Here is a 60948-nt window from a genome sequence, read left to right on the forward strand (position 1 = left end):
GTCATCATCATCATTATTACAGAGGATTGGGCCCTTGAATTAGAAGAGCAGGGGAGGGGCACCTGGGTGGATCAGTGGGTTAATCCTTCGCCTTTGGTTCAGGTCATGATATCAGGGTCCTGGGATCGAGCCCCACGTCTGGGGTCTCTGCTCAGTGGAGAGCCTGCTTCCCCCCCGCTGCTGCTTCCCTCTCTGCATACTTGTGATCTTTTTCTCTCTTTCTGTCAAATAAATAAATAAATCTTAAAAAAAAAAAAAAAAAGGCATGGGAATAGTTCCCCTAATGCACATAGTTTCCAAGAGGCCAGTCTCCACCTGAATGTCCTATAATCCCACAGTGTTTCCCATCTCCTCTTCAAGCCCAGTGACCCCTTTCAGGGCCTTTGTCTCCACAGAAATATCCCTGGGAAGTAGCCCTTTAACCAAGTCCAAAATCCTCTGGCAAATTTCCTGAAACAAGCTTCTAGCCATCCTCAGCCCAGTCTCTTTTTCCCCTTCCTTCCCTTCCTTCCCTTTTTAAACCTACAGTTTTTAGACCTGCAGTGCATTCTCAGTTCTTTCTACCCCTTCCACATCACTATGTCTCTCCCCACTTAGACTCCTGATGCCCCATTCTGAACTGACACTCCTTTCCAGGGTAATATGAAAGAATCACAAATAATTGCCTAGCCCTGGGAAGGCCATGTGTTAATGGCCTTTTTCCAACAAAATTTACACATTCCAAATGATTTACTTGCACTTTATCAGTAAAGGGGCTATTGCCATATGAGCTCAATTGACAGATAAGGAAACTGAGTCATTTTATAAACAGAATTTTTAAAAGCAAAAAAAAAAAAAAAAAAAAAAAAATGTGCTCCAAATACAGAAACACCTGCACTCAGATCCTATCTTTCTTTTACCACCATGCAAGCTGTAGTCCTTCTCTCCCCTGCCTTTGGCCCCATAGAAGATGTACCTTACAGCCCTGTGGAAAGATTAACCAAGGCCTTTTCACCAAAGCACCAATAAGTGCACACCTACAGGCCCTAAACATGCACAAAGCACAGGCAGCTCCTGAACACCGTAGCAGTGCTTCCGAGCTGGATGCTGTGAAATCCCTTGGAATCAACATGGAAATGATGTCCCTGGAGAACAAAGCCAAGGGAACGAGCAGTTGCCAGTTCTGAGACAGTAACTGTTTGCCTATGGGCAGTGTCTGATTGGGCTCTGTGAGAAACAGGAGTTCCTTTTCACTGATGGTCCCTGCAAGCCTCCATTCCCATGGTATGCTTCCTTTCACTTTGTGCCTTTAGTTTATTTCTTGATTGCTTTAAGAACAACCTGTTTGGATATATAAAATCTAACTTTTCCCTTCTCTCCTCAACTCTCTTCAGCAGTGCTTTGGGCTTAATTGGGCAGTTAAATCTATCACCAGCTCAAATTAAAAGCCCTGTGCTGGTCACCAGTGTGGCTCCTTCACCTACAAGAAACGTGGCTTTCATGCCTCTATTCTTCAATGGGCTGTCTGACTGCCATATGACACTGCTCATTGAGAGTGCCAACCCACCACTATCGGATTCATAGACAGGTGTAGCCCTCCACCATCAGACTCTTGGACAGGAGCAGATCCCCAAGTAAGATTCATGGATAAGGATAGAATTCCACAAACAATTCATGGACAGGGACACCCTACTACCATTAGCTCATGGATGGGGGTGCCCCTCTACCATCTCATTCATGGACAGGGGCAGTTCCCTATGATCAGACTCATGGGAAAAGGTATTCTTCACAACAGACTAATAGAGAGAGGGGTCAACATGGATGGAATCAGAGGGTATTATGCTGAGCAAAATAAGTCAATCAGAGAAAGACAATTATTATATGGGTTCACTCATATATGGAACATAAGAAACAGCTTAGCAGGTCATAGGGAAAGGGAGAGAAAACTGAATGGGAAGTCTTCAGAGAGGGAGTAAAACCATGAGAGATTTGTAACCCTAGGAAATAAACTCATTGTTGCTGGAAGGGAGGTGGGCAGGGTGACAGGGTAATTGGATGATGGGCATTAGGTGAACACTAGATATTATATACAACTTATGAATTATTGAACTCTACATTTGAAACTAATGTTATACTGTATGTTGGCTAATTGAATTTATATTTTAAAATAACCAAAAAATAAATAAATAAGTGGAGTAAAAATTTCACCTGTTCCACGGAGGGCATGAACAGATTAACTGAGAGAAATACATACAGCCCTCACAGCAGTGTTGCTATTGTGTCTCTGGAGTATGGTGCAAGGGAATTTATTACAACAATCTCAATATTTTGAATATATGCTCAAAATTTTTAACAATGTGAAAGTATAGCTTTCAAAATCATAAAAACCATGTTTGTCATATCCATATAAAGTAAAACATTGCCAAAGGTTTAACTCATTAATTAAAGAGAGAATCAGATGTTGAAAATGTTTCAAATGAAACTGACTTACAGGGAATCCTTTCAAGACAACAGTTGAAGAAGATTTTGAACTCTTCTCCTCCCAGGGACATAAGAAATATACAAATACAGCTTGCTGGACCTCTCTCTGGGGAAGAAGATGTTGGTGTTTTCCTTCTGCCCTCTAAGCACAAGCATGTGCAGGCACCATCTTCCTCTAACCCCTGACCCTGAACATGGAACCCTGCAACCCCTATTTAAAGCACTCAGTAGAACATACCTACCCTGCATGCCACTACATCATGGTCTTTCCAAGGCCAGCTTGTGTGTGCCACCTACACAGAGAATGTTCCCTGAGTGCCTGGGTCCAGTGGTCAAGAAGGATTGTGTTTTGAGTTCCTATGGTTCTGAAATATTCAGAGAAAGAGTTCTTGGTAATCTGCCAACCCGCAAGGCACTGCACAGACAACAGATTAAACACACACACACACTCCCAGTCATCCTATGAAAAAGACTTATTTACTTAGTCTGAAAAGGGAGGCTCACCACACACCTAGATGCTACAGAGGGCTTCCAAAGAAAGTAGGCTGGGATATACCATCTTTAAGTGTTCATTTGGTCTTCTATGGCTCACTGGTACCTCCCAGAAAGGAGCTCGTACACTCATATGGAGCCCCAAATTTTGCAACTATTACCACATTGAGGGGGTAACAGAGGCAAAAATGCAGTCAGTCTCTGAGGTAAACTCCAGAATGCCTGGTCTGAAGGCCAGCAGAATCTAGTTGTGGTCCTACAGGACTGTATGTATTTGTTTACTTTAAAAGCTGCTGCCTCAGAGTCTAGCTTGAGCCAGCCTTAAACAAGGTGCTGACTGATCATTCCCTCTGGAACACTCACAGGTCTTGGCACATCCTCAACAATTGAGACTTAGCAAACAACAACAAAAATCAAGCTATTTAAATATTGACAAATATTCAAGAGACAACCAAGAGCTAAAGCAAAGTTAAATGAAAAGGTTCTTCTACACAAGGCCACTCCTTCAAGAATGGGAGAAATAGCTGATTTATCTCATACACAGAAACAAACACAGGGAGTTGAGACAAATGAAGAGACAGAGGAATATGTTCCAAATGAAATAAGAAGATAAAATCCCCAAAATATATGCCATTTACAATAGCAATAAAATATGTAAGGTATATAGGAATAAATCTAACAAAAGATATTCAAGACTTGGCTGAATAAAATCATAGAGCTATTAAAAGAAAATAAAGAGTACTAAACTAAACTGATAATGTTCATGGATTGGAAGAATCAATATTATAAATGTGTTGGCTTCCTCCAAATTAAACTATAGATTCAATAAATTCTAATCAAAATCCTAATAACATTTTTATTAGTTTCAGAATTTAGTAGTTAATCAGTTGCATAAAATCAGTGTTCATTGCATCAAGTTTCCTCCTTAATACCTATTACCCAGTTATCCCTTTCCCCCACCCACTTCCCCTCCAGCAACCTTCAGTTTGTTTCCTAGACTTCAGCCTCTTTTATGGTTTGCTTCCCTCTCAATTTTCATCTTATTTTATTTTTCCTTCTCTTCCACAATAAGGTTTTAAAGGAACAAGTTTCTTTCAAAATTTTTATAAAAGAGAAAAGCCAAAGAAATCATGAAGAATTTGGAAATGGCATTTGCTCTACCAGTTATCACTTTTAACTGAAGTTAAAGGACAATCAAAATGACCAGTGGAAAAGAACAGAGTTCAGAAAAAGGCAAAACATTCATCCACAGTTAATAATTAATAGAAATGAGGCTGCAGTTCACTGAGGATGGCATAGATTATCCAATATATAATACATAGGATAAATTATCTTGGGGCCACTGTCTGCTTTGATGGGGAAAAACAGACATGTACTTCACTCCAAATGGTTTAATGATTTAACTTAAAATCAAAAGTTAAAATTTTTAATAAAAAATAAAATCATAGGTGGTGTGCCTGGGTGGCTCAATTAGTTAAGAGTCCAACACTTGGGAGGGGGGAAAGTTGGTGGAGAAATAGGAAAAGCTGTTTCAACAGGTCCCCTAAAGTGAGCTGATTATCTAGCCGAACACTCTGGACACCCATGAAATCAGCCTGAGATGTAAGATTATACACTTCTAGATTTACATGGGGACAGAAGATGCCAGTGGACAAGTAAAGTGGAGTGGGAAAGTTGGACTGATATTGGAAGATAAACAAAAGGGGGAGGGCGCCAACAAAAGCAACCCATCAGAAAGTAATACCCCAATACAAGACTGTCCTGTGATTGGAGACCAGAATTAACTTGGAGTCTGGTAAGAAGCACTCAAAAAGAGCAAAAGATCTTAAGGGGAAATTGGTGGAATCAGGCATTACAGGCACAGGCTTAAGCCCACAGACCCAGGATGGTCACCCCACCACCAAGCCAGAAAGAGTGCAGCAAAGCATTTAGGCCATGGTCCCTGTGCTGCTGGTGTGCGTGAGAGCATCTGGGTGGTGGCACATATGAGAGAGTCTGGTATGGATGCCAGATGGTGCTCTCTAGAATTATAGCCTTTTGCACTCTACAAATGCAATTGTGTGAAGTCTGAGTTGCATCCTGCACCCTCCCCTGAGTGAGGTCCTTGTGGGCGCTAGCCAGTGCTCTCTAGGTCTGGTGAGAGTCTGAACACTCCCAGCCCGGTCCACGTGAATATCTCTGGTTGGGATTTCTCCCCTGGTCTGGACCTGGCCAGACATCCGAGGCAAAGGCAACCACTGGAAGCAGGCTCTCTGGACTAATGTTGCTCACAGTTTTAGTAGCACTGGGGTACAGAGACAAGTAGGAGCTCCTAAAATCCCTGATACTGTGGCTGGAGACATGCTCTGCTGGTGGAAGGTGGCAGAGGGGGAGTCTATGGGCTCTGGAATACCCAGAGGGGAACAGACTGAGACTTCTCTCTGAGACAGAGGTCTGGGGGAAGTTTGCTTTCCTCTAAACCTCAGAAGAACCACCAAAAGCTGTGCCAAGGGTGCGGGGGGAGCCTCCAAGAACAAAAGCCTGAAAAACCCGTTTCCTCAGAGCCCAGTCCCTTGATAGGGGGCAGGAGGATTCAACTCTATCAAGACTTCCTGAAAAAGGGTGCACCAGGCCCCTCCCCCAGAAAGCCAGCCCAAAAAAAACCAAGGGGACAACCACCACAGGGTACACATAAAACTGTAAAACCCCAGTATCGGGGGGGAAAGAAGATATTAATCTCCCGGTATTACCCTAAAAACTGTATACTTCATAGATACAACTTTTATTTTTAATTCTTTCCCACTATTGTTGTTCTTTTTAATTTTTCATAATTTTTAACCTATTTACCATCACAATGAGAGGTTCACTATAACAAATTCCATAATAACCTTTTAACTTGAACTTTTTTGATACATATGCCTGTGTTTTTCTTCTGCTTTTCTATTTTTTTTAATATTCATATAGGGATAAGCTTCAAGGTAATCCTCTTTCCCCAGTGAATATCACCCCTATATATAAACCAGTTTTAATCTCCCTTTATCTCAGGAAAGTTAAGCCCTTCAACAAAGATATCAAGATACACCCAGGAAGTATCAAAGTAAACTTCCTCATACACACTGAGGATTTATAACCACCCTCCCATCTTTTTGTTTTGTCAGTGTTTCTGTGTATTTGTTTTTCTTCTGGTAGTATATAAATCTTATACCTTGGGTTCATTTTGGCTGTCTTCTTTTTTTTTTTTTTTAACTTGTCATTTATTTTTGTCGATCTTTTTTGGTCCATTTTTCTTTGTATGCTCCATATCACTCGGCATCAGGGAAATGTATAATTTATAAATATGACCTTTGGGGCCCATTCTGGCTGGGTCTTCTTTTTTTTTTTTCCTACTCACACTTTCTCTCTCTTTTTTTCATTTTTCCTTCTTTTTGGTGGGGAGTCCTGTTTTCTCAGAAGTGTTCCAGGGTGCATATTGCCTGGATTACAGTTGATACATTCAGCAACACATCCCCTCAGCCATCTCTCACCAAAATGACTAGGAGGAGGAATACCCAACAGAGGAAAAATTCAGAGACCCTGCCCTCTCCATCAGAACTGTTGGATACAGACATAAATAGTATGTCAGAAAGGGAATACAGGGTAACAATTACCTAGCCAATGCCTAGGTTAGAGAAAACCATTAATGACAACATGGAATTTTGATTAGGACAGAAATGAAAGCCACCAGAGAAGAAGTTAAAAATGCTATCAATGAGTTCCCATCTAATCTAAATTCTCTAACAGCTAGGGTAACTGAGGCAGAAAATAGAATTAATAATCTAGAGGACAAACTGATAGAGAAAAAACAAACAGCTTAGAGGCTATGAAAACAGAATTAGGAAAATAAATGACATCATGAAATGTGCCAACATCAGAATAATTGGAATCCCTGAGAGGGAGGAGAAAGAAAGAAGACTAGAAGATATAGTTGAACAAATCTCCATGAATATTTTCCCAATCTGAGGAGTGGAACCAGCGTTCATGTCCTAGAGGCAGAAAGTACTCCTCCCAAAGATCATAGAATCTAGAAAGACCTCGAGACACGTGACTGTGAAACTAATGAGTCATAATTTTAGACAGGAGCTTTTGAAAGCAGCTAGGGGGAAGAGATTCCTTACATACGGAGGAAGGCCCATCAGAATAACCTCAGACCTGTCCACAGAAACCTGGCAAGTCAGAAAGGGATGACAAGATGTAATCAAGGCACAAAATGAAAAGAACATGCAGCCAAGAATACTTTATTCTTCAAGGCTGGAGAGATAAAGAGCTTCCAAGACGGGCAAGTTTTAAAAGAGTATTTGACCACCAAGCCAGCATGACAAGAAATATTCAGGGGAGTTGTATAAAAAAAGAAAGAACCCAGGGGAGAGAGAAGATGGTGGGGAAGTAGAAGGAGGTGCCATTTCAACCTGTACCCTAAAATGAGCTGATTATCTACCAAAGAACTCCAATCACCCTTGAAATCAGCCTGAGATCAGAATTATACATGTCTGGATCTCTACAGGGGCAGAAGACACCAGTGGGCAGGTAAAGCGGGAGTGAGAACATCGGACTGATATCGGAAGATAAACAAAAGGGGGAGGGAGCCACCAGAGGCGACTGATTGGAAACTAATACCCCAATACGAGAGTGCCCTGCATCTGGAGACCAGCATTAACTTGGAGACTGGTTGAAAGCACTCAAAAAGAGCAAAGAAATTGTGGGAATTGGGATAGTAGGGACAGGGGCTTAAGTCCCTGGACCCAGGAACAGCCACCCCTGGAGCAGAACTAGAGAGAGTGTGGCAGAGAAACCAGGTCTTGGTCTCTGAGCCACCAGCATGCCTGAGAACGCGTGCGGTCTGGCTCCCATGAGGGTCTGGGAGCCTCGCCAGACAGCAGAACTCTGTACCTTGCTAGAAGAGCCTGAGACACATGCGTCCCACCCCCACCCACCCCCACCCACTGAGAGAGGTGCGCACAGGTGCCAGCCCAGTGCTCTCAGACCTGGAAAGACCAGGCACTCCCAGCCCAGGCCAGCGGGAAAATCTCACTGTGTGATCCATGCTTGGAAACTCTCTGGCGGTCTGGAGCTGCCCAGACAGCTGCCACTGCTGTGGTTTTGTGTACAAGCAGGAGATCCTGCGCCCCCAGGGATCACGACTCGGAACCTGCTCTGCCAGCATCTGAGGGGGAAGTTATGTGCTCTGAAGCACCCATAGGGGAGCAGACTGAGGCATCTCTCTGAGAGGGAGGTTGGGGTGCAGTTTGCTTTCCTCAAAACCTCCAAAAACCATCAAAAGCTGTCAAGGCGAGAGAAAACAAATGAACAAACATAAAAACCTCCAGAGAACAAAAGCTTGAAAAACTGGTTTCCTCAGAGTCCACCCCCTTGAGCGGACGGGAAGACTTAACTCAGGGAATATCATTGACTGAAAACTCAAGTGGCAGGCCCCTCCCCCAGAAAACCAACCAGGAAAAAAAAATTAGTAGCACCACAGAAACAAATAATTCAGGGGAGTGAAATAATCAAGTATAGTAGGAGTATATGTTGTAAAGCACATCCTTATTTTTGCAAAACCCAAATCCTTAAATCAACAGTAAATGGTGGGCGGTGACATTTAAGCTAAAATCTCAAGTTGAGCAGAAGTCAGCTAGGTAAATGTCACTTGTGTAAGGCTAATGGATTGTCTGGAAGGAGGGGCTACAAAAGGGTTGACCAGTTGTACGTATAACACATTACTCTGGTAACAATACAGTGGCTTCAATGAGATTGTTGACTTCAAACCTATAAGAAGATTTTTCTCCTGTGGAACTTAGAAAGAGTGCATAATATCCCATTTCAATGACAAACACCCCATCTATCTACAAAATGTATATTCAGGCCCCATTTGGTTGCCCTGATCCCAGTAAGAGTAGAAAAACGTTTGGTGTTATTTGACCATATGCATGACGAACTTTCTACACAGCAAGATGCGAACGTGTGAATTGAAATTATCTTTGAAAACAAGACACTGGGCCTGAGTTTCTTTGTCAAGCTGGGGGGGGGGGGGTACTTCCAATCCCAAAAAACTGCTGTTTTCTGTTGGACATTAGGATCAAGCAGGCACATCTTGCAATGGCTCAGTGGTCCCTAATATCAAATTTCCACACAGTTGGAAAAATCCTTTGAACATCTCTATCCCTTGTGTACATATACACTAATGTAAGGGTCTGTCATGTGGGCAGTTATGTCTGTAACTCTGGGAGCAGACTGCCCGCGTTAGAACAATAGTCCATAAACACAACATGGAGAAAGCTTGCCCCCCCCCCTTGCTTATTCCCTGAGTTCTCCCTGCAACCTCTAGATTAGAACAAATATGAAAATCTTCATTGCAAGGACCTCACCTGACCACAGAATTTACAGTAAGATGCAACTGCTTTAAATCTCGCTCCCAGGCAAGATTTTGTATCCAACGGAGTTGGCTTTCCCAACTTCATTCAGTAAAACCTCCTCTGCTTTTCAGACTTCTTTACAAACACACTAAATGCTTGTTTGGGCTTATTCTTATGGCTTCCTTTAAAAAAAATTGAACCCACTTTTTTATTGTGATTCAAATAGCTTCTCAAATCCTCTTTCCTTGAGAAGTCAAAAATAGACAAATTTCTATTTCCCTCTTTCATTCTATTGGAAATTGCATTTTTTGGGATTGTCTTTGTTGCATCAAATACTCTTGAATATTGTGCATACATCTTTTTTTTTTAATAAAACTCTCTATGTGTATGAAAATTTCCCATAAACCAGTCCGCATTTTAAAAAAAATACATAAACTTTGTCACCCACAATGAGGATTTATAACCACTCTCCCATCTTTTTCTTCCACCAGTGTTTCTGTATATTTGTGTTTGTCCTGATAGTATATAAATCTTATACTTGGGGTACTTTTTGACGAGGTTCTTCCTTTTTTTTTCATATATATATATATATACTTTTCTCTTGTCATATACTTTTATCCATCTTTTTGTTTGTCTCTTTTTGTTTGTATACTTCATCAATCTTACCTTGGGTCCCATTTGGGCTGAGCATTCTCTTTTATCTTCCCTTTTTTCCTGTCTCTCTCTCTCTTTTTTCTTTCTCTTTTCTTTTTCCTCTCTTTTGCGTGGGGAATCCTGATTGCTCAGAAGCATTCCAGGGTGTATTTTGACTGCACCACGGTCGATACATCCAGCTACATCTGTTCAGTCATCTCTCACCAAAATGACTAGGAGGAGGAATGCCCAACAGAAAAAAAATACAGAGGATGGGCCTTCTGCAACAGAGATAATGGCTCTCGACATAGGCAATATGTCGGAAAGGGAATTCAAGCTAACAATTTCCCAGGAATAGCTCGGTTGGAGAAAGCCATGGATGACCAAACAGAACTGATTAGGGCAGAACTGAAAGCCACCAGGGATGATGTTCACAATGCTCTCAGTGACTTCCAATCTAATCTAAATTCTCTAAAAGCTAGGGTAACTGAGACAGAAGAAAGAATTCATAATCTGGAGGACAAATATATAGAGAGAAAGGATCAGGAGGAAGCCTGGAACAAAGAGCTTAGAAGCCACAAAAACAGAATCAGGGAAATAAATGATGTCATAAAACGTTCCAAAGTCAGAATTATTGGAATCCCGGATGGGGAAGAGAAAGAAAGAAGTCTAGAAGATAGGGTGGAACAAGTTTTCCATGAAAATTTTTCAAATATCATGAATGGAATGACCGTTCACGTACTACAGGCAAAACGATTTCCCCCCAAGATTATAGATTCTTGAAAGACCTCAAGACACCTAATAGTAAGAATGAAGAATTATAATAGTAGGCAGAACTCTTGAAATCAGCTAGGACAAAGAAGCTACTTATGTACAGAGGAAAGCCCATCAGAATAACATCAGACCGGTCCATAGAGACCTAGCAAGCCAGGAAGGGCTGGCAAGATATATTGAAGGCACTAAATAGAAGAACATGCATACAAGAATACTTTATCCAGCAAGATTGACATTCAAAATGGATGGAGAGATAAAGAGTTTCCATGACCAGCAAGGCTTAAAAGACTATGCAACCACCAAGCCGACACTGCAGAAAATATTAAGGGGGGTTGTATAAAAGAGGAAAAATCCTAAGAATAGCATTGAACAGGAATATAGAGACAGTACAGACAAAATCTTGATACCCAGGATCTATAATGAACTCCTCAAACTCAACACACACGAAACAGGCAATCATATTAAAAAATGGGCAGAAGATATGAACAGAGACAGGGGAACCCTCTTCCACTGTTGGTGGGAATGCAAGTTGGTGCAGCCTCTTTGGAGAACAGTGTGGAGATTCCTCAAGAAATTAAAAATAGAACTTCCCTATGACCCTGCCATTGCACTACTGGGTATTGACCCCAAAGATACAGATGTCGTGAAAAGAAGGGCCATCTGTACCCCAATGTTCTTAGGAGCAATGGCCATGGTCGCCAAACTATGGAAAGAACCAAGATGCCCTTCAATGGACGAATGGATAAGGAAGATGTGGTCCATATACACTATGGAGTTTTATGCTTCCATCAGAAAGTATGAATACCCAACTTTTGTAGAAACATGGACGGGACTCGAAGAGATTATGCTGAGTGAAATAAGTCAAACAGAGAGAGTCAATTATCATATGATTTCACTTATTTTGGAGCATAACAAATAACATGGAGGACATGGGGAGAAAGAGAGGAGAAGGGAGTTGGGGGAAATTGGAAGGGGAGGTGAACCATGAGAGACTATGGACTCTGAAAAACAATCTGGAGAGTTTGAAGGGGCTGGGGGTGGGAGGTTGGGGTATCAGGTGGTGGGTATTATAGAGGGCACAGATTGCACTGAACACTGGATGTGGTGAAAAAATAATGAATACTGTTTTTCTGAAAATAAATAAATTAATTTATTAAAAAAATAAATTAGCTAATTAAAAAAAAAAAAAAGATATGTCTCCAAAGGCAAAGGAAACAAAAGCAAAAATGAACTGTAGGGACTTCATCAAGATCAAAAGCTTCTGCACAGCAAAGGATACAGTCAACAAAACAAAGAGGCAACCCACAGAATGGAGAATATATTTGCAAATGACAGTACTGACAGAGGGCTGATATCCAAGATCTAGAAAGATCAATCTTAACACACACAAAACAGATAATCACATCAAAAAATGGGAAGAAGACATGAACAGACACTGCTCCAAAGAAGACATACAAATGGCTAGCAAACACATGAAAAAATGTTCATCATCACTAGCAATCACGGAGTTTCAAATCAAAACCACATTGAGATACCACCTTACACCAGTTAGAATGGTCAAAATTAGCATAACAGTAAACAACAAGTTTTGGAGAGAATGTGGAGAAAGGGGGAACCCTCTTATACTGTTGGTGGGAATGCAAGTTGGTGCAGCCACTTTGGAAAACTGTGTGGAGATTCCTTAAGAAATTAAAAATAGAGCTTCCCTATGACCCTACAATTGCACTACTGGGTATTTCCCTCAAAGATACAGATGTAGTGAAAAAAAGGGCCATCTGTACCCCAATGTTCATAGCAGCAATGACCACAGTCACCAAACTGTGGAAAGAACCAAGATGCCCTTCAATGAACAAATGGATAAAGAGGATATGGTCCATATCTTCCATATGGTCCATATATACTATGGAGTATAATGCCTCCATCCGAAAGGAAGAATACCCAACTTTTGTATCAACATGGACAGGACTGGAAGAGATTATGCTGAGTGAAATAAGTCAAGCAGAGAGAGTCAAGTATCATATGGCTTTGCTTTTTTGTGGAGCATAAGGAAATATATGGAGGACATGGGGAGATGGAGAGGAGAAGGAAGTTGGGGGAAATTGGAGAAGCAGATGAACCATGAGAGACTGTGGACTCTGAGAAACAAACTGAGGACGTTGGAGGGGAGGAGGGGAGGTGGTTGGATGAGCCTGGATGGGTATTATGGAGAGCACATATTGCATGGAGCACTGGGTGTGTTGCATAAACAATGAATTCTAGAACACTGAAAATAAATTATAAAAAATAAAAAATTTTTAAGAAAGAGTCCAACTCTTCCTTTTAGCACAGGTCATGATCTTAGTGTCTTGGGATCGAGCCTCTTATTGTGTTCCTTATTCAGTGGGGAGTCACTTGAGATTCTTTTTTCCATTCCCTCTGCCAATCCCTGCCCCTGCTTGTATGAATGCATTTCCTCTCTCTCTTTCTCTCTGCCTCTCTCTCTCTCTCAAATAAATAAGTAAATCTTTTTTTAAAAAATTACAGAAGATATTCCTACAGTCAAGAAAACAAAGAGGAAACCCACGGAATGGGAGAAGATATTTGCAAATGACAGTACAGACAGAAGGTTGATATCCAGGCTCTATAATGAACTCCTCAAACTCAACACACACAAGACAGGCAATCATATGACAAAAATGGGCAGAAGATATGAACAGAGACTTCTCCAATGAAGACATACAAATGGCTATCAGACACATGAAAAAATGTTCATCATCACTAGCCCTCAGGGAGATTCAAATTAAAACCACATTGAGATATCACCTTACACCAGTTAGAATGGACAAAATTAGCAAGACAGGAAACAACATGTGTTGGAGAGGATGTGGAGAAAAGAGGAACCCTCTTACACTGTTGGTGGGAATGCAAGTTGGTGCAGCCTCTTTGGAGAACAGTGTGGAGATTCCCCAAGAAATTAAAAATAGAACTTCCCTATGACCCTGCCATTGCACTACTGGGTATTGACCCCAAAGATACAGATGTCGTGAAAAGAAGGGCCATCTGTACCCCAATGTTCTTAGGAGCAATGGCCATGGTCGCCAAACTATGGAAAGAACCAAGATGCCCTTCAATGGACGAATGGATAAGGAAGATGTGGTCCATATACACTATGGAGTTTTATGCTTCCATCAGAAAGTATGAATACCCAACTTTTGTAGAAACATGGACGGGACTCGAAGAGATTATGCTGAGTGAAATAAGTCAAACAGAGAGAGTCAATTATCATATGATTTCACTTATTTTGGAGCATAACAAATAACATGGAGGACATGGGGAGAAAGAGAGGAGAAGGGAGTTGGGGGAAATTGGAAGGGGAGGTGAACCATGAGAGACTATGGACTCTGAAAAACAATCTGGAGAGTTTGAAGGGGCTGGGGGTGGGAGGTTGGGGTATCAGGTGGTGGGTATTATAGAGGGCACAGATTGCACTGAACACTGGATGTGGTGAAAAAATAATGAATACTGTTTTTCTGAAAATAAATAAATTAATTTATTAAAAAAATAAATTAGCTAATTAAAAAAAAAAAAAAAGATATGTCTCCAAAGGCAAAGGAAACAAAAGCAAAAATGAACTGTAGGGACTTCATCAAGATCAAAAGCTTCTGCACAGCAAAGGATACAGTCAACAAAACAAAGAGGCAACCCACAGAATGGAGAAGATATTTGCAAATGACAGTACTGACAGAGGGCTGATATCCAAGATCTAGAAAGATCAATCTTAACACACACAAAACAGATAATCACGTCAAAAAATGGGAAGAAGACATGAACAGACACTGCTCCAAAGAAGACATACAAATGGCTAGCAAACACATGAAAAAATGTTCATCATCACTAGCAATCACGGAGTTTCAAATCAAAACCACATTGAGATACCACCTTACACCAGTTAGAATGGTCAAAATTAGCATAACAGTAAACAACAAGTTTTGGAGAGAATGTGGAGAAAGGGGGAACCCTCTTATACTGTTGGTGGGAATGCAAGTTGGTGCAGCCACTTTGGAAAACTGTGTGGAGATTCCTTAAGAAATTAAAAATAGAGCTTCCCTATGACCCTACAATTGCACTACTGGGTATTTCCCTCAAAGATACAGATGTAGTGAAAAAAAGGGCCATCTGTACCCCAATGTTCATAGCAGCAATGACCACAGTCACCAAACTGTGGAAAGAACCAAGATGCCCTTCAATGAACAAATGGATAAAGAGGATATGGTCCATATCTTCCATATGGTCCATATATACTATGGAGTATAATGCCTCCATCCGAAAGGAAGAATACCCAACTTTTGTATCAACATGGACAGGACTGGAAGAGATTATGCTGAGTGAAATAAGTCAAGCAGAGAGAGTCAAGTATCATATGGCTTTGCTTTTTTGTGGAGCATAAGGAAATATATGGAGGACATGGGGAGATGGAGAGGAGAAGGAAGTTGGGGGAAATTGGAGAAGCAGATGAACCATGAGAGACTGTGGACTCTGAGAAACAAACTGAGGACGTTGGAGGGGAGGAGGGGAGGTGGTTGGATGAGCCTGGATGGGTATTATGGAGAGCACATATTGCATGGAGCACTGGGTGTGTTGCATAAACAATGAATTCTAGAACACTGAAAATAAATTTTAAAAAATAAAAAATTTTTAAGAAAGAGTCCAACTCTTCCTTTTAGCACAGGTCATGATCTTAGTGTCTTGGGATCGAGCCTCTTATTGTGTTCCTTATTCAGTGGGGAGTCACTTGAGATTCTTTTTTCCATTCCCTCTGCCAATCCCTGCCCCTGCTTGTATGAATGCATTTCCTCTCTCTCTTTCTCTCTGCCTCTCTCTCTCTCTCAAATAAATAAGTAAATCTTTTTTTAAAAAATTACAGAAGATATTCCTACAGTCAAGAAAACAAAGAGGAAACCCACGGAATGGGAGAAGATATTTGCAAATGACAGTACAGACAGAAGGTTGATATCCAGGCTCTATAATGAACTCCTCAAACTCAACACACACAAGACAGGCAATCATATGACAAAAATGGGCAGAAGATATGAACAGAGACTTCTCCAATGAAGACATACAAATGGCTATCAGACACATGAAAAAATGTTCATCATCACTAGCCCTCAGGGAGATTCAAATTAAAACCACATTGAGATATCACCTTACACCAGTTAGAATGGCCAAAATTAACAAGACAGGAAACAACATGTGTTGGAGAGGATGTGGAGAAAAGAGGAACCCTCTTACACTGTTGGTGGGAATGCAAGTTGGTGCAGCCTCTTTGGAGAACAGTGTGGAGATTCCCCAAGAAATTAAAAATAGAACTTCCCTATGACCCTGCCATTGCACTACTGGGTATTGACCCCAAAGATACAGATGTCGTGAAAAGAAGGGTCATCTGTACCCCAATGTTTATAGCAGCAATGGCCACAGTCGCCAAACTGCAGAAAGAACCAAGATGCCCTTCAATGGACGAATGGATAAGGAAGATGTGGTCCATATATACTATGGAGTATTATGCCTCCATCAGAAAGGATGAATACCCAACTTTTGTAGCAACATGGCCGGGACTGGAAGAGATTATGCTGAGTGAAATAAGTCAAGCAGAGAGAGTCAATTATCATATGATTTCACTTATTTGTGGAGCATAACAAATAGCATGGAGGACATCGGGAGTTAGAGAGGAGAAGGGAGTTGGGGGAAATTGGAAGGGGAGGTGAACCATGAGAGACTATGGACTCTGAAAAACAATCTGAGGGTTTTGAAGGGGCGGGGGGGTGGGAGGTTGGAGTACCAGGTGGTGGGTATTATAGAGGGCACAGATTGCATAGAGCACTGGGTGTGGTGCAAAAATAATGAATACTTTTATGCTGAAAATAAATAAATAATAAATTTTTTTAAAAAGTTGAACATAAAGCTATCTTTTGACCCAGCAATTGCATTACTGGGTATTTACCCCAAGATAAAAATGTAGTGCTCCAAAGGGTCATGTGCACCCAATGTTTACAATAGCAATGTCCACAATAGCCAAACTATGGAAAGAACCCCTATGTCCATCCACAGATGAATGGACAAAGAAGATGTGGTATGTATATCCAATGGAACATTAGGTAGCCATCACAAAAAAAAAAAAAAAAAAATCTTGCCATTTGCAATGACGTGGATGGAGCTAGAGGCTATTATGCTGAGTGAAATAAGTCAATCAGAGAAAGGCAAATATCATTGTACTCACTGACACAAGGAATTTGAGAAACAAGACAGAAGATCATAGGGAAAGGGAGGGAAAAATGAAACAAGATGAAACCAGAGGAGACAAATCATAAGAGACTCTCAATCTCAGGAAACAAACTGAGGGTTGCTGGGAGGGAGAGGAGTGGGAGGCATGTGCTGTGGGTGATGGACACTGGGAGGGTATGTGCTATGGTGATTGCTGTGAATTCTGTAAGAATCACAGACCTATATTCCTGAAACAAATAATACATTTTATGTTAATTTTTTTAAAAGATATAAAAGACTTCAGTGCACCTGGGTGGCTCAACTGGTTAAGTGTCTGACTCTTTATTTTGGCTCAGTTTGTGATCTCAGGATCACAAACTGAGGGGATCAAGCTCCATGTCAGGATCCATGCTCAGCTCAGAGTCTCAGATTTTCCCTTCCTTCCTCTTCTGCCCCACCTCCTCTAAAATAAAGAAATATTTTAAAAGATTTTTTATTTATTATCATTAATGGTTTAATTAATTGTCATTTAAATAATTACAATTAACTACTAACAAGCAATTTATTATTATATTTTATATGAATAAATATCTATAATATATTGTTGCTTATTAATTATTAACAATTAATTAATCAATGATTAATTTTTAAAAGATCCAAAAGCATTAGAGTGAAATTATCCCCAACTTCCTTCTCCCCAACCCCTATGTCCTTGGCCTCCATCCAGACACAAGGCCATGTGCATATTTGCCCAGATTTCACTCCACAATGACACACATTTTTCACTTTGGCAATACACATCCATAATTAGGGAGCTTCCTTGCACTTTTAGTTATATTCTGTACTTGAATATATCAGAATATACTTAATTGGTGCCTTATTGATAGATCATGAGATGTTAATGTATTGCAACTGCTAACAGCATAGCGGTGCACATCTGGGACAAATGCCACTCCTATGACTGATTGTATGGCTGTAAAATAATTTCTATGCACTTTCCACCTTGACAGATATAGCCAAGTGCCTTCCATAGACACAGTATCAATTTTATACTCCCTTCACCAATGTATGAAAATGCCCATCACCCACAAGCTTACCAACAGGGACTATGCTCTTTCACCATCTAGTAGTTGGAAATGGTAGTTCATTAGACTTTTAATTATATTTCTCTCATTAGAAGGGAAAAATAAGGTTGAAATTTTATTTGTTGGTGGCGATTTACGAGCTATTTGCTTTTGCTTTCCAGCAAAGTTTTTTTCTGTGTCCTCATAGCTTTTGCTACTTTTTTTGGGTTATTGTAGGAACCCTTATTGTAAGGATATGAGTACTTTCTATGAAAATATCTACCTTAGTCTGTGTTTGCCTCTTGATATTGTTTATTTCTAGTTTTCAATATAGAACATTTTTTTAATATAATTTTTTATTTTTTATAAACATATATTTTTATCCCCAGGGGTACAGGATGTGAATCACCAGGTTTACACACTTCACAGCACTCACCAAAAAACATACCCTCCTCAATGTCCATAATCCCACCCCCTTCTGCCAAAACCCCTCCCCCCAGCAACCCTCAGTTTGTTTTGCGAGATTAAGAGTCACTTATGGTTTGTCTCCCTCCCAATCCCATCTTCTTTCATTGATTCTTCTCCTACCCACTTAAGCCCCCATGTTGCATCACCACTTCCTCATATCAGGGAGATCATATGATAGTTGTCTTTCTCTGCTTGACTTATTTCGCTAAGCTTGATACGCTCTAGTTCCATCCATGTTGTCGCAAATGGCAAGATTTCATTTCTTTTGATGGCTGCATAGTATTCCATTGTGTATATATACCATGTCTTCTTGATCCAATCATCTTTGATGGACATCTAGGTTCTTTCCATAGTTTGGCTATTGTGGACATTGCTGATATAAACATTCGGGTACACGTGCCCCTTTGGATCACTACGTTTGTATCTTTAGGGTAAATACCCAATAGTGCAATTGCTAATGGTAAAAATATTAGATTGGCAGCTGACTTATCCACAGAGACCTGGCAGGCCAGAAAGAGCTGGCATGATATTTTCAGAGCACTAAATGAGAAAAACATGCAGCCCAGAATACTATATCCAGCTAGGCTATCATTGAAAATAGAAGGAGAGATTAAAAGCTTCCAGGACAAACAACAACTGAAAGAATTTGCAAACACCAAACCAGCTCTACAGGAAATCTTGAAAGGGGTCCTCTAAGCAAAGAGAGAGCCTACAAGTGGTAGATCAGAAAGGAACAGAGACCATATACAGTAACAGTCACCTTACAGGCAATACAATGGCACTAAATTCATATCTCTCAATAGTTACCCTGAATGTTAATGGGCTAAATGCCCCAGTCAAAAGACACAGGGTATCAGAATGGATAAAAAACAAAACCCATCTATATGTTGCCTCCAAGAAACTCATTTTAAGCCCGAAGACACCTCCAGATTTAAAGTGAGGGGGTGGAAAAGAATTTACCATGCTAATGGACATCAGAAGAAAGCAGGAGTGGCAATCCTTATATCAGATCAATTAGATTTTAAGCCAAAGACTGTAATAAGAGATGAGGAAGGACACTATATCATACTCAAAGGGTCTGTCCAACAAGAAGATCTAACAATTTTAAATATCTATGCCCCCAACGTGGGAGCAGCCAACTATATAAACCAATTAATAACAAAATCAAAGAAACACATCAACAATAATACAATCGTAGTAGGGGACTTTAACACTCCCCGCACTGAAATGGACAGATCATCCAAGCAAAAGATCAGCAAGGAAATAAAGGCCTTAAACGACACACTGGAACAGATGGACATCACAGATATATTCAGAACATTTCATCCCAAAGCAACAGAATACACATTCTTCTCTAGTGCACATGGAACATTCTCCAGAATAGATCACATCCTCGGTCCTAAAGCAGGACTCAACTGGTATCAAAAGATTGGGATCATTCCCTGCATATTTTCAGACCACAATGCTCTGAATCTAGAAGCCAATCACAAGGGGAAATTTGGAAAGAACCCAAATACATGGAGACTAAACAGCATCCTTCTAAAGAATGAATGGGTCAACCGGGAAATTAAAGAAGAATTGAAAAAAATCATGGAAACAAATGATAATGAAAATACAACGGTTCAAAATCTGTGGGACACAACAAAGGCAGTCCTGAGAGGAAAATATATAGCGGTACAAGTCTTTCTCAAGAAACAAGAAAGGTCTCAGGTACACAACATAACCCTACACCTAAAGGAGCTGGAGAAAGAACAAGAAAGAAACCCTAAGCCCAGCAGGAGAAGAGAAATCATAAAGATCAGAGCAGAAATCAATGAAATAGAAACCAAAAAACAATAGAACAAATCAACGAAAGTAGGAGCTGGTTCTTTGAAAGAATGAATAAAATTGATAAACCCGTGGCCCGACTTATCAAAAAGAAAAGAGAAAGGACCCAAATAAATAAAATCATGAATGAAAGAGGAGAGATCACAACTAACACCAAAGAAATACAAACTATTATAAGAACATACTATGAGCAACTCTACGGCAATAAATTTGACAATCTGGAAGAAATGGATGCATTCCTAGGAACATATAAACTACCACAACTGAACCAGGAAGAAATAGAAAGCCTGAACAGACCCATAACCAGTAAGGAGATTGAAACAGTCATTAAAAATCTCCAAATAAACAAAAGCCCAGGGCCAGACGGCTTCCCGGGGGAATTCTACCAAACATTTAAAGAAGAACTAATTCCTATTCTCCTGAAACTGTTCCAAAAAATATAAATGGAAGGAAAACTTCCAAACTCATAATATAGAACATTTTTTAACTGTCTTATAGTTGAATATATCACTTTTTATTTATGGTTTTGTGGTTTTCATGCTTAGAAAAGCTTTCCTTAAAATAATATTACAAAAAAAAATAACTCTCAAGTTTCTTCTAGTTATCTTTATGGTTTTATATTTTATTTTTAATGCCTTGGTTTGTCCAAAACTTACTTTGATAGGAGGTAGATAAATTCTCCTTTCCCCCAGATACCTGTACAGTCACGCCAACTCATTTCTTAAACAGTCTTATTTTTCTCACTGATTTGCACAGCTCTCCTCATCCAATACCAGCTTCCTGTTTAAACCAAATTCTGTCTCTGGAATCCAGCGAAAATAAGAAATATCTCTCCTGACTGGCTCTACCACCAAACCTGGCACAAATACAACCCAGAGTCTTCCAGGTAGCCAATAAAGAGTGATTTACTTTAGTCTGGCAGATAAAACTGTGCTTCACACTTGGCCAGGACTGCATTCTCTCTAGGACCTGTCAGGGTTCAGAGGGGAGGCAGATGATTTGTCAGAAACATATGGGTGATACTGACTGCACCCACCTGACAAAAACCTCGGAGGCCAGCAGCTGGAACTCAACATGTTTTGTAGTGGAAAGGGCAGAGCTTTCAGCCCCTGTCTACCATAATAACCACTGTGTTCCAAGTCTGGAAGGACAAGCTGGTCTCTGTGACTCCTCCCTCAGCTGGACCCTATGACCCTAGCAAATACAAACTCAGTTAAAGTTTAAACTGGCCAACCACATCAGCCTCACTGTTTCATCCCAAAGAGGCTTGGCCCTGCTAGTCACAGCTGGAATGTCTGTTGAGTGTTGATATGTGTTCATCCCTGTGTCAGCTCCTTGTACATCTTAAGCCGGTTGTCACCTGCCTGAGACTTGCTCATCCTGTTCCTTGCTCTGGAGTTTTACAAAAATAGGACTCAGTGGCAGGTGGGGGGAAGGGTGGCTGGCACGACCCATGCAGTAGAAGTGAGGGGCCACCAACCCACTCAGGCACTCCCCCAAATCTGACTCAGCATCACACCAGAAGCCCAAACAGCATCACTCCTGCAGAGACCATGTTGTCTTTGCTCCATAGCATTCCCTTCTACCATCCCCTCCACTAGTCCCCTCCCTTCCCTCCTTGCCAGCTTCTGCTCATCCTCTAAATTAGTGTAAGCATAAAGCAGTCCTGATCCTCCAGACTGCCTTCCTTTGTGCCCCTGCAGCCCAGATGGCTCTCTCTACTCCAGTTCCAGTTACTTTGTATCATCAGCAGCTGATTGCATGAAGATGCCTCCAACTATGAGGGTGGTGTCTTGCTTTGACCACCACTGGGTATGCACGGTGGCTCCATGTACTCAACAGACTACAGTGAGGGCTTGCTCATGTGATCAGATGAACATTACGGAACATTATGGAAACATCACATCCTAGGTACATCTCAAATTAGAGAATAAGTGAGCTAATCACTTGTCAACAGGTTCTAGAAGGAACAGAAAGGATTCTCAGTTCCTGGAAACTCCCCCACATGGGTCACCCTCCTCTCAGCTGCACATTGGCCTCACTACTCCAAGGCTTATGACAATCCTGTAGGTTTTTCAAAGTGTCAGCATAAAAAGTAATACGAGCTACTGAAGAATGATACAAGTTTTAGTAATTTAAAGAATGACAAGAGCACATAGATGTGATCTTCTCACTTCTGCAGACACCTTAGATTGTGATTCAGAACAATAGCCAGTATCTTTGACAGAAGACCACAGACTAGAGACTTTTTAAGTCCTCCACGGTTCGACTTTCATGATGTTCCGCATCTCCAGTCTTGCCACTTTTCTCACAGTGAGCAACAAAATCCTGTGGCCTCAACTTGGGCAGGCCACAGGCTCTGGGTTGGAGGGAGATGGCATTCTCCGTCCTCTAGGGGGCCCCAGTGGCAGAGTGAGCAATGGGAAGTCAATGAACAGCATGGGCTTTTTGAGGCAAACAGGGCCAAGACTAAAGTGTGAAACAAAGGGAGACATTTGTGTTAAAACAGCTAATACAGTTAGAAATCAAATTTTTCACTGTAAGAGAAAAAAGATGCAAATATAAAATAAAGTCAAAAAATATGCAATATGAAAATGGAATTTAAAATACTAATGCAGGGGCACATGGGTGGCTCAGTTGGTTAGGCATCCAACTCCTGGTTTTGACTTAAGTCATGATCTCAGGGTCATGGATTCAAGCCCACACTCAACGCAGTCTGCTTGAGTTTCTTTCCCTCCTTCCCCCTCTGCTCCTCCCCCCACTCATTTGTGCTTGCTCACTCTCTCTCTCAAATAAATAAATTAATTAAATACTTTTTAAATAAAATATTAATACAAACCCACGATTCAAGTTTCCTGGGATGCCTGGGTAGCTCAGTTGGTTAAGTGTCTGCCTTCGGCTCACGTCATGATCCCACAGTCCTGGGATCAAGTCCCACATCATGCTCCCTGTTCAGCAGGAAGCTTGCTTCTCCCTCCTCATTCCCCTCCCCCTGCTTACTCAGTCTCTCTCTCTCTCTATCTCTCTTTGACAAATAAATTAAATATATAAAAAAAATAATAATGTTTACCACCTCTACCCACTGAAAGGGCCTAGAAACTGATATTCCGGCAGGAATGATCACACCCAGAGTGCAGTTTTGGGTTTCTAAATACCCCCTCACCCACAGAAACCAGGACTTCTTGGAGAAATTAGAAATGACTAACTCTGGAGCTGAGCCAGGGAAATGACAGGTGATACTGGCATGCCTTTTCTGGCCAAAGCAAAGGAAATGCTTTTGTCAAAAGGGCTCAGAAGGTACCTTGAAGGGGCTTCTGCCAGATAAAGTTGGAGTAATATGAACATCAAAAAGAATAATGATTATAATGTATTATAAAGCAAACAATAATTTAAAATCTGAATCCATAATGGGAGGAGTAATGGAGAGAAACATGGGGTGGGTAGAGGTAAATTGTCAAATACTTGGGAAAAAATAATTATTGTTAATCAAAAGTGACAAAATCTTAACAATTTTTGAAGCCAGGTGGTGGGTACATTTTGTATACTTGAGAATATTAATTCTAAAAAGTTGCTAAAGTTCTAAAAAGAAGCTCCCAGGTGCTCCTAATGTACAGCTGCATCCTGTACATGAGGAAGTAGAGAGCAGATGTGCTTCCACCCCTGAATGGAAGGGGTTTTCTTCAGGCAAGTGTGAGAGTATGTGAGAGTGAGTATGAGTCCATGTGTGTAAGAATGTGAGAGCTTAAGAGTATATTAAGGGCTTTTTTACACCACACTGAAAAATAAACTCAAGGGGCACCTGGAGGGCTCAGTGGGTTAAGCCTCTGCCCTCAACTCAGGTCATGATCTTAGGGTCCTGGGATCGAGCCCCGCATCAGGCTCTCTGCTCAGCGGGGAGCTGCTTCCCTCTCTCTCTCTCTCTCTGCCTGCCTCTCCACCTATTTGTGATCTCTCTCTGTCAAATAAATAAATAAAATCTTAAAAAAATAAAATGGACAAAAGACCTCAATGTGAAAAAGGACTCCATCAAAATCCTTGAGTAGAACACAGGGAGCAACCTCTTTGACCTTAACCCCAGCAACTTTTTATAGACACGTCTCCAAAGGCAGAGGAAACAAAAGCGAAAATGAACTATTGGAATTTCATCAAGATAAAAACCTTCTTCACAGCAAAGGTAAACAGTCAATAAAGCTAAAAGGCAACCTATGGAATGGGAGAAGATATTTTCAAATGTCTTATCAGATAAAGAGCTAGTATACAATATCCCAAAAGAACTTATTAAACTCAACACACAAAAAACATGAATCCAGTCAAGAAATGGGCAGAAGACACGAACAGATATTTCTCCAAAGAAGACATACAAATGACCCACAGACACAAGGAAAAATGCTCAATGTCACTTGGCATCAGGAAAATAAAAATCAAAACCACAGTGAGATGCCACCTCACAGCAGGCAGAATAGCTAAAATGAACTAAGAAAAAATAGCAGATGTTGGCAAGCATGCAGAGAAAGGAGAATCCTCTTACACATATTCTCGGATTCTCGGATTCTCACGGAATGGGGGATCCTCTTTCCTGTTGGTGGGAACACAAACTGGAGCAGCCACACTGGAAAACAGTATGAAGATTCCTCAGCAAGTTAAAAATAGAGTTACCTTATGACCAATTTCATTACTTGGTATTTACCCAAAGGAAACAAACATAGTGATTTGAAAGGGTACACACACCCCAATGTTTATAACAGCAATGTCCACAATAACCAAACTACAGAAAGAACCCTTCCTTCAACAGATGAATGGATAAAGAAGATGTGGTATGTATAATGGAATATTACTCAGCCATCAAATAGAATGAATTCTTGCCATTTGCAATGATGTGGATGGCTATAGGGCATTATGCTAAGCAAAAGAAGTTAATTGGAGAAAGACAAATACCACATGATTTCACTTATATGTGGAATTTAAGAAATAAAACAGATAAACATAGGGGAATGGAGGGAAAAATAAAATAAGATGAAAATTAAAGGGAGGCAAACCATAAGAGACTCTTTTTTTTTTTTTTTTTGACTCAACAAAGATTTATTTCTCACTTAGTCAATATGCCAATTGGTGTTCAGCTCCATACCACTTTTTCTTAGAGTCCAGTCTGAGGGAGGGTTTATCCTTATGATTTCACTATCCCCAAAGCAGAAAAAAGGAAACATGTCTAACTATACGAAACAAACAGGGTTGCTGGAGGGGAGTTGGGTGGGTGATGGACATTAAGGAGGGCATTTAATGTAATGAGAGTTACATGCAACTGATGAATCATTAAATTCTACCCCTGAAAGTAATAATAAAGTGTATCTTAACTAAATTGAATTTAAATAAAGAATTTTCTGAAAAACTGATTGTTTTAAGTTACATTTGGGGAGTATTTGTCATGCAGCCATAGCTAACTAGAGCACTATTCAATCTTTACCCCCCAATAACTTTCTTCTCCAGGAACTTTTTCTGTAGTTAAGATGTACATTGACACTACCTCCACACAATGCCATTAGAGTGAGGATGAGCTCACCCACACTCAGGATACATGTCTTCCCATGAGTCTTGGGTTTGAGCTAGAGCATGGTGATGAGCAATGAAGAGGGAATGTCTCTCCCTCTCGGCTTTGTTCTCCTTCCTCTCTTTGATCTGCTAATTCCCGTCCACCCTTCCTGACAATAGTGTCACATCTGTATTCCCAGCCATTGGCCCTGTGTTATTAGCAAGCATTCACTGAATAAATAAGTGAGATGCCATGAGGACCCAGCCAGCAGGAGCTGAACCTGGGAGTGCAGCAAGTTGCCCCATACTGTTGTATCTCTACCAGAGCCTGATAGAGGGAAAAGTGGCATAAGTGAAGAACTCGGGCAAGCCCTGCATCTCTCTGAGCCCCACTATCACTCTGACCCTTTGGGGATACCATGTACATCCAGGGCCCATGGAGAGTTGACCCAGAGTGAATTCCTGAGGGCTCAATACCAAAGACCTTCCTTGAGAGATGGGCCTGTCCCAAGTCCCCAAGAATTCCAGAGCCTCCTGTGTCTGCTCTGCTGTCAGGGGTCTGGGCTCGTGTCTCTGTTTCTCCAACAGCAGTGGCCTCTGCACAACCCCTGATGCTGGGCTAAGCCACAGCAGGCAAAGCAGGAAGTGTCGGGTGGCTGAAAAGACAGATGGTAAACAAGGAAATCATTTCCTGCCTGGTAGTAATTTTAAAAAGCAGGGGAGAAAAGTGACAGAGGTTTTTGTAGATCAGAGCTTCACAAGGTGATATTGAGCAGGAAATTGAACAATAGTGTTAGAATGTGAGGGGTCTTCTGAGGCAGGGGGTGGAGGAGAAGAACAAAGGCCCTGAGGACAGGGCTTGTACACCTACACATGTGAGTGACAGAGAAAAGGTCAGAGTGGCTGGAGCAGTGAGATGGGCCTGGGGTGACAACAGGAAACAGGTGGGGAGGCAACAAGAAGCAGATCCAGTGGAGCCTCTAGGGAGTCCATGTAAGGCCAGGGAGTTAGGGCAGCCAGGGCAGGGCTGTCAGATATCATTCCAAGGGTTCTTCCAAACAGGATAGGAGGGGGATGCTGGGTCCAAGGAGGAGACAGAATTCTCTGGCCAGCCCAATGGTGGGGCAGTGGACAAGGCATAGCTGGGTCTAGAATCCAGAATTTTGAACACAGAAGCAAAAATCTTTGCTGCAAGGCAAAAAGGACTAGGCAGGAAAGAGAGGGGTGAAGGGTACCAAGGCCTGTCCTCAGGGGTGGTCCCATGAAGAGGCATGCACCAAAGAGAAGAGCCACCATCTCCTGAAGAGCCCAACCCTCCTCCTAGGAGAGTTTGGCTTCCCTGCCACCAGACATGTAACTGGCAGCATCCCACAAATCATCACTGCTTTTGGACCCCACTTTTGCAACAGTACCCAGGTAAATGCAGATGTATACATGTCACAGGCCAAGGGATGTTAATCAACCCCATCCACCCCATTCCCTCAGAGAGCTATTAGATTCTATCTAACAGAGGATAGCCCAGCAGGACATGGTGAGGTCAATAATCACAAAATCATTTTCTTTTCTCATAATCACCTGGTACTCCTTATTTCCTCCAGGCACATGTGAGCTAGTCATGGCAGGACCTGGCACCTTGAGACCTCCAAAATCAGTCTCTAACACCAAGGAAAATTCCAGAACACCATGGTGTGCTTATTGTGTGCCTTAAAGTTTTCCCTTCATTCTGCACCCAATAGTCCAGACAGTCACTGATATACTACTTTGACATTCATGGAATGGGACTTCAGGTCGTATCAATTCAAAAAGTTCCTAGATCATACCGTGAGCATGGGAGGCCATGCAAGGCAATATGGTACAGTGCACTACAATAAAATACAGTAACTATACAGCTTTTAAGGAAAAATAGGACACACATTCAAATTCTGTGACTTAAGAAAGCTCCCCAATCTCTCTGATCTTCAGTTTATTCATGTGGAAAAGAAATAACAGAGCCTGCTTTGTGGGTGTCTGGGGAAATTAGATGAAATCATGGATGTGAAGCTCCAGCCCACCCTGCATAAGCGTGCAGATATTGGTCAGACGCCAGATGACAATCAGAACAGAAAAGATGGGCCCAAGTGAGCCTGAGTGAGTCAGACCCTTCAGGATATCTGCAATGCCACAGAGGACACCAGAATACAGCAGGGTCCACTTGCTACCCACTAACAACAGCAGCAGTATCTGGTGACCACAGTGAAAGATTCCCATTTGCCAATCATGGTCTAAATGTGCATGAATCAACTGTTTCCTCCAGTAACTCCATGAGGAGAGCACAGGTGACCACAGCTACAAAAGCTTACAGCTGAGGGGAGGAGTCAAGATGGCGGAGAAGTAGCAGGCTGAGACTACTTCAGCTACCAGGAGATCAGCTAGATAGCTTATCTAAAGATTGCAAACACCTGAAAATCCATCGGCAGATCAAAGAGAAAAAGAACAGCAATTCTGGAAACAGAAAAACAACCACTTTCTGAAAGGTAGGGCTGGCGGAGAAGTGAATCCAAAGCGACGGGAAGATAGACCCCGGGGTGGGGGGCCGGCTCCTGGCAAGCGACAGAGCAACGGAGCACAAAATCAGGACTTTTAAAAGTCTGTTCCGCTGAGGGACATCGCTCCAGAGGCTAAACCGGGGAGAAGCCCACGCGGGGTCAGCGTGGCCTCAGGTCCCGCAGGGTCACAGAAGAATCGGGAGTGTCTGAGTGTCGCAGAGCTTGTGGGTACTGGAACGGGAAAGCTGGCTATAGAGACAGAGCCGACAGTAAGATCACACCTCGGTGTTACCTTGAACCGGTCCCAGGCTCGGTGAGCTCGGAGCGCGGCCGTAGGTCAGGCAGACGGGAGTTACTGGGCGCTGTTCTCTGAGGGCACACTGAGGAGTGGGGCCCCAGGCTCTTGGCTCCTCCGGGCCAGAGACCAGGAGGCCGCCATTTGTATTCCCATCCTCCGGAACTCTACGGAAAGTGCTCAGGGAACAAAAGCTCCTGAAAGCAAACCCAAGCGGATTACTCACCCCGGCCCCTGTAAGGGCGGTGCAATTCCGCCTGGGGCAAAGACACTTGAGAATCACTACACCAGGCCCCTCCCCCAGAAGATCAACAAGAAATCCAGCCAAGACCAAGATCACCTACCAAGGAGTGGGTTTCAATACCAAGGAGAGCACCAGAATTCCAGAGGAGGAGAAAGCAAAGCACGGAACTCGTGGCTTTCTCCCTGTGATTTTTTTTAGTCTTGCAGTTAATTTAATTTTTTTCTTTTTCATTTTTTGTTTTTTTTCTCGCCTTCTGGTAAATTTTTTTTTAACTCTTACCCTTTTCTTTTTTAACGTTTTTTAACTAGTTTATCTAATATATATATATTCTTTTTTATATTGTTCTTTATTTGTTTTCTTTTTTTAATTCTTTTCCTTTTTATTCTTTCACCTCCTTTGAACTTCTTTTTATTCCCTTTCTCCCCCCTCACGATTTGGAATCACTTCTGATTTGGTTAAAGCATATTTTCATGGGGTTGTTGACACCCTTTTAGTATTTTACTTGCTCCTTCATATACTCTTATCTGGATAAAATGACAAGAGGGAAAAATTCACCACAAAAAAAAGAACAAGAAGCAGTACCAAAGGCTAGTGACCTAATCAATACAGACATTGGTAATATGTCAGATCTAGAGTTCAGAATGACAATTCTCAAGGTTCTAGCCGGGCTCGAAAAAGGCATGGAAGATATTAGAGAAACCCTCTCGGGAGATATAAAAGCCCTTCTGGAGAAATCAAAGAACTAAAATCTAACCAAGTTGAAACCAAAAAAGCTATTAATGAGGTGCAAACAAAAATGGAGGCTCTCACTGCTAGGATAAATGAGGCAGAAGAAAGAATTAGTGATATAGAAGACCAAATGACAGAGAATAAAGAAGCTGAGCAAAAGAGGGACAAACAGCTACTGGACCATGAGGGGAGAATTCGAGAGATAAGTGACACCATAAGACGAAACAACATTAGAATAATTGGGATTCCAGAAGAAGAAGAAAGAGATAGGGGAGCAGAAGGTATACTGGAGAAAATTATTGGGGAGATTTTCCCCAATATGGCAAAGGGAACGAGCATGAAAATTCAGGAGGTTCAGAGAACGCCCCTCAAAATCAATAAGAATAGGCCCACACCCTGTCACCTAATAGTAAAATTTAAAAGTCTCAGTGACAAAGAGAAAATCCTGAAAGCAGCCTGGGAAAAGAAGTCTGTAACATACAATGGTAAAAATATTAGATTGGCAGCTGATTTATCCACAGAGACCTGGCAGGCCAGAAAGAGCTGGCATGATATTTTCAGAGCACTAAATGAGAAAAACATGCAGCCAAAAATACTATATCCAGCTAGGCTATCATTGAAAATAGAAGGAGAGATTAAAAGCTTCCAGGACAAACAAAAACTGAAAGAATTTGCAAATACCAAACCAGCTCTACAGGAAATATTGAAAGGGGTCCTCTAAGCAAAGAGAGAGCCTACAAGTGGTAGATCAGAAAGGAACAGAGACCATATACAGTAACAGTCACCTTACAGGCAATACAATGGCACTAAATTCATATCTCTCAATAGTTACCCTGAATGTTAATGGGCTAAATGCCCCTGTCAAAAGACACAGGGTATCAGAATGGATAAAAAAACAAAACCCATCTATATGTTGCCTCCAAGAAACTCATTTTAAGCCCGAAGACACCTCCAGATTTAAAGTGAGGGGGTGGAAAAGAATTTACCATGCTAATGGACATCAGAAGAAAGCAGGAGTGGCAATCCTTATATCAGATCAATTAGATTTTAAGCCAAAGACTGTAATAAGAGATGAGGAAGGACACTATATCATACTCAAAGGGTCTGTCCAACAAGAAGATCTAACAATTTTAAATATCTATGCCCCCAACGTGGGAGCAGCCAACTATATAAACCAATTAATAACAAAATCAAAGAAACACATCAACAATAATACAATAATAGTAGGGGACTTTAACACTCCCCTCACTGAAATGGACAGGTCATCCACGCAAAAGATCAGCAAGGAAATAAAGGTCTTAAACGACACACTGGAACAGATGGACATCACAGTTATATTCAGAACTTTTCATCCCAAAGCAACAGAATACACATTCTTCTCTAGTGCACATGGAACATTCTCCAGAATAGATCACATCCTCGGTCCTAAAGCAGGACTCAACTGGTATCAAAAGATTGGGATCATTCCCTGCATATTTTCAGACCACAATGCTCTAAAGCTAGAACTCAACCACAAAAGTAAGTTTGAAAAGAACCCAAATACATGGAGACTAAACAGCATCCTTCTAAAGAATGAATAGGTCAACCGGGAAATTAAAGAAGAATTGAAAAAAATCATGGAAACAAATGATAATGAAAATACAATGGTTCAAAATCTGTGGGACACAACAAAGGCAGTCCTGAGAGGAAAATATATAGCGGTACAAGCCTTTCTCAAGAAACAAGAAAGGTCTCAGGTACACAACCTAACCCTACACCTAAAGGAGCTGGAGAAAGAACAAGAAAGAAACCCTACGCCCAGCAGGAGAAGAGAAATCATAAAGATCAGAGCAGAAATCAATGAAATAGAAACTAAAAAAACAATAGAACAAATCAATGAAACTAGGAGCTGGTTCTTTGAAAGAATGAATAAAATTGATAAACCCCTGGCCCGACTTATCAAAAAGAAAAGAGAAAGGACCCAAATAAATAAAATCATGAATGAAAGAGGAGAGATCACAACTAACACCAAAGAAATACAAACTATTATAAGAACATACTATGAGCAACTCTACGCCAACAAATTTGACAGTCTGGAAGAAATGGATGAATTCCTAGAAACATATAAACTACCACAACTGAACCAGGAAGAAATAGAAAGCCTGAAGAGACCCATAACCAGTAAGGAGATTGAAACAGTCATTAAAAATCTCCAAACAAACAAAAGCCCAGGGCCAGACGGCTTCCCGGGGGAATTCTACCAAACATTTAAAGAAGAACTAATTCCTATTCTCCTGAAACTGTTCCAAAAAATAGAAATGGAAGGAAAACTTTCAAATTCATTTTATGAGGCCAGCATCACCTTGATCCCAAAACCAGACAAGGATCCCATCAAAAAAGAGAGCTATAGACCAATATCCTTGATGAACACAGATGCGAAAATACTCAACAAAATACTAGCCAATAGGATTCAACAGTACATTAAAAGGATTATTCACCACCACCAAGTGGGATTTATTCCAAGGCTGCAAGGCTGGTTCAACATCCGCAAATCAGTCAATGTGATACAATACATCAATAAAAGAAAGAACAAGAACCATATGATACTCTCAATAGATGCTGAAAAAGCATTTGACAAAGTACAGCATCCCTTCCTGATCAAAACTCTTCAAAGTATAGGGATAGAGGGCACATACCTCAATATCATCAAAGCCATCTATGAAAAACCCACCACAAATATCATTCTCAATGGAGAAAAACTGAAAGCTTTTCCACTAAGGTCAGGAACACGGCAGGGATGTCCATTATCACCACTGCTATTCGACATTGTACTAGAGGTCCTAGCCTCAGCAATCAGACAACAAATGGAAATTAAAGGCATCCAAATCAGCAAAGAAGAAGTCAAATTATCACTCTTCGCAGATGATATGATACTATATGTGGAAAACCCAAAAGACTCCACTCCAAAACTGCTAGAACTTGTACAGGAATTCAGTAAAGTGTCAGGATATAAAATCGATGCACAGAAATCAGTTGCATTTCTCTACACCAACAGCAAGACAGAAGAAACAGAAATTAAGGAGTCAATCCCATTTACAATTGCACCCAAAACCATAAGATACCTAGGAATAAATCTAACCAAAGAGGCACAGAATCTATACTCAGAAAACTATAAAGTACTCATGAAAGAAATTGAGGAAGACACAGAGAAATGGAAAAATGTTCCATGCTCCTGGATTGGAAGAATAAATATTGTGAAAATGTCTATGCTACCTAAAGCAAAATACACATTTAATGCAATTCCTATTAAAGTACCATCCATCTTTTTCAAATAAATGGAACAAATAATTCTAAAATTTATATGGAACCAGAAAAGACCTCGAGTAGCCAAAGGGATATTGAAAAAGAAAGCCAAAGTTGGTGGCATCACAATTCCGGATTTCAAGCTCTATTACAAAGCTGTCATCATCAAGACAGCATGGTACTGGCACAAAAACAGACACATGAATCAATGGAACAGAATAGAGAGCCCAGAAATAGACCCTCAACTCTACAGTCAACTAGTCTTCGACAAAGCAGGAAAGACTGTCCAATGGAAAAAAGACAGCCTCTTCAATAAATGGTGCTGGGAAAATTGGACAGCCACATGCAGAACATTGAAATTGGACCATTTCCTTACACCACACACAAAAATAGACTCAAAATGGATGAAGGACCTCAATGTGCGAAAGGAATCCATCAAAATCCTTGAGGAGAACACAGGCAGCAACCTCTTCGACCTCAACCGCAGCAACATCTTCCTAGGAACAACGCCAAAGGCAAGGGAAGCAAGGGCAAAAATGAACTATTGGGATTTCATCAAGATCAAAAGCTTTTGCACAGCAAAGGAAACAGTTAACAAAATCAAAGGACAACTGACAGAATGGGAGAAGATATTTGCAAACGACATATCAGATAAAGGACTAGTGTCCAGAATCTATAAAGAACTTAGCAAACTCAACACCCAAAGAACAAATAATCCAATCAAGAAATGGGCAGAGGACATGAACAGACATTTCTGCAAAGAAGACATCCAGATGGCCAACAGACACATGAAAAAGTGCTCCATGTCACTCGGCATCAGGGAAATACAAATCAAAACCACTTTGAGATATCACCTCACACCAGTCAGAATGGCTAAAATCAATAAGTCAGGAAATGACAGATGCTGGCGAGGATGCGGAGAAAGGGGAACCCTCCTACACTGTTGGTGGGAATGCAAGCTGGTGCAGCCACTCTGGAAAACAGCATGGAGGTTCCTCAAAATGTTGAAAATAGAACTGCCCTATGACCCAGCAATTGCACTACTGAGTATTTACACTAAAGATACAAACATAGTGATCCAAAGGGGCACATGCACCCGAATGTTTATAGCAGCAATGTCCACAATAGCCAAACTATGGAAAGAACCTAGATGTCCATCAACAGATGAATGGATAAAGAAGGTGTGGTATATATACACAATGGAATACTATGCAGCCATCAAAAGAAATGAAATCTTGCCATTTGCGACAACATGGATGGAACTAGAGCGTATCATGCTTAGCGAAATAAGTCAAGCAGAGAAAGACAACTATCATATGATCTCCCTGATATGAGGAAGTGGTGATGCAACATGGGGGCTTAAGTGGGTAGGAGAAGAATAAATGAAACAAGATGGGATTGGGAGGGAGACAAACCATAAGTGACTCTTAATCTCACAAAACAAACTGAGGGTTGCTGGGGGGAGGGGGGTTGGGAGAAGGGGGTGGGATTATGGACATTGGGGAGGGTATGTGCTTTGGTGAGTGCTGTGAATTGTGTAAACCTGGTGATTCACAGACCTGTACCCCTGGGGATAAAAATATATGTTTATAAAAGATAAAAAATTAAAAAAAAAAAAAAGCTTACAGTTGTGGCTCTGGCTTGGAGCTCTGTGTCCAGGCATGGAGGCCTTACAATGCAGCTCAGTGCCCTGTGGAGACTTACCCTTTGGGGCTGAGGCAGCAGCCTGGTTCTCTGCTCCCTGGACACCAGCAGTCTCTTGAATGGCACTGAGACCCAAGGGTCAGCCTGGCATTGGATAAACTCTGATTTGCCTCTCACACTGGAGCACCAGGGCCTGACACAGAACTTTCCATTCCTTGCTTCCTCTGTCAGATGAAGACAGGAATAGCCTGGTACTGCAAGGTACCCTGGAGAATATCCTGGGGATAACATGGACAAAAGGTGCCTAGCAGCCTCCTGGTGATCCTTGGGCCCCCACCCTTCAGAGAACACCTCTGGCCATCCAGTTGCTCTGGCTGGACATTGGAACAGCCTGGACCCTCCATCTCCACTGAGCATCCCAACCCCCACCCCCAGGGAGCACCCCTGCCCACCCACCTGAAGATGAGAGCTCACCCTACCTGTACAGACACCCTGCACACTGCTGTCCATACTTACCGGGAACAGGCCATTTACCACGGTGGCAAGAATGTTTCAGAGTCAAGCAGCCCTCCTTCAACAATATTTATTAGTCTGTCACAAGGTGATACAAAAATATTCACAAATATAAAAGGGCCTGTCTCCTGATGCCTATATTTTATATTAAGCTATGAATGTGAACACATTGGCAACCCAGAAAAATGATTCTGACATGATCATCAAACTCATGAAACAATTTTTTCCACATTTATCCACAGATGGAACCTCAAAGGTCCTCTAACAGAGGTTCCTTACAGTTCTCTAATCCCAACCTGTGGCTGTCTACACCCTTATGTTGTGCCTGCCCCAAGAGGGGTCTCCCTAACTCTGTCAGTCCATTACTCTGTGGGGCTATGGGAAATGAGGGCGTGGGAAGATGAGAAGTCAGAGAAAGCCAGCACAGACTGAGAGCACCAGACTTCTGCACTCCAGGTCCTTCTGCAGATGCCGTGATGCTTGTTTGCTGTCCCCGTGGTGCACAGAAGCCATGTGGGAGAAGTGACATTCACAGCATTCTGCCAAAGAACAAGTTGGCAACCTTGCTGTGAGGTCCTCAGTGCTCCCAGGCACTTCATATGTGGACTTCTTTTCAAAATGAAGTCTGAAAAGGAAACAGCGCATATGAAACAGGATAAATGGTTTGGGTCTGCGTAAAATGGGCATGGGGGCTCAGAAGCCAGCCCCATCTGCTTTCCCTGCCCCCTCCCTGCTTGTATGGGAACCAGTAAGGCCCAGTACCAAGGCAGAACTCTGCAGATGAAGGCTCTTCTGTGGAGCCTACAGAACCGTCTGGGCAAAACTGTCTGGGCTCCGTGCAATGTGCAGCGTGATGAGGCCTGTTCCAGGAAAGGCAGGCTTATTCTCTCATGGGATACTGCAGGGGCAGTACCATCCACGGGGACTCACAGGAGCACTGCCAGACTTTTACTCCCTGGACACTGTGGCCAGCACCAAGATCACCCTCTCTGCAGACCTGCTCCTGCGGGACCCAGCACACCTCAGATATCTGTCACTGCCCAGCCCCTGTCCAGTCCATGTCACTGAGGCCTGCTAGCACCACAGACACAGACCAGAAATCCCATGCCTGGCTCAGAGAGGTACATTCTGACTGAGGATTATTAAAACAGAAATGCCAACCCCCATCACAATTTCTTCATAATCTATGAATTCAGTTCATCTTCTTGCTCTCTCCCATCCCTCATCATTACAACCCCAACCTGTGAGAAGAGGAACAGGTGATCAGAGGGACAGTAGAGGCTGTGCTGCCAGTGTGGCAAGGTCTTAACATCAGGGGCTCCTATTCCTGGTGACGCAGGATGCCTGATGCCTATATTTTATATTAAGCTATGAATGTGAACACATTTGGCAACCCAGAAAAATGATTCTGACATGATCATCAAACTCATGAAAACCATGGCCAGGGCCTCGCCTGACCTCCGGGAGTCTCCTCCAGGCTTAGCCTCAGTTACCCAGACAAACAGCTGCTTAACAAACCCCATACAAAGAGGAAGGGGAAATGAGCAAAGGTAATGGAGCCAGGGCCTTGCCGGCAGTCTCTGTGACTCCGTGAGGCCAGGAAATGCAAAGTTCTGCTATCTCATGCCGGACCCTGGCGAAATGTCAGCTCATGATCCCACACTCCAGGAGCCACTGCTGAAACAGCCTGCAAGAACCCCTTGGTTGCAAATGAATTCCAGGCATTTTCCTTTTTTTTTTTTTTTTTTTTGCCAGAGGAAAGTTCCTAGATAGGACCTGTGGTATGTGCTTTGTGTGTGGACCCTCTCATGCTGGCTCCATCTTATTTTCTCTGCACCTACATGTCTTGTTCACTTGTTTGGTATCACCCATGTTGGAAGTGCCTCTCTGGAAGGCATCTTGGATATTTCCAGTACACGGGAAGAGGCACACCCTGCAGCTAAAGGATGGAGGAACAGTGCTGTGGGCAGGGCTCCTTCCCTGCAGCCCTACAGGTGCCCCAAGTTTGTCATGTCTCCTACCTGGGGACATCTATCCCATGTGCCGAGGGTCTCGTCTGGTTGCACAGGGCTGAGCCTAGGGTGCAGGAAGATCTGAAGGCTGCCAGGAAAGCAGCAACTGGATTTGCTCTATGGCAGGACTGAGCAAAAAAAGAACGGCCACGTGAAAGTCCCAGCAGAGGTATTCCAGCAAAGATAGATCTCCCCAAGCAGATCTGACTTCCTCTCAGGTGAGGCAGCTGGGCCAGGAAGGGCTGACACCTCTCCATGGCTCACCACATGTTGTGTCCCAGGGTCAACAGCCAGAACCTCCCTGTACAGGACCCTGCACAGGTCAGGGCCATGATGGGGGAATCTGGCCTCCAGTTCTGTGCTGCTGCGAGTCCGGCAGTCACCCACTTCTCATGGCCCCACCTATGCATTCAAGGAAAGTACAATAACACCCACCCACATCCTGACTTAGTAGTAAATCAGGTAATGTCCCTACTGCAATCCCCAGAACTCTGTGGGAACTCAGCAAATGCCATTCCTCCTCTCTGACACTGGGATGTCTCCCCAGCTAACACCACTCCTGTGATCTGAGTTTGGCCACATTTGGCTCAATCATTCATTAAAGTATGATTTATTTCCACAGAAAAGGAATCAGAGGTCAACGTATATGGGAGCCAAATAAGATTATTTCTTTGCAACCCCACTTCTCTGCATGTCTGTTTGCCTGTGTGGGTGTGTGTCTAACCATGCGCACACACATGAGGCAAATGGCATGCACAAAACCTAAGCATGTGTTTGGTTTCAAGGCACCCATCTCCGTGTCGATGTGTGTGCATATGACCCACATGTATGCCATACATTTATATAGGTGCTGCTGTGCCTTGCTCCATTAACATTTGGACCCTACCTCTGTACTAAGGGCTGGTTTCTTCAGTGGAAGAACTGGTTCATGGTCCTGTTCCCATGCCAGAAGACCTGGTTCCTGGAGGTGTCAAAGCTGGCTGAGACAATGCCCCTCAAATCCCAAAGGCCAGTCACAACTAGACAGGTGCATGTGGTGGCCTCACCTGGATACTGTCCAGGGGTGAGGCCAAGTAAAAAGTGGCCCTGCTGGAACCATAACGCATCCCCAGGTAGCAGGAGGTGAGCCAAGCTCCGCCTCTAATAGCAGAAGTACCAGCACATGAGATCAAGTGCCATGAAAACTCTTGGCAGCTGCAGCATCCCTGGGAACTGCCAAAGGACCATGGAAGTGATGCAGGGCAGGTCCTATGCAAAGGATACTCAAGACAGTGGTGTGAGACCAACCCTGGCCCACCATCTCTCACTGTATGAGTCCAGGCAAGAGGCCGCATGCCTGAGCCTCAGCTGTAAGGACACCAGGAGCAAGAGGGTGCATGAGGAACGCTGGGCCCTTGGCAGACCCTGACAAAGCCACTGCCTTCCATTTCTCCCTGCCTCCTGAAGGAGACTTGACCACCTGTGAGTCCAGACCACAGGCACAAGGGCCTCCAGAGGTAACCCAGTGCTGATGTTCAGGGTCCTTCCCCAGATTGCTTAGCAGCTTGGAGGAGTCTGGGCAAAATGGGCCAGTAGGATGAAAATGGTCCTAGGAGTCAAATCTGGCTTTACATCTGCCACGTTGGCAGGCATATGACCTTGATCAAATTATCCAATCCTCTGTGCCTGTTCTGTCAGCATAAAATGTGGTGCAACAAACAAGATTTTCCAAAAATAACCCTAGGGCTCTCTCCAGGTTTCCCGAACAATGAGCCAGGTGGGAGCAATCCCAGTGGTAGAGGATAGGCCAAGCTCATCTTCTTGCCAGACCACAGTCTTCAGGTGCTGGGCAGCTCCTACAAACAGCTGGCCTCCCAAAGCCAGACCACTCAGAGCCAGACATGTCTGCTTATGCCCACCAAGAACGCTGCTGTCACACTTGTCCCACAGAAGGAATATCAGCAAGGCAGGGCTTCCTCCACTGGAACAAATCAGCATCCTGGCCTTAGCACCTACCACAGTGGAAAGATAAGGGGATCAGGAAACACGTGCCTTCTCTTCTCTGGCTTCTCTTCTCTTCTCAGCCATGAATGCTCCCAGCAAGATGTATTCCTTAATGTCTGTGGAGTAACATCATGAAACTGGCCCTGACCCAGGCATGTGGGCTCTGCAGTGAGAGCAGAGTGTGCTGGGCAGCACACAGTAACAGACAGGGCAGGTCCCCACAGCAAGGTTAGGCTCCGTCATTCAGTCAACAAATGCTCCTGCAGCACCTCTGATGTTCCAGGTGTGTCAAGGGCAGGTGACAGGGCAAGACATGGAGCAGACAAACACTTGGCCCTCATCATGGGGCTTACACTCTAGTGAGATGGAACAGGCAGTAAGCACACAGATTAAGTGCGTTAGATCAACTTAAGTTCTTAGGGTAAAAAACACAGTGGGAAATGCCTGCACAGCAAATGTTAATATCTATCTATCATTAAGGACTTATCTCAGTGAAATAATATTTGGGGGAGTCCTTCATTTGCCACTGGGGTGCATGTCCTACTGGCCAGAGTAGCTTCTCACCTATAGAATTGGGGAAAGTGGGACTTCACCTAACACAGATGGCCTGACTCTACACTCAAATGCCAGAGTGACTTTCTCAGAAGGATCCTCTAATTTGGTAGCCCAGTGAGGCAGTCTGATGTCCTAGTCATTTCCGTTCCCATTTGTAAATCAGCATGCTAAACGGTGCTGCTTTGGTGAGCTGGCGAAAAATGCGCTGGAAATATATTCTCCCCCACACACAGAATGTTGATTTACTGTTTCAATTAATCTTAATTCCTCCTCTTCCACAATTTAGGTGGCTGCTTCTTGCACAAGTCATCTTTAGAGCTTAAATGAGCACAAGCATAAACATCAGTTAATTTATCTATTTTTGCTGTAGACAATTTCATATCCCTGAAGTGTCTCTCAATCCCCTTTATGGGCTAGCAGACAGGCTCCCCAGCCAACACCTGGGGTGATGGTCCCTCACTGCATGGCCAACAAGGGTATCCATCATTTGTATCTTACCTTCTTTGAGAGGCCATAATTCAGATACCCAGTTAAAAGAAAAACAGGCACTTCCTCCACTGAAGAGAGTGTTGAGCCCGGGCAACCAGGAAATGGGACAGGAAGAGTTAGAGAGAACCTTACAGAGGAGCAGAGAGCCAACAGCCAGCAGCTGTGCCTGAAGTGGTCATGCCACACTCAGCATGGAAGTTTCATGTGCACAGACACAGCTGACCCTTCCTCAGCACAAGGACTTGTTTTGTATTCTTGAAGAAAGCATTTGAAACACCTACCTTAACCACTTTCTGGATCCTGGGGGAAACATGAGCCAGGGCAGTCCGTGTAAGTTAATGAAGAGAGCCCTATGGCCCATTTCCCACTTGGTGGGGACAGCTAGGAGGCTACGGTGGACAGGAAGGAAAACTGACCTGCCTAAAAAGCCTGCCATGTGGAGGCAATTGATGAACGAACTGAAGAAGATGTTTGCTCTATAGGCACCAACCCATGAAGACTGTGGTAGAGACAATGATCAGACACAAACCCACAGTCTTTCCATTTTATTACATTTTTTTTCTTTCTTATTTTGGGATCTAGTATCTTATAACAAGCAGACCAAAACACATGAAAGATCTAGCTGTTTTTTTTGTGGTGGGTTTTTGTTTTCTGTTGTTGTTGTTGTTGTTTTGTCTATCATTCTTTTCTGGACCAAATTACAAAATGGAAAAATTCACCTCAAAAGAAGGAACAGGAGGCAGTACTCACTGCCGGGATTTAATCAATATGGGTATAAAGACATCTGAACTAGAATTTAAAACAATTATAGGAGATGGAGGCAAGATAGCAGAAGAGTAGTGTTCTCATTTCATCTGGTCCCTTGAACTTAGCTAGATGACTATTAAAGCATTCAGAACACCCATAAATTCAACCTGAGATGTAAGAAAAGAACAGCTCAATTCTACAAATAGAAAAGCAACCGCTTCTTGCAAGGTAGGGGGTGCAGAGAAGTGAATCTGAGGGGATATATCAGAAGATAAGTGATGGGGGAAGGGAGCCTCTGAAAGCAAGCTATCAAAAAAGTGATTCAGAAGCAGAGGGCAAAATTGGAACTTTTAGAAGTCTGCTCCTATGAGAGACTTCCCTGAATGAAAAGTGCTCAGGTGGCAAAGAGGGTCAGAATGCTAGGTGGAACAGTGTGGTCTCAGGATCCCCAGGGACACAGAAAGAAGGGGGGTGCCTGAGTCAGCAGAGATCCCAAGCATTAGGGCAGGGAAACCAGGATGGGGTCTCAGCTTGGACAGCCTCCGCCATGACTGAGAGGATCCATGTGGGTGCACACCACAGGAGTCTACAGAGTTAGATGCACACAAAAGTGAAGACTTCTCTTTCCTGAGGATTTACTGAAGAGAGAGGGGGCTGGGGGATCTTTCAGCCCAGGGGCTAGAGATCAGGGTGTGCCCATTTTTATTTTTATCCACTAATGTGATGTGGAAAGGCTTCAGGGAACAAAAGTGACATAGAACAACAAAAAGCAGCTTACACTGAGCCTGGACTCCTGGCAAGGGGGTGGTACAACTCCACCCAGGCAGAAACCTGAAAATCAGCACAGCAGACCCCAGAAGACTAGCTAGAAGAACAGACAAATACCAACTTTATGGAGCACACAGAGCTGCAAAACTCCAGCAGTAGGAGGAAATAGTACATATAACTTGATGGGTTTTCTTATGATTCTTTTATCTTCCAGTTTAAAATCTTGCTTTTCTTTATTTTTTCTTTTTCAACTCTTTCTTATTTTATCAACTCATTGTTTTTGAGTCCTTTTTTAGTTTTTCTTTTCTGTTTATTTGAGAGAGAGTGCAAGATGGGGGAGGGTCAGAGGGAGAAGCAGAATCCCCACTGAGCAGGGAGCCCAATGCAGGATTTGATCCTGGGACTCCAGCAGTATGACCTGAACTGAAAGCAGTCACTTAAACAACTGAGCCACCCAGGTGCTCTAAATCCTTTTTCTAACTCTCATTTTTACATTCACATTTTATGTATATATTCTTCACTTTTGGCTTCCTTTCAATGTGTGTGTGTGTGTGTGTGTGTGTGTGTGTGTGTATACACATATATTTAAACATTGTGTATATAAACTATATATATATAAATTATAAACTTCATATATATATACACATGTGTGCGCACACACACACATACATATATAATATACGTGTGTGTGTGTGTGTGTGTGTGTGTGTAAAGTTTTGCTTTCTTTACAATTTTTAAATTTAGTGTTTTCTAACACACAAACCAAAATACACCCAGGACTCAGTGTTTCACCCTGTTTTTGTCCATCTGGGAAATTATTTTTTTTTTTTTTTCAAAGATTTTATTTACTTATCTGACAGACAGAGATCACAAGCAGGCAGAGAGGCAGGCAGAGAGAGAGAATGGAGAAAGCAGGCTCCCTGCGGAGCAGACAGCCCGATGCGGGGCTTGATCCCAGGACCCTGGGATCATGACCTGAGCCGAAGGCAGAGGCTTTAACCCACTGAGCCACCCAGGCGCCCCCATCTGGGAAATTATATTCTCTCTTTTTTTCCCTTTCTTTTCTTTTCTTTTTTTTTTTTCTTTTCTGTATTTTGTCCTCTTTTGATTTGTCTAGTATATATTTCGCTGGTGTCATGGTTGATATTTTTTTATCTTGTTCTCTTGGCCATCCATTCTTTTTTTTTTTTTTTAAAGATTTATTTATTTGTCAGAGAGAGAGCGAGCGAGAGCAAGCACAGGCAGACACAGTGGAAGGCAGAGTCAGAGGGAGAAGCAGGCTCCCTGCGGAGCAAGGAGCCCGATGTGGGACTTGATCCCAGGACACTGGGATCATGACCCGAGCCGAAGGCAGCTGCTTAACCAACTGAGCCACCCAGGCGTCCCTTGGTCATCCATTCTTATCTGTGCAAAATGCCTAGAAGGAAGAATTCACAAAAAAGGAAAGACCAGATATAATAGTCTATCACAGATCTAATCAATATGGACAGAGTAAAATGTCAGAGCTAGAATTCAGGATAATGATTATAAAGTTAACAGCAGGGCTTGGAAAAAAACATAAGAGACACTAGAAAATCTCATCGAGCAGAAATAAAATCTAATTAGGCCAAAATTAAAAATGTTTTAATTGAGATGCAGTCTAAATTGGATGCTCTAAAAGCTAGGGTAATGAGGCAGTAGAGTAAGTGAGTGACATAGAAGACAAGAAGATGGAAAGGAAGGAAAATGAAGAAAAGAGAGAAAAACACCAAATGGACCATGAGGGGAGGTTTTGAGAAATCAGTGATACCATAATGTAAAACAATATTAGAATTATTGGGGTCCCAGAGAAAGAAGAGAGAGAGAGGGAAAGAAGGTATATTTGAGAATATCACAGCTGAGAACTTCCCGAATCTGGGAGAGGAAACAGGTATACAATCCCAAGAGGTAGAGAGAACATCCCTCAAAATCCGTAAAAATAGATCAACACCCTGGCATATAATAGTGAAGTTTGCAAATTTCAGAGATAAATAGAAAATCCTGAAAGCAGCTTGAGGCAAGAGCTCCTTAACCTACAATGGTAGAAACATTAGACTGGTGGCAGACCTAGCCACAGAGACCTGGCAGACCAGAAATGGTTGTCATGATATATTCAGGGTACTAAATACTTGCTGCCAACAATACTTAATTCACCAAGGCTGCCATTCAGAATGGAAGGAGAGATCAAGAGCTTCCAGGAAAAACATAAACTAAAAGGATTTGTGATCACTAAGCCAGACCTACAAGAAATACTAGAGAGAATTCTGTAAGTGAAGAGAAAACCCAAAAGTAACACACACCAGAAAGAAATAGAGACAGTCTACAGAAAAAGTCTTTAGAGGTAACACATTGGAACTAAACTCATATCTTTCAATAGTTACTCTAATGTAAATGGGTGGGGAGGGGCAAAATGATGGAGAAGTAGGAGACCCTGTTTCAACCAGTCCCCTAAAGTGAGCTAAATATCTACCAGAACACTTGGCCTGAGATGTAAGATAATACACTTCTAGATCTCTACAGGGGCAGAAGACATCAGTGGAGAGGTAAAGTGGAGTAGGAGCACTTACACTGATATCATTGGAAAAACAGAAGGGCAAGGGAGCAACTAGAAGTGACCTATTAGAAAGTAATACCCCAATACAAAAGTTCCCTGTGGTTGGAGACCAGCATTAACTTGCAGTCTGGTTAAAAGTTTCAACAAGTCCCCTAAAGTGAGCTAAATATCTACCAGAACACTTAGCCTGAGATATAAGATTATACACTTCTAGTTCTCTATGAGAGCAGAAGATATCAATGGAGAGGTAAAGTGGAGTAGGAGCACTGAGACTGATATCATTGGAAAAACAGAAGGGAGAGGGAGCAACTAGAAGTGACCCATTAGAAAGTAATACTCCAGGGCGCCTGGGTGGCTCAGTGGGTTAAGGCCTCTGCCTTCTGCTCAGCTCATGATCCCAGGGTCCTGGGATCAAGCCCTGCATTGGGCTCTCTGCTCGGCAGGGAACCTGATTCCTCCTCTCTCTCTGCCTGCCTCTCTGCCTACTTGCAATCTCTGTCTGTCAAATAAATAAATAAAATCTTTTTAAAAAATCTATAGAAAGTAATACCCAATACAAAATTTCCCTGTAGCTGGGGACCAGCATTAACTTGTAGTCTGGTTAAAAGCACTCAAAAACAACAAAAGTCTTAAGGGTAACTGGTAGAATCAAGCAGCCATGGGCACAGGCTTAAGCCTGTGGACCCAGGACAACCATCATCAGCAACCACCCATGCCAGAGATAGTGCAGCAGAGCCTCCAGTCTGTGGTCTCTGAGCCACCGGCTTTCTGCTGCTGCACCAGTGCTCAGCTGGGCCCACTCCTGCCCAGCATGAGAGTCTGCTATGGGTGCCAGCTGATGCTTTCTAGGTCCACAGCCTTCCCAGATCTGCATGCCTTGTGGGATCACAGGGTCTGAGCACACTTCTGCACATACCTGAGAGAGCTTGGTGTGGGTGCCAGCTGGCTCACACTAGGACAATTGCCTTCAGACACCGACCAAAGTCTGAACATTCCCAGCCTGTGCCTGAGAGAACCCAGCACGATCTTTGGTCGGGATCCCATAGCAGCAGCTGTACACGACCTGCAGCTCCGCTTGGGTGTGAGTGCACCCAACATGGGCTTTGACTCCCAACAGCAGTCCTGGTAAAGACAACCACTGGAAGCAGGCTCCCTGAACCAATATCTCTCACAGTTTTAGTGGCACAGGGCTGCAGAGACAAGCAGTGCCTCACACAACCACTAAGACAGTGACTGGGATGCACAGCGCCTGTGGGAGGTTGCACTGTTCAGCAAAGTTTGCAGACGGGGGTCCATGTGTTCTGAACCACCCAGATGGGAGGAGTCTGAATCTTCTCTCTGAGGTGGAGGTCTTGGTGCAGTTTGCTTTCCTCTAAACCTCCAAAAATCTGCAAAAAGCCACCAAAGAACAAAAACCTCTAGAGAACAAAAGCCTGAAAAAACAGTTTCTGCAGAGCCCTGACCCTTGATGGGGGCAGGACGACTCAAGGCAAGCAAGACTGACAGGAGAACAATGCAGCAGGCCCCTCCCCCAAAAGTCAAGCCAAGAGAACAGGAGGACAACCACCACAGGATCCCCATAAAACTGTAAAACCCCAACATTAGGGGAAACAATATATTAACCTCAGGTATCGCCCTAACCCCTGTATATTTAATAGATATGACTTATTTTTTTTTTTTAATTCATTCCCAGGACTCTGGGTCTTTTAATTATTTTTAACCTACTTACCATACAACTAGAGGTTTAATACAACATATTCCATAAAAAGCTTTTACTTGAACTTTTTTCATACATGTACCTGTTTTTCTTTTTTTTTTCTTTTTTTTTTTTTTAATAAGAATCAAGGTAACCCTTTTTCCCTATTCAATACTACCCCTATATATAAACCAATTTTAATCTCCCCTCATCTCTGGAAAGTTGAGAAACTTAACAAAGACATCAAGATACACCCAGGAAGAACCAAAATACACTTCTTCACCCACATTGAAGATTTATAACCATCGTCACCATCTTTTTCTTCTGTCAGTATTTCTGTGTATTTATTTTTCTTCTGGTATTATATAAATCTTATTCTTGGGGTTCATTTTGGCTAGATTTTTTTGTTGTTGTCATTTACTTTTGTTGGTCCTTTTGTTTCTCTATTTTTATTTATATACCTTACAAATCTTACTTTGGGGGGTCATTTTGGCTAGGTTTTCTCTTTTTTTTCTCTCTCTCTCTTTCTCTTTCTCTCTCCCTTTTTTCTTTTTTCTTACTTTTTGGTGGTGACCTCCAATTGCTCCAAGACTTTCCAGGATGCACCTTGCCTCGATCGTGGTTGATATTTTCAGCTATACATCCACTCTTCCACCTCTTACCAAAATAACTAGAAGGAGGCATACCCAACAGAGAAAAAATTCAGAGACTGTGCCTTCTGCCACATAACTATTGGATAAGGACATAAACAGTATCTTGGAAAGGGAATTCAGGGTAACAGTTATTCAGACAATGATTAGGTTGGAGAAGATGATTAGTGACAACATAGAATTTCTAAGGGCAGAAGGGAGAGCTGACCTGGCAAAAGTTAAAAATGCTATCAATGAGATCCAATTTAATCTAAATACTCTAACATCTAAGGTAACAGAGGCAGAAGATAGAATTAGTGATCTAGAAGGAAAACTGATAGAGAAAAAGATCAGGATGAGGCCTGGAACAAACAGCTTAGAAGCCATGAAAACAGAATTAGGGAAATGATGCCATGAAACATTTCAACGTCAGAATTATTGGGATTCCTAAAGGGGTCAAGAAACACAAAAGACTAGAAGATATAAATGAACAAATTCTGAATGAAAATTTTCCCAATCTGGGAAATGGAACCAGCGTTCATGCCCTAGAGGCAGAAAGAACAACCACCAAGATCAAGGAATCTAGAAAAACCTCAACACTGGACTGTGAAACTCACGAATCATAATTTTAGACAAGAGCTTCTGAGGACAGCCAGGGGAAAGACATTCCTTATGTACAGATGAAGGTCCATCAGAATAATGTCAGACCTGTTCACAGAAAACTGGAAAGCCAGAAAGGGCTGGCAAGATGTACTCAGGGCACTAAATGAGAATAACATGAAGCCAAGAATACATTATCCAGCAAGGCTGATATTCAAAATGGATGAGAAGATAAAGGGCGTCCAAGACTGGCAAGGTTTAAAAAGTATGTGACCACCAAGCCAGCTCTACAAGAAATATTAAGGGGGGGGGGGTTATAAAAGAAAGAAACCGAGAGTGACATAGAATAGAAATTTACAGAGACAATCTATAGAAACAACAACTTCACAGGCAACATGATGTCAATAAAAACGTATCTCTCGATAATCACTCTCAAGGTGAACTGCCTAAATGTTCCCATAAAATGGCACGGGGTTGCAGAATGGATAAAACAACAGGACCCATCCATATGTCTGTCTCCAAGAGACACATTTGGAACCTAAAGATACATCCAGACTGAAAGTGAAGGGATGGAGAAGCCAATGGACCTCAAAAGAAAGCTGGGGTAGATATACTCACATAAGATAGATTATATTCTAAACTAAAGACTGTAGTCACAGATGAAGATGGACATCATTCTTAAAGGGTCTATCCACCAAGAAGATCTAACAATTGTAAGTATTTATGTCCCCAATAAGGGAGCAGCCAACTACATAAGACAACTGTTAATCAAGATAAAGAGTCATATTGATATGAACACATTAACTGTAGGGGATCTTAACACACCACTCTCAGTAATAGACAAATCACCCAAGCAGAAGATAAATAAAGAAACAAGAGCTTTGAATGACACATTGGACCAGATGGACCTCATAAATATATATAGAACTTTTCACTCTAAAATAACACAATACTCATTCTTCTCAAGCACACATAGAACTTTCTCCATAATAGACCACATAATGAGTCACAAATCAAGAATCAACTGATACCAAAAGACAAAGATTATTCCCTGCATATTTTCAGACCACAATGCTTTGAAACTGGAACTCAACCACAAGAAAATGTTTGGAAGCAATTCAAACACTTGGAGCCAAAGAACATCCTGCTTAAGAATGCTTAGATCAACCAGGAAATTTAAAAAATTCATGGAAACCAAAGAGAATGAAGATGCATTGGTCCAAATCCTATAGGATATGGCAAAAGTTTGGATACATTGCCATCCAAGCCTCACTTAAAAAAGAAAAAAAAAAAAAACTGAAAAATCCCAAATACACCAGCTTTCCTAACACCTTAAAGAACTGGAGAATCAACAACAAATTAAGCTAACCCCACACACAAGAAGGGAAATAATCAAGATTAGAGTGGAGATCAATGATATAGAGACTAGATATACACTAGAACACATCAATGAAATGAGAAGCTAGTTCTTTGAAAGAATCAATAAGATCAGTAAATCGCTGGCCAAACTAATCCAAAAGAAAAGAGAGAGAACCCAAATTAATAAAATTATGAATGAAAGGGAAGAGATCACGACTAACACCAAGAAAATAGAAAGAATCATCAGCAATTATTATCAACAGTTATATGCCAATAAGTTAAGCAACCTAGAAGAAATGGATGCATTTCCAGAAATGTTCCTGGAACCCTATGAACTTCCAAGACTGAATCAGGAAGAAATTGACAACCTGAATAGACCAATATCTAGCAATGAGATTGAAACAGTGATCAACAACCTCCCAAAAAAAAAGAGTCCAGGACCTGACAGATTCCTTGGGGAATTCTACCAAACATTCAAAAAAGAAATGATACCTAGTCTCCTGAAGATGTTTCAAAGACTAGGAACAGAACAAAAACTTCCAGACTTTTTCTATGAAGCCAGCAAACCAAACCAGGCAAAGACCCCACCAAAGAGGAGAATTTCAGACCAATATCATGATGAATATGGATGCCAAGATTCTCAACAAGATTCTAGCTAATAGGATCCAACAGTACATTAAAAAGATTATCCACCATGACCAGATGGGATTTATCCCTGGGTTTCAAGGATGGTTCAACATTCACAAATCAATCAATGTGATAGAACAAATCAACAAGAAAAGGGAGAGAAACAACATGGTCCTCTCAACTGATGTAGAAAAAGCATTTTACAAGATACAGCATCCATTCCTGATTAAAACTGTTCATGGTATAGGGATAGAAGGAACATTCCTCAACTTCATAAAATCTATCAATGAAAAACCCACAGTGAATATCGTCCTCAATGGGGAAAAGGTGAAAGCCTTCCCACTGAGATCAGAAACATGACAAGGATGCCCACTCTCACCACTCTTGTTCAAGACTAGAAGTCCTAGCAGCAGCAATCACACAACAAAAGGAAATAAAGGGGGCGCCTGGGTGGCTCAGTGGGTTAAGCCTCTGCCTTCGGCTCAGGTCATGATCTCAGGCTCCTGGGATCGAGTCCCATATCGGGCTCTCTCTCTGCTCGGCAGGGAGCCTGCTTCCCTCTCTTTCTCTGCCTGCCTCTCCATCTGCTTGTGATTTCTCTCTATCAAATAAATAAATAAAATCTTTAAAAAAAAAAAAAAGGAAATAAAGGTATTCAAATTGGCAAAGAAGTCAAACCCTCTCTCTTAGCAGATGACATGACACTTTATATGGAAAACACAAAAGACTCCACCCCCAAACTACTCATACAGCAATTCAGTAATGTGACAGGATACAAAAATCAATGTACAAAAATCAGTTGCTTTCTTATACACTAAAAATGAAAAAACAGAAAGGGAAATTAGAGAATCGATTCCATTTACTATAGCACCAAGTGCCGTAAGATACCTGGGAATAAACCTAACCAAAGAGGTAAAGGATCTGTACTCAGGGAACTACAGAACACTCATGAAAGAAATTGAAGAAGATGCAAAAATATGGAAGACCATTCCATGCTCATGGATCAGAAGAATAAACATTGTTTAAATGTCTACATTGCCTAGAGAAATCTATACTTTCAATGCTATCCTGATCAAAATTCCATTGGCATTTTTCAAAGGGCTGGAACAAACAATCCTAAAATTTGTATGGAACCAGAAGAGACCCCATATTGCTAAGAAAATGTTGAAAAGGAGAAATAAAAATGGGGACATCATGTTGCCTGATTTCAATCTCTACTACAAAGCCATGATTACCAAGACAGCATGGTACTGGCACAAAAACAAACACACAGACCAGTGCAACAGAGTAGAGAGCCCAGATATGGACCCTCAATTCTATGGTCAAACAATCTTTGACAAAGCAGGAAAAAATATACAGTGGAAAAAAGACAGTCTTCAATAAATGGTGCTGGGACAATTGGACAGCTTTGTACAGAAGAATTAAACTTCACCATTCTCTTACATCATATACAAAGATAAGCTCAAAATGGATAAACGACCTCAACGTAAGGCAGAAATCTATCAAAATCCTAGTAGAGAACATAGGACATAACTTCTTTGACACCGACCACAGCAACTTCTTTCAAAACATGTCTCCAAAGGCAAAGGAAACAAAAGCAAAAATGAACTTTGGGGACTTCATCAAGATCAAAAGGTTCTGCACAGCAAAGAAAACAGTCAACAAAACAAAGAGGCAACCCATAGAATGGCAGAAGATATTCGCAAATGACATACAGACAGAGGGCTGATATCCAAGATCTATAAAGATATCCTCAAACTCAACACACACAAAACAGAATATCATGTAAAAAAAAAAAAAAATGGGCAGAAGACATGAACAGACCCCGCTCCAAAGAACACATACAAAAGGCTAACAGACGCATGAAAAAATGTTCATCATCCTTAGCCATCAGGGAGACTCAAATCAAGACCACATTGAGATACCACCTTAGACCAGTCAGAATGGCCAAAATTAACAAGACAGGAAACAACGTGTGTTGGATAGGATGTGGAGAAGGGGGGAACCTTCTTACACTGTTGATGGGGATGCAAGTTGGTGCAGCCACTTTGGAAAACAGTGTGGAAATTCTTTAAGAAATTAAAAATAGACCTATGACCTGCAATTGCACTACTGGGTGTTTACTCCAAAGATACAGACATAGTGAAAAGAAGGGCCTTCTGTACCCTAATGTTCATAGTATCAATAGCCACAGTTGACAAACTCTGGAAAGAACCAAGATGCCCTTCAAAAGATTAATGGATAAAGAAGATATGGTCCACATATACAATGGAATATTATGCCTCCATCAGAAAGGATGAATACCCAACTTTTGTACGACATGGATGGGAATGGAGGAGATTATGCTGAGTGAAATAAGTCAAGCAGAGAGAGTCAAATATCATATGATTTCACCTACTTGTGGAGCAAAAGGAATAACACTGAAGACATTGGCAAAAGGAGAGGAGAAGTGAGTTGGGGGAAATCGGAGGGAGAGATGATGCATGAGAGACTGGGAACTCTGAGAAACTAACAGAGGATTTTGAAGGGGAGGATTTGGGGGTATGGGTGAGCCTGATGGTGGATATTAAGGAGGGCATGTATTGCATGGAGCACTGGGTATAGTGCATAAACAATGTATCTTGGATCACTGAAAAAATAAAATATTATAAAATGATAAAATAAAATAAAAGTAAAGTAAATGGGCTAAATGCTTCAATTGGAAGACAAAAGATATCAGATTAGATTAAAAAAACAAGACCAATCCATAGACTGAGACTCATTTTAGACCTAAAGACAGCTCCATATTAAAAGTGAGGGATGGACAAGCATTTATCATGCTAATGAACCTCAAAAGAAAGCTGAATTAATAATCCTCATATCAGACAAATTACATTTCTAAGCCAAAAACTGTGTAATGGATGAAAAGGGACACTGTATCATACTTAAAATGTCTATCCAACAGGAAAATCTAACAATTATAAATATTTTTTCTCCTAACTTGGGAGCAGCCAATTATATAAACCAATTAATAACCAAATTAAAGAAACACATTGACAATAATAATAGGGGATTTCAACACCCAACTCACAGCAATGGATAGATCATCTAAGCAGATCAGTAAGGAAACAAGGGCTTTGAATGACACACTGGACCAGATGGACTTCACAGATAGATAAGTAGCACTTCCTCCTATAGCAACAGGATATATATTCTTCTTGAGTCCACATGGAACATTCTCCAGAATAGACCCCATACTGGGTCACAAATCAGGTCTTAACTGGTAAGAAAACATTGAGATAATGCTATGCATATTTTTAGACCACAATGCATATTTTTAGACCACAAAGTCAACCATGAGAAGAAATTTGGAAAAAACATAAACATGGAGGTTAAAGAACGTCCCACTAAAGAATGAATGGCTCAACCAAGAAATTAAAGAAATATTAAATATACATAGATGCAAATGAAAATGAAAATAGGACAGTCCAAAACCTTTGGAATGCAACAAAAGTGGTCTTAAGAGGAAAGTATATAGCAATACAGGGCTTCCTCAGAAAGAAGAAAATTCTCAAGTACACAACCTTACCTTACACCTAAAGGAACAGGATAAATATCAGCAAATAAAACCGAAATCCAGCAGAAGAGAAATAATAAAGATTAGAGCAGAAATCAATGATACAGAAATCAAAACAAAACAAAACAAAAACAGAACAATGAAACTAGGAGTTGGTTCTTTGAAAGAATAAGATTGATAAACCTAGACTTATCAAAAAGAAAAGAGAAAGAACCCAAATTAATAAAATTATGAATGAAAGAGGAGAGATCTCAACCAACACCACAGTAATACAGTTATAAGAGAATATTATGAGAAATTAAATGTCAACAATTTAGGCAATCTGGAAGAAATGGATGCATTCCTAGAGATGTATAAATAACCAAAACTGAAGCAGGAAGAAATAGAAAAACTTAATAGACCCATAACCAGCAAAGACGTTGAGTTAGTAATCAAAAAATCCCCCAATAAACAACAGACCAGAGTCAAAGGGCTTCCTAGGAGAATTCGGCCAATCATTTAAAGAAAAATTAATACCTATTCCATTTTTTAAGATTTTACCAATTTATTTGACAGAGAGATAGGAGAGCACAGGTAGGCAGAGTGGCAGGGAGAGGGAGAGGGAGAAGTAGGCTCTCCATTGAGCAGGGAGCCCAAAACAGGACTCAATCCCAGGATCCCAGGATCATGATCTGAGCCAGAGGCAGATGCTTAACTGACTGAGCCACCCAGATGGCCCAATATCTATTCTTCTGAAGCTGTTTCAGAAAATCGAAATGGAATGAAAACATCCAAGCTCATTTTATGAGGTCAGCATTATCTTGGTCCCAAAACAAAAGATCCCACTAAAAAGGAGAATTACATACCAATATCCTGATGAACATGGATGCAAAGATCTCACCAAGATACTAGCCAATATTATCCAAGAGTACATTAAAAGCATTATCCTTGGGGCGCCTGGGTGGCTCAGTGGTTAAGCCGCTGCCTTCGGCTCAGGTCATGATCTCAGGGTCCTGGGTTCGAGCCCCGCATCGGGCTCTCTGCTCGGCAGGGAGCCTGCTTCCTCCTCTCTCTCTGCCTGCCTCTCTGCCTGCTTGTGATCTCTCTCTGTCAAATAAATAAATAAAATCTTAAAAAAAAAAAAAAAAAAAGCATTATCCACCATGACCAAGTGAGGCTGCCATAGTGGTTCAACATTTGAGAATCAATCAACATGATACAGCAATAAAAGAAAGGACAAGAGCCATATGATCCTCTCAATAGATGCAGAAAAAGAATTTGACAAAACACAGTATCCTTTCCTGATAAAAACCCTCCACCACATAGGAATTGAAGGAACATACCTCAATATCGTAAAAGCCATATACAAAAGACCTACAGCAAATATCATCCTCAACAAGGAAGAATCAAGAGTTTTTCCCCCATGGTCAGGAACACGACAGGGATATCCACTCTCACTATTGTTGTTCAAAATAGTCCCAGCCTCAGCAATCAGACAACAAAAAGAAATAAAAGGCATCCAAATTGGCAAAGAAGTCAAACTTTCACTCTTCACTCTAGAGAACCCAAAAGACTCCATCCAAAAATTGCTAGAACTGATACATCATTTCAGCAAAATCACTGGATATAAAACAAATGCACAGTATTCTGTTGTATTTCTATACACCATTAATAAAGCAACAGAAGGAGAACTCAAGAAACAATCCCATTTACAATTCACCAAAATCTGTACGATTCCTATGAATAAATCTAACAATGAAGGTTAAAAAAAATCTGTACTCTGAAATCTATAGAACACTTAGGAAAGAAATTGAGGAAGACACAAAGAAATGGGAAAAAATTCCACACTCATGGATTGGAAGAACAAATATTGTTAAAATGTTTAACAAAATGTTAAATTTTTAACAATTTAAATTGTTAAAATGTTTAACAAAAATGTTAAAATATCTATGCTATCCAAAACAATCTATATATTCAGTGCAACCCTTATCAAAGTATTGTCAACATTTTCACGGAGCTGGAACAAAAAATCCTAAGATTTGTATGAAATCACAAAGACACCCCAATAGACAAAGCATTCCCCAAAAAGAAATCCAAAGCTAGAGACATCATAACTCTGGACTTCAAGCTGTTTTACAAAGCTGTAATCACCCCAGTGTTCATAGCAGCAATGTCCACAATAGCCAACTGTGGAAAAAGCCGAGATGTCCTTAAACAGATGAATGTGATTGATATATATACAGTGATATATATACAATGGAATGTTACTTAACCATCAGAAAGGATGAATACCCAACCTCTGCACCAACATGGATGGGGCTGCTAAGTGAAATAAGTCAAGCAGAGAATGTCAATTATATGGTTTCACTTATTTGTGGAAAATAAGGAATAGCATGGAGGACATTAGGAGAAGGAAGGGAAAAGTGAAGGGGAGGAAATTGGGGAGAAAATGAACCATGAGAGACTATGGACTCCAAGAAATAAACTGAAGGTTTTAGAGAGGAAGGGGGTGGAGGATGGGTTAGCCCAGTGATGAATATTAAGGAAGGCACATATTGTATGGAGCACTGGGTGTTGTAGGCAAACAGTGAATCATGGAACATTATATCAAAAACTAATGATGTACTGTATGGTGACTAACATGACATAATAAAAGAAAAAAAGCTGTAATCATCGAAACAGTATGGTACTGGCACAAAAACAGACACATAGATCAATGAATAGAACAGAGAACCCAGAAATGGATCCTCAACTCTACAATCAGTTAATCTTCAAAAAATCAGGAGAAAATATCCAATGGAAAAAAAGACATTGGACAGCCACATGCAGGAGAATGAAATTGGATCACTTCCCTACACCATATACAAAAATAAACTCAAAATGGATGAAAGACCTCAATTTGAGACTGGAATCTATTAAAATCCTAGAGGAGAACACAAGCAGTGACCTCTCTGACCTCAGCCATAGCAACTTCATTCTAGACATATCTGCAAAGACAAGAGAAACAAAAGCAAAAATGAATTACTGGGACTTCATCAAGATAAAAATCTTTCTCACAACAAAGTTGACAAAACTAAAAGGCAATTTACAGAATGGGAGAAAATATTTGAAATGACATACCAGTTAAAGGGCTAGTACCAACATCCAGAAAGAACTTATCAAACTAAACACCAAAAAACATAAATCCAGTCAAGAAATGGGCAGAAGATATGAACAGACATTTCTCCAAAGAAGACATACAAATGACCAACAGACACATGGAAAAATGCTCAACATCACCAAGCATCAGGGAAATAGAAATCAAAACCACAATGAGATACCACCTCACACTAGTCAGCATAACTAAAATGAACAACTAAGGAAACAACAGATGTTGGCAAGCATGCAGAGAAAGGAGAACACTTTTACACTTGGTGGGAATGCAAACTAGTGCAGCCACTCTGGTAAACAGTATGGAGTTTAATAAGTTAAAAATAGAGCTACCCTATGACTGAGTATTTGCAGTTCTGGGTATTTACTCAAAGGATACAAACCTAGTGATTTGAAGGGGCACAGGCACCCCAATGTTTATAGCAACAATGTCCACGTTGGTCCAGATAGATACCCATTGACAGTTGAATGGATAAAGGAGATGTTATACACAACACACACACACACACACACACACACACACACACACACTGGAATGTTACTCAGCCATCAAAAAGAATGAAGTCTTGCCATTTGCAATGACATGAATGGAAAATCATTGAGTATTATGTTAAGTGAAATCAATCAACCAGAGAAAGACAAATACCATATGATTTCACTCATGTGTGTAATTTAAGAAAGGAAACAGATGAACATAGGGCAAAGGAAGGAAAAATAAAATAATATGAAAACATAGAGGGATGCAAACCATAAAAGACTCTTAACTATAGGAAACAAACTGAGGGTTGCTGGAGTGGAGGTGGGGTAATTGGGTGATGGGCATTAAGGAGGGTATTTGATATAAAGAGCACTGGATATTATATGCAACTAGTGAATCCCTAAATTCTACCCTGAAACTAATAATATACTATATGTTACTAAGGAGGGCATGCCTTACATTGTGATGAGCACTGGGTTTTATAAGCAACTAACGAATCATTGAACACTGCATCAAAACTAATAGGTACTATATGCTGTTAACTGGACATAACAAAAAATATTGAATTTAAACAAAAAATTAAAATAAAACAATTATAAAGATCTAGTTGGGCTTGAAATAAAGCCTAGAAGACACTTGAGAATTCCTTACTGCAGCGATAAAAGAACTAAACTCTAGAGAGGTCAAAATTATAAATATCAAATAAACAATTTAACTTTACATCTAAAGCAACTAGAAGAAGAAAATATGATTCCCCAAGTTACTAGAAGGAAAATAATAATAGAAATCAGAGTGGAAATCAATGAAATAGAGAATAACAATAGAAAAAGTCAATGAAACTAAAAGGTGGGGGCGCCTGGGTGGCTCCATGGGTTAAAGCCTCTGCCTTTCGCTCAGGTCATGATCTCAGGGTCCTGGGATCGAACCCCACATAGGGCTTTCTGATCAACAGGGAGCCTGCTTTCTCCTCTCTCTGCCTGCCTCTCTGCCTACTTGTGATCTTTCTCTGTCAAATAAATAGATAAAATCTTTAAAAAAGAAACAGAAAGAAAGAAATAAAGAAAGAGAGAGAGAGAAAGAAAGAAAGAAAGAAAGGAAGGAAGAAAGGAAGGAAAGAAAGAATTACAACTGATACCACAGATCCAAAGGATCATAACAGACTACTATGAATAATTATATGCCAACAAATTGGACAATCTAGAAGAAATGGATAAATTCTTTAAAAGTTACAATCTCCTAAGACTGACTCACGAAGAAATAGAAAATCTGAATAGGCTGATTACTAGTAAGTTCAACATCCATTTATGATTAAAAACTCTCAACAAAGTGGGTATAGAGGAAACAAACTTCAACATAATGAAGGCCATACATAACCAACCCACAGCTAATATCATACTCAATGATAAAAAACTGAAAAACTTTCCTCTAAGATCAGGAACAAAACAAACACGCTCACTGCCACCACTTCCATTCAACATAATACTTGAAGTCTAAGCCACATCAATTAGGTAAGAAAAAACAATAAAGGCATTCAAAATGGAAAGGAAAAATTAAAATTGTCACTATTTGTTGATGACATGATACTTTATATAGAAAACCCTAAAGGCTTCACCAAATTAAAAAAAAAAAATCCTGTTAGAACTAATAAATGAATTTAGTAAGTTTGCAGGATACAAAATTAATATACAAATATCTGTTGTGTTTCTATATAATAATAAAAAACTATTAGGAAAAAATCAAGAAAATAACCTCCTTAATGATTGTATCAAAAAGCATAAAATACATAGGAGTAGATTTAGCCAAGAAGGTAAAAGACCTCTACTATAAACTCTAAGACATTGATGAAGGAAATTGAAGAAGGCATAAATAAATGAAATGACATTCCATGCTCATGGATTGCAAGAACTGATATTGTTAAAATGTCTACATTACCCAAACCAATCTACAGATTCAATGAAATCCTTTGCAAAATTCCAAATATTTTTTTCACATAACTAGAAGTAATAATTCTAAAATTACTATGGAACCACAAAAGATCCAGAATAGCCAAAACAAGTAAGACAGAAGAACAAAGCTGGAGGAATCACAGTCTTTGATTTTGAACTATAATTGACTCTTGAACAATGTGGAAGTTAGGGGCACTAACCCCTCATGTAATCAAAATCTTTGTATAACTTCTAATTCCCCCCAAAACTTAACTACAATAATAACCTACAGAGAAGCCTTACAATAATGTAAACAGTTGATTAACATATATTTTGCATGTCATATTTATTTATGTTGTATACTTAAAATAAGCTAAAAAAAAGAAAATGTTATTTCAGAACTCGCAAGAAAGAGAAAATACATTTACAGTACTCTAATGTAAAAAAATCCACATACAAGTGGACTTGCACAGTTCAAATCCATGTTGTTCAAGAGCCAACTGTATACTACAAAACTTCTTTAGTCAAAACAGTATGATATTGGAATAAAAACAGATATGCAGATCAAGGAAACAGAATAAAGAGCCCAGAAATAAACGAAGTGCATATGGCCAATTAATTTATAAGGGAGGCAAGAATATAGCATCTTCAATTAAAGATGTTGGGGGGAATGCCTGAGTGACTCAGTCGGTTGAGCATTCAACTCTTGGTTTCAGCTCAGGTCATGATCTCATGTAGTGAGATAGAGCCCTGCCTCAGGCTCCATGCTCAGTGTGGATTCTGCTTCTCTCCCTCTCTTTCTGTCCCTCCCCCAACTCACACTCTCTTGGTCTCCCTCTCAAATTAATTAATTAATTAAATGGTATTGGGGAAACTGGACAGCTGCATGCAAAAGAATGAAATTCACTGACAGCCATGACTGAAAAATTACACAAATATGCATGTAAAAAAGGAAAAGCTGAAGAGGAACTCAAAGAAAAAAGAAGGCACAATAAAAGAAATGAGAAGCCTGGGTTGAAGATCAGGGAAGACTGCCTGAGAAGGTGCTGCTTTGAGATCGAAAGGATGAGCTGGGAGCAGATGTGTTCTGGGAGGGGTGCAGAACGGGATGGGAAGTAGAATGACACTGGTGCAGGGAGCAGTGTCCATGGAGGGAAACAAGTACAAATGAGTAGGGGTGGGGGCACTGGGGCAGACAGCAGTGTCTGTGGGGGGACAGCAAGTACAAGGAATGGGGGGGACACTGGGGCAGGGAGCAATGTCCATGGGGGAAACAGCAAGTACAAAGGAGTTATGGGGGAGGGACACTGCGGCAGGGAGCAGTGTCCATGAAGGGGATAGAAAGTACAAAGGAGTGTGGGGGGGACATGGGGCAGACGGCAGTATCTAATGGGGGAGAGCAAGTACAAAGGAGCAGGGGGTGGGACACTGGGGCTCCCTGCCCTCCCCCCATGGATGGGGCTTCACTGACAGCAGTAAAAAGGAGTGGGAGAGAGGGACAATGGAGCAGGGAGCAGTGTCCATGGGGGAAACAGCAAGTACAAAGGAGTGGGGGAGGGGGACACTGAGGCAATCAGCAGTGTCTTTGGGGGCAAGTACCAAGGAGTGGGGGAGAACACTGGGGCAGGGATCAGTGTCCATGTGGGGACAGCAAGTACAAAGGAGTGGGGGGGCCACTGGGGCAGGGATCAGTGTCCATGGGGGGAACATCAAGTACAAGGAGTGGGGGGGAATACTGAGGCAGGGAGTATGTCCATAGGAGCAGGTGGGGGTAGGGGAAACACTGGGTTTAAAGGACCAGAGGCCAGAAACACACCATGGTAAAATTAAGGGAGGCCCAGTCCAGTCCAGTCAATGGCTGAGAAGGGGTTCAGCCTGAATTACTAAGGAAAGGAAAGCCCTTCCATGGTGCTAAGGACTTAGCTATTTGACCAGAGGCCTTTCCCACTATGTGGCACTAGGGGTCTGCTACCTTCCTAGTGCCTGGAAATCCTGACCATTCTAAATGGGCCAAGGCTTCAGCCCAGGGCACAGATGGCCCAATTCCATGACTATTGAGCCCCTACCTCCACACCAGGTGCTGAGCACATGCTGGAACCCAAGTCTGAGAGGAGGGACAGCTGCAGGAGCCCACTGCAGTGTTAGCCTCTATGCTTCAGTATCCTGGCCTATGGGAATAACCTCAAGAGCAGCACACAGGGTGCTCTCTCTGACTGGGGCATATTTTAAGTGTGTCTCATATGTGTTAACTCTACTCCTGAGCACCCCTCGAGGCAGCTACTGTCATGTCCCCATTTTAAAGATGAGGCTGCTGAGGATCAGGGACAATGTTGAGAGGAGGAAGAGGAGACAGCTGGGCTCTTCTCTCTATAGAGTTTTCCTTCCTGGTCCCCACTGCACAGGCACTCACCTTCCTGCCTTGGCGACCGGGCTTCCTTGCAGACCCTGTGGCATGGGGTACCACCACTCACAGAGCTGGGGTGACTCAGGCCAGACCTGTTTAAATAGTGGAGTTGGTGATACTGATAACCATGTCAGATGCTGAATGCCAATCCTAGCAGATGCTGTCTCTAGGGCACACGCCAAGTCTCTGTTCCCAGCTAGGCAAGTCCATGTGTAGCTTCCTGACCACCTGGATCCCTCCCCTCCCCATATGGCCACAGGCCCCCTTGCAAGGGTCTTTGCATGTCTGGAGTCCATATGCCCACTCTGTGAGGTGCTCAGCCTGTGTCACCCAGTGTA

The 60948-nt window shown here is 41.6% G+C and overlaps 1 long non-coding RNA gene across 2 annotated transcripts; it reads right to left on the reverse strand.

The window, feature by feature from the left end:
* Positions 1-35135: 35135 nt before the first annotated feature.
* On the reverse strand, positions 35136-60702 carry LOC131826885 (uncharacterized). 2 transcript variants are annotated; one of them, XR_009351795.1, is made up of 3 exons: positions 60617-60702; positions 37103-39949; positions 35136-35706 (listed from the first exon to the last, which is right to left on the reverse strand). It is a non-coding gene; the product is annotated as an uncharacterized LOC131826885 (long non-coding RNA). The 2 variants fall into 2 exon arrangements; XR_009351796.1 differs by lacking the exon at positions 37103-39949.
* Positions 60703-60948: the final 246 nt, after the last annotated feature.

The sequence above is a fragment of the Mustela lutreola genome, chromosome 3, assembly GCF_030435805.1.
Source record: "Mustela lutreola isolate mMusLut2 chromosome 3, mMusLut2.pri, whole genome shotgun sequence".
Taxonomy (NCBI): domain Eukaryota; kingdom Metazoa; phylum Chordata; class Mammalia; order Carnivora; family Mustelidae; genus Mustela; species Mustela lutreola.